Source organism: Canis lupus, chromosome 1, assembly GCF_003254725.2.
Source record: "Canis lupus dingo isolate Sandy chromosome 1, ASM325472v2, whole genome shotgun sequence".
Lineage (NCBI taxonomy): Eukaryota > Metazoa > Chordata > Mammalia > Carnivora > Canidae > Canis > Canis lupus.
The window spans coordinates 99479628-99541663 of NC_064243.1; the positions used below are offsets into that span (position 1 = coordinate 99479628).

The 62036-nt window shown below is 46.5% G+C and overlaps 2 long non-coding RNA genes across 7 annotated transcripts; one reads left to right on the forward strand and one right to left on the reverse strand.

The window, feature by feature from the left end:
* Window positions 1–793: 793 nt before the first annotated feature.
* On the reverse strand, window positions 794–47527 carry LOC112644917 (uncharacterized). 5 transcript variants are annotated; one of them, XR_004810755.2, is made up of 6 exons: window positions 47372–47527; window positions 39800–40480; window positions 34785–35056; window positions 3975–4044; window positions 2243–2282; window positions 794–1955 (listed from the first exon to the last, which is right to left on the reverse strand). It is a non-coding gene; the product is annotated as an uncharacterized LOC112644917 (long non-coding RNA). The 5 variants fall into 5 exon arrangements; XR_003126884.3 differs by having other exon boundaries at window positions 795–1955; window positions 39736–40480; XR_003126885.3 differs by lacking the exons at window positions 794–1955; window positions 2243–2282; window positions 3975–4044 and adding an exon at window positions 19975–20202 and having other exon boundaries at window positions 39736–40480.
* Window positions 22018–40690, forward strand: LOC118352869 (uncharacterized). Of its 2 annotated transcripts, none has more exons than XR_004810757.2 (3): window positions 22018–22231; window positions 37223–37527; window positions 40335–40690. It is a non-coding gene; the product is annotated as an uncharacterized LOC118352869 (long non-coding RNA). The 2 variants fall into 2 exon arrangements; XR_007401900.1 differs by having other exon boundaries at window positions 22021–22206; window positions 37276–37527.
* Window positions 47528–62036: the final 14509 nt, after the last annotated feature.

Genomic DNA, 62036 nt, shown 5'->3' on the forward strand with positions numbered 1-62036 from the left:
TACAAACAGTGTAAATTGTCTAAAATGCACAAAATTCAGAAATACATAGATACACTGAGAGCGGGTCTCACCCTGACCTGTCCAACCCTCATTGGTCCATGTGTGTCCTGGTCCAGCCGCAGCCCTGGCCCCAGGTCCCCTTACTGCCCCCCCATGGCCCCCACCCTTGCCCCCTGCTCTTCATGGAGCTCCACAGCCCCTCGGGGTTCAGCTCACACAGTGACACCTGGAGGCCCCGTCCTGGTGGCTTTCCTATCCCTGAGACCCCAGGGGATGGGGGCACGTGGGTCATCCCGAGCACTTTACCATAGGGCAGTGTTTTGTTTGCTGCCGTCGTTCCCCCGGCCTCAGAGACTCCATGTTCCCTACCCAGAAGCCCCCAGTCCTCCCCTGGGGCCTCCGGAACCCTGCTTGCCCAGCAGCCTCACTCGACCCCATAGCGGTCCCAGAATGTGACGTGTTGCGGAAGGTTCTGTTGATGTCTAGATTTATCTGTTTGATGTCCCGGGAGGAGGCTTGGGCCTCCTCCTTCATTTCCTGTGGGGAGAACTGGGGGAGGAGGAGCGGCATCAGGGACACAGAACCCAGACTGTCACCAACTGCTGTCCTAAGCAGGGGGCACTGCAGGCCACCATGTGAGTGTGTCCTACAGAAACCTCTTTCCTTCCCCTGTGAAGCCAGGGGACGAGTGCCCGCTGTGCCCATGGGGCCTGCCTGAGGGCCTGTGCTCAGCTGTCGTGGGCAGGGAGGGAACTCAGGGTCAGCCCAGGTGGGGAGGGGACAGGGGGGTTCAGCCCTGGGTGGGAGGGGACATGGGGGGGCCAGCCCGGGTGGGGAGAGGACATGAGAGTCATCCCTGGGTGGGGAGGGTTTCCCAGGTGTCCACCCGAGGCTCCTCCCCAACCCCAGCACAGGGCCTGTCCAGGACTAAGCCCCAGGCTGTGCCCTGAGCTTGCCTCTGGGGAGGCTGCTCCCTGAAACCTGCTCTCAGGGCACCTGGGGAGACATCGGGGGGCCTCTGCTCCAGGTGCCCTCCTGAGTCCTAGATACTGCCCCCCCTGCCAGGTGAGGCACAGCACAGCTGGCTGTCTTCCCCTTCCCATCCCCACCCTAAGCGCTCATCCTGCTTTGTCCAGCAGGAATCTGGCCCCAGCCCACCTGCTTGGCCCCACTCAGGGCTCCAGGCCTGTCCAGAGGGCCAGCTCCCATCACCCCGATGCTGACCCTGCCCAGGAGGAGCTCAGAGCCCTGCAACCCTGTCCCTTTCTGGACCTGGGCCTACTCTGCTCCAGGGACAGTGGGACTGAGGTGCGGGCAGCAGAGAGGTGGGCGGGGCACTTGGGTCAGAGAGGCACCAGGAGATGCTGGGGCCACCCTGGGTCCCCAGGCAGCTGACCTCCCCCCTCCCCCCAGGTTCCCCTCTGCTCCTGTCCAGGCCTTCCCTGTGGGCCATGTGTCTGCCGGGAGTGGAAGGGCCCTACTTGGTATTTCCCTGGGTTCCTGGCTTTAACCTTCTCAATCTCCAGCAAATGCAACCACACCTGTCTCCACACCTGAGGTGGAACCCCCTTATAGACCCAGTGATGCAGCTGTAGGAGGGAAGGCAATGCTGGTGAGATGGGCCCAGGGTGGCCCCTTGGAGCTCAGGGAGCAAGAGGTATCTAGAAGATTCCGGCTTCAGCTCCACGGTGTCTCTGGAGAGGCTGGGTCTCCCTAGAACTGGGCCCCATCACCCACAAGGAGCAGGGGCGGTGGCCCTGACCTGACACTCCTTCCACTGCCATCCTTGGGCCTGGGGAGGCTTCGGCTCCAGCAGCAGACTCTCCCCAGGCGGGGGACTCTCCAGTGGACACAGTGCCCTCGGGGGCACCCAGCGCCCCACCTTCTCACTGTGGTGGTAGTGGCCTCATTTCCTGAGCATTGTTAACCACTTGTCAGGTCTCCTGGCGATGTTTCTGGAAAAGGACAAGTGGGGGCAGTAGATGAGCCTCCAGCTGTGGGAGGTGGGTGCTCGGTGCCGCGTCCAGTCGCCCTGCAGGGACTCAGAGGAGCCAGAAAGGCACAGGGCTGCTCCCGCTGACCATGGCTCTGGGTCTGGGCTGCATTCCCAGCAGCCCGTGCAGTGCTGGGATGGGGGATTTGGGTAGACACCCTTGGGGACATCCTGGGGGGCCGGGTCTGCAGACAGCTGGCCCCCAGCCCACCGCCCATGTCCTACCTGGTGCCCAGGAGGGGCTCTCACCTTGGCCTCATGGGGGCTGGGGCCAGGCAGCTCCTTCTCCCTGTAAGGCAAGAGACACAGAGCCCTGAGGCCCAGGCCCCAGCCCCACAGCCCATATGTCTGGGCCCAGGGGACTTGGATGGGGAGGGCTCCCGCCAGGGAGGGCAGGGGCTGCCAGCTGCCTGTGGTCAGGCAGAGGCAGATTTCTGGGGGGTCTGAGAAGGATTGTGACTGGTGATGGGCTGGGCAGGGGCCCCTCGGCACCCCCAGGAGGTGACCTGCCCCTGTCCTGAGATGGACCAGCCCGAGAGCTGTCAGCGCTGCCTGGGTGCCCCTGTGATCGTCCGGCTGAGACCCCCCACCTTCCCAGGGCCTGACTGCCCAGCATCCTCCCCCTGCTGTACCCTGACTCCACCCCTCTTGCTGTCACCTCTGCCACTCTGGCCCATTTTACCTCTTGTCCTGTCAGAGCCCCTGAGCACGACCCACTCCTGACCCATCCAAGCAGCCACTGGGCAGTGAGCAGGGCTAAGGGGATCATGAGCAGCCCTGTTGGCCCCACATGGAGTCTCCAGCATCCACGAGGTTCTCATCGGACCATCAAACCAGCAGCCTCCTCTCCTCCAACCAAGGCCACTGGCCTGTCCCAGTTCCTGCCCCAGGGCAGCCTCCTCCTCCTATTCCCTCCTCCTGCCCAAGCTGGTCGGCCCCTCCCTCTGCTGCCAACCCTCCCTCCCTGACCTTGCCTTGTCCCTGGCATCTACCTGAAGCCCCGCAGAAGCCTTTGGGACTGTGGAGGCCCTGGCCTGGGGGGGTGTGAGGGAGGAGCACCCCTGCAGACTCGCCCCAGGCCAGACCGTCCTCCTACAGAAAGCACGCCACCATCCCAGAGCCCCTCACCCTCAGGAGCCCCTGCTGAAGGGACTGGACACCCTCCCTCTCCCCTGGATGCAAGAGGCAGACACCTGGCCCTGCCTGAAGCAGGCGTGGAGGCCACTCTTCTGAGTGCCCAGGGGCCTGTCCCCAGGCCCAGCTCCCTTCCTGCCCACTTCCCGGGTTTGCCTCCTGGGTCTCTCAGCTCCAGCCCAGCACAGACATGGCCCTCAGAGGCTCCGGGGGATGAGGTCCTGACCTGGGGGGATGGGTCAGCCTCCAGAGAGGCGTTCTTGCAAATGCAAACCCCCCTTGAGATGGATGAAGCGGTGTCCAGGGGACTCACTGCAGAAAGGCCTGATAATCCATGACCTTCCACAGTGACAGGTCTCGTGGAGACCTGCTTGGCATGCCTGAAACAGAGGGGGGCCTGTGGTGGAGACTGATCAGAGCCAGGGACAAGGGGACAGAAGGGAGCAGAATGGCTCCTCTCTCCCCTGAATCCTGAGGGAGCCCAGGACCCTCTGAGATTGGCCGGGCATGAAAGGAAGGGCCTGTCTGCCCAGTGGAGGCAGCTTGACAGCCTCACCTGCTTCTACCAGCAATGATCCCCACCTGGGCCTGACCTGACCTGGTGACTATGGTCCCCACCTGGGTTCATCTGCTACAGATGACTATGATCCAGGATGGACCCTCACTTGCTACTGATGCCCGGGACCGTCCCCAGGGACTCACTTGTTCCTGGTGACTATGGTCCTTGTTTGGGCTGACCTGGCTCATCCTTGGCTCTGATTCCCACCTGGACCTCACCTGCTCTTGCAGGTATGGTCTCCACCTCTAGCAAGTGCTCTAGCATCTGTGGTACCTGTCTGGGACTCACCTGATGGTATTGAGCTATGATATCAGCCCTTTCCAAGGCCAGCAGGGTCTCCAGGTCCTCTTGCATGATGCTGCAAACCAAACACACCCAAGAATGACACCGCATGAAAACCTTCAGAGGACACATGCATCTGTGTGCTCCCTGTGGGCAGATCCCTATCTGAACAGAGCGTGGAGACAACCCCATAGCTCCAAGGAGGACATACTGGGCTGGAGGATCACACATAAGCACTCACTCACTGTCACTCGTCCACCTACAGTCCACCTTCCCAGCCACTGTCCCAGGACATGCCGTCATGCTGAGATGACTGAGCTCCCCCACCCCATTATCAGGAGCACACGGGGGTCCCCGGAGCCTCTGGGGAACTGCTGACCTGATGCTTAGGGTGACATCTCCCAGCCCGGGGCCAGCATCGAGATGGTGGTAAATGGGCCAGCCAGCAAGTATTCCTGCAGGCTTGGGGGGGGGATCGAAGGTTTCTCTTAGATTTCACAAGCACAACAACCAAAGGGAAACAGCAACGAACTGGACTTCATCAAAATTAAAAACTTATGCCAGCAAGAGTGTGACCAAACTACTCACCCTGAATGCAATTATGTGCACATAGCCTGACGGGGGAGTCCTGGGGGGAGCACGAGGAACTCCACATAGCAGTTCATGAAAAGCAAGCCTGCTCATGGGCCAAGAGGACCCAGAGAGCCCTGACTGCCCACCCCAGACCACAGGGCGGGGCGGGGGGGTGTTATCACATGTCCGGGTCCATGCGTCTAGGACATGCTGGAAAGGTCATGGCTTGGGTCTCCCCTACACAGCACAGAGCTTACAGGGGAGTGGGGGGTCCCAGGTGAGCTGCCCAAGCTCTGACTGCAGCCTCCTTCCCTGGACTGGGGCAGCAAGGCGGCCGCCCTTACCCCATGGAGCTGTGGAAGGGCTACAGGGGCTGCCTCATGGTCATCGCATGGGGGTCAGGGTGTTCTCGACCCCAGCCTGGGAGACCAGTGCCCCCACCCAGCTCCACAGGCCCCACAGTGGCCCGAGAACAGCCCCACTGTCGCTGTGCATAAACCTTCTCTTTATGCACCGGGGTACTGGGGAGAGTGGAATAGTTTGGTTACTGTGAGCCAGATCCGGAGCACCAGTGCCTCCAACTGCCTGCAGACGCAGAGTGAGTGCCAGGCAGCGGTGGAACCATGGGGCACCACAGTTCTGCCCACAAGGGTCCCACATCATCACTGTAGGCAGGCTGGGTCCAATCAGCACTTAGCCCTTCACCCTGATGGCCAAGCGTCCCGGGGGTGGGTCCTGTCACCACGGGGGGGGGGGGGGCGGTGTGGATGCAGGCATCCTCCCACATCCTTAGTTCCCATCCTTTTTTTTTTTTTTTTTTAATTATTTATTTATTTATTATAGTCACAGAGAGAGAGAGAGAGGCAGAGACACAGGCAGAGGGAGAAGCAGGCTCCATGCACTGGGAGCCCGACGTGTGATTCGATCCCGGGTCTCCAGGATCGCGCCCTGGGCCAAAGGCAGGCGCCAAACCGCTGCGCCACCCAGGGATCCCCTTAGTTCCCATCCTTAGGCCCTCCAGGCCTCCGGCCCTTCTACGCAGACTGAGGGTTGCAGATGTCCTCCAGCACTCCAGGGTTCACAGCATGGGTTTTGCACTTAAGAACATTTGAGGGGCTCGTGGGTGGTTCAGTTGGTTAAATGTTGACTCTTCATTCTGGCTCAGGTCAGGATCTCAAGGTTGTGGTATGGAGCCTCACGTGGGGCTTGGGCCCGGGGTAGGTGAGGAATCTGCTTCAGATTCTCCCTCTCCCTCTGCCCCTCCCCGCTGCATGCATTCTCAAATAAATATTTTAAAAACTAACATTGAAGACATTTGAGAAATCTTTATCATCTCTACAAAGGTGGCTTCATATCTGTAATGGCTGTGTAATTGCCTTTCAGGAACCCACCGTGATTTCTATCAGAAACCCCTATTCTGGGGCAGCCCGGTGGCTCAGCGGTTTAGTGCTGCCTTCGGCCCAGGGCCTGATCCTGGAGACCTGGGATCGAGTCCCACGTTGGGCTCCCTATAGGGAGCCTGCTTCTCCCTCTGCCTGTGTCTCTGCCTCTCTCTCTCTCTCTCTCTCTCTCTCTGTCTCTCATGAATAAATAAATAAAATCTTAAAAAAAAAAAGAAATCCCTATTCTTTAATATTTATTGAAGTATAGCCGACACACAATGTTACATTAATTTCATGGCTACAAATTAGTGTTCGACAATTCTGTACATTACTCAGCTCTCCCCATGAGAAGTGTCATCACCATCTGTCCCCATACAAAGTTGTTACAATAGTACTGACTCTATTTCCTAGGCTGTACTTTTTAAATTTCTGTGACTTATTTTTTTTAGAACCAGACGCTTACAGCTCTTACTATTCTTCATCTATTTTGCCCATCTTCCACCCACTTCCCCTCTGGCAATCAGTCAACATGATCCATCACATTAATGAGAAAAGGGACAAAAACCATACAATCATCTCAATAGTTGCAGAAAAAGCATTTGACAAAATACAACATAAAAATCATAGTGGGTCTTTTTTTATTTTTTTTAAGATTTATTTATTTATGATAGACATAGAGAAAGAGAGAGAGAGAGAGAGAGAGAGAGAGAGAGGCAGAGACACAGGAGGAGGGAGAAGCAGGCTCCATGCCAGGAGCCTGACTGGGACTCGATCCCGGGACTCCAGGATCGCGCCCTGGGCCAAAGGCAGATGCTAAACCGCTGAGCCACCCAGGGATCCCCCGGTCTTTTTTTTTTTTTTTTTTTTTTTTATTCAGAGAGAGAGAGAGACTGAGAGGCAGAGACACAGGCAGAGGGAGAAGCGGGCTCCATGCAGGGAGCCCGACGTGGGACTCGATCCTGGGTCTCCAGGATCAGACCCCGGGCTGCAGGCGGCGCTAAACCGCTGCGCCACCGGGGGTGCCCTCTTCTTTTTTTTTTTTTTTTTTTTTTTTTTTAACACAACATTTTATTTATTTATTCATGATAGAAACACAGGCAGAGGGAGAAGCAAGCTCCATGCAGGGACCCCAATGTGGGACTCAATCCCAGGTCTCCAGGATCACACCCTGGCCCAAAGGCAGGCACTGAACCGCTAAGCCACCCAGGCTGCCCGCATAATGGGTTTTGAGGAAACGTCCATCAACAGAATAAAGGCGGTGTGGGAAGACCCGTAGCTGACATCATCCTCAATGATAAAAAACCTGAAATCATCACCCCTAAGAGCAGGAACAAGAAAGGAAGTCCCTCTTAGCACTGGAAGTCCGACTGTAGTAAACAGACAGGAAAAAGAAAAGGCATCCACACCTGTAATGGGAAGTCGAACTGTCCCTTTTGCTGAAGACATGGTACTAGAAACAGGAAACTCTAGAGACTCCACCAAAAACTGTTAGAACTAATGAGTGAATTCAGTAAAGTTGTGGGACACAAAATGAACATACAAAGATCAGTAGCGGATCCCTGGGTGGCGCAGCGGTTTGGCGCCTGCCTTTGGCCCAGGGCGCGATCCTGGAGACCTGGGATCGAATCCCACGTGGGGCTCCCGGTGCATGGAGCCTGCTTTCTCCCTCTGCCTGTGTCTCTGCCTCTCTCTCTCTCTCTCTGTGTGACTATCATAAATAAAAAATAAAAATAAAAAACAAACAAACAAAGATCAGTAGCCTTTCTGTGTACCAACAATGAACAATCAGAAAGGAAATTAAGAAAATGACTCCATTCTCAGTAGCATCAAAAAGAACAAAATAATTAGCCCAAACCAAGAAAGTGAAAGACTTGTACACTGAAAACTACAAGACTGGGAAGACATCCTGGGTTCATGGGGTGGGGGCCTTCATATTGTTAAAATGTCGATAGTACCTGAAGTGACCTGACCCTCAGTTTCAATGTAATTCCTATCAAAATCATGATGGAATATTTTAAAAATAGAAATAACAACCTTAACATTTTTCTGCCCCCACAAATGACCCTGGACAGCAAATCAGTAGTGAAGAAACAGAACAGAGCTGGACTCAGGACTTCCCTATTTCAAACTATGTCACAGAACTACAAAATTAAAACAGTATGGTTCTAGGGCATCTGGCTGGCTCAGTCGGTTAAGTATCTGACACTTGATCTCACCTCAGGTCTTGATCTCGGGGTTATGAGTTCAAGCCCTGTGCTTGGCTACGGATAAGGCATGGAACCTACGTAAAAAAAACAAACCCACAACAGTGTGGTTCTGGCATAAGCTGATGAAGAGACTTTTTTTTTTGGGTTGGGGGGAGTTAAAAGGTTCAATTTATTAGGGGTAGGATCCCTGGGTGGTTTAGCAGTTTGCTGCCTGCCTTCAGCCCGGGGCATGATCCTGGAGTCCTGGGGTCAAGTCCTGCATCGGGCTCCTGCATGGAGTCTGCTTCTCCCTCTGCCTCTCTGTGTGTCTCTCATGAATAAATAAACAAAATCTTAAAAAAAAAATTTATTAGGGGTATCACTGCAGACAGCACTGCCTGTCCCCAAGCGGATTTCACACAGACCAGACTCCCAAGAGATGGGAGTCTCCTTCCCACCCCACCCAGATGTGCTCTTCTCCTGCCCTGAGCCTAGGATGTTACAGAGAAACAGGCTGTGCCCCACCTCTGCCCTCCCTTCTGTTCCCATGGACTCTGTCCTAAGGAACAGATTACTCTTCCAAAACCCCAGCAGCCCCTGGCCCTTTGACTCTTGCTGCACCCAGAACCCACCCCCTCCCCTGGGAAGGGACAGGTTGGAGGGAGAGAGCCTGGAAGGAAATGCCCTCTGATATGGTCAACTGATCTTTTTTTTAAATTTAATTTAATTTAAATCCAATTAGTTAACGTATAGTGTATTATTAGTTTCAGAGGTAGAATTCAGTGATTCACCAGTTGAATATAACACCCAGTGCTCATGACATCCTGTGCCCACCTTTATGCCCATCCCCCAGTTACCCCATTCCCCCACTCTCCTCCCCTCCAACGACCCTCAGTTTGTTTCCTATGATTAAGAGTTTCTTTTTCCTCTCTCTTTTTTCATCTTATTTATTTTTTCTTCTGTTTTCAGATGCTTTTCTGTCTTGCTTCTTTAATTCCACATATGAGTGAAACCATAGGTAATTTTCTTTCCTGATTGACTCATTTCACTTAACATAATACCCTCTAGTTCTACCCACCACATCATTGCATATGGCAAGATTTCATTATTTTTGATAGCTAATATTCCTATCTATCTCCCATCTTCTTTATCCATCATCTGTCCAAAGACATTGAGGCTCCTCCCACAGTGTGACTATTGGGGACACTGCTGCTGTGAACATTGGGGTGCAGGTGTCCTGGCATTTCACTGCATCTGTATCTTTGGAGTAAATTCCCAGCAGTGCAACTGCTGGGTCGTAGGGTAGCTCTATTTGTAACTTCGTGAGGAACCTCCACATTGTTTTCCAGAGTGGCTGCACCAGCTTACGTTCTCACCCACAGTGTAAGAGGGTTGAGTGAATTTTGGTGGAAGTTGTAAAAGTTTTTCCACATTTCGTTTCATTTCATATTCTATGGGTTCCGATTCATTGTCCGTAAGTATTTCTGGAGAAGCCGGGATGTTGTGTTCCATTTCAGTGAGACATTTCCAAAGCTTATAGGACTGCTGGAGCCTGGAAGAAGGCGGTATGGCCGTGGGAGTGAGGACGCTCCTCCGGCACGGCCTCCTGCAGTGCCTGAATATCCAGCGGGGGGCGCCCGAGCTCAGCAAGGACCCAGCAGGGCACGCGTGGGCAGTCGGCCTTGCCCACCTGCTGTAACAGGAGCCCGGCCCGCACTGGGGAGGGCTTGGGGAGGATGTGGGACCGCGTCCACGCTGGCAGGAGCCCCGGCATCCTCAGGACAGGCGGGGGTGAGTCTGGGGGCTGATGTAGGCCCCCACATGCCTACAGAAATTGCCCTTCAGGACCCGTAGTGAAGGGTGCAGGGCCATGTCCACAGGACAGAAGCGTGGCTTCCTCAGGGCCCGCTGGAGGCTCCTGGAGGCATTGGTCGGGTCCACACCGACATCAGCAGGGACTACTCAAAACCACAGGGTAAATGATGTGTTAGAGTTAATTTTAGAGTTAGGGGTTAGAGTTTAGGGTTGGAGTTAGTGGTTAGGGTTGGGAGTAGGGGTTAGGGTTTAGGGTTAGGGCTGGAGTTAGGATTAGGTTTTGTGGATTAGGGGCGGGGTTTAGTGTTTGGTTTTTGGCTGGTGATATGTCTAGTATTAGGCTTAGGTTAAGGTTAGGATTAAGTTTAGGGTTAGAGTTATTTTCTGTGTACAGTTAGGGTTAGGGTCTGGGCATATGCCTGGCATTTGGGACTCCAGTATCTTCAGTGGGTTAGTTGTTTTTTTGTTTTTTTTTTTCAGTGGGTTAGTTTTAAGCGTTATTTTTAGGTTTTGGGTTGGAGAATAGCCTGGCTTCACCAATTCAGAGGCCTCTCCAGAGAATCAAACTCCAGGCTTCTGCTGGGGTGAGAATAGACATGGCAGGCATCGCCTGAGCTGAGCTAAGGAGGGGATTTGTGCTCTAAACACTCTTTATATGGATATTCAGTTTCCTTTGTTTTTATCTCTTGTGCGCACCCATTTCATCAATACTAACAATTGTTATTTTAAAGTTTTACTTGAATTACTGTTAACACAGTATAATATAGTTTCAGGTGTACAACATAGTGATTCAAGCCTTGGATACAGTGCCTGGTACTCACAGGTGCCCTCCGTTATCCCCATCCCACGTTTCCTCATCCCCCCAAACACACACTTTCCTCTGGTATTTATTATTCTTTATATTTAAGAGTGTGTTTCTTGGTTTGCTTCTCCCATCCCCCCCTTTGCCCAGTTGTTTTGTTTCTTAAAATCCACATATGAATGCAATCGTATGGTATTTGTCTTTCTCTGACTGATTTATTTCAGTTAGCATAATTCCTTTTCGCTTCTCCCACATCGTTGTAAATGGCATCGTTTCATCTCTTCTGATGACCAAGTGATATTGCAGTGTGTATATTTACCACATCTTCTCTGCCCATTCATCTGTCGATGGACATCTGGGCTGTGTTCATAGTTTGGCTAGCTACTGTTGATAATGCTGCTATAAACATTGTGCTGTGTCCACATCGAGTCTGTACTTTTGTATCCTCTGGGTAAATACCTAGTTGTGCAATTTCTGAATCGTAGGGTAGTTCTATTTTTAACTTTTTGAGGAACTCCCATACTGTTTTCCACAGTGGCTGAACCTGTTTGCCTTCCCACCAGCAATGTAAGAGGGTTCCCCTTTCTACACATCCTCACCAACACCTGTTGTTTCTTGTGCTGTTAATTTTAGCCATTCTGACATGTGTCAGGTGACATCTTCCATGTGTCTGGTGGCCATCTGGATGTTTTGTTAGAGAAAATGTCCATTCATGTCTTCTGCCCATTTTCAGTTGGATAATTTGTGTTTAGGATGCTGAGATTTATATTTGCTTTATATATATTTTTAATTTTTTTGCTTTATATATTGTTGATACTAACTCTATTGGATATGTCGTTTACAAATATCTTCTCTCATTTTTATGTTGCCTTTTAGCTTTGGTTGTTTCCGTCACTGTGCAGAACCTTTTCAACTTGAAGTCCCAATAGTTTATTTTTGTTTTGTTTCCCTTGTCTCAGAGGCATATCTAGAAAGAAGATCCAATGGCCAATGTCAAAGACATTACTGCCTATCTTTTCTTCTTTTTATGGTTTCAGGTCTCACATTTAGGTCTTTAATCCATTTTTAATTTAGTTTTCATATATGGTGTAAGAAAGTGGTCCAATTTCATTCTTCTGCATGTGGCTGTCTAGTTTTCCCAACACCGTTTGTTGAAGAGACTGTCTCTTTGCAACTGGATATTCTTTCCCGCTTTGTTGAAGATTAATTGAGCATAGAGTTACAGGTCTGCATCTTGTTTTGATTTTCCATTCTGTTTTATTGGTCTATATGTCTTCTTCTTGTGCTGCACCATACTCTTTTGATCACTAGAGCTCTGTAATATAACTTGAAGTCTGAAATTGTGATGCCCCAGCTTTGGTTATTTTTTTCAACACTGCTTTGGCTATTTTCAATCTTTTGTGGTTCTATACAAATTTTAGGATCATTTGTTCCAGCTCTCTGAAAAATGCTGTTGCTATGTTGATAGGGATTGCATTAAATGTGTAGATTGCTTTGAGTAGTATAGCCTTATTAACAATATTTGTTCTTCCAATCCATGGGCATGAAATGCCTTTCTATTTTGTTTGTGTCATCTTCAATTGCTTTTGTCATTGTTTTATAGTACAGGGCATTGTTTTATAGTACAGGGCATTCACCTCTTTGATTAGGCTTAATCCTACCTATCTTATTGTTTTTGATGCTAGTATAAATGGGATTGCGTCCTCAATTTCTCTTTTTGCTGCCTCATTATTATTGCATGGAAATGCAACAGATTTCTGCAAGTTCACTTTGTATCATGCGATTTTACTGAATTTACCAGTTTTAGCAGTTTTTTGAAGGAGCTTTTTGGTTTTTGGTTTTTCTAAAAAGAAAATCATTCATCACCAAATAGTGAAAGCTTGACATCTTCCTAGCTGATCTGGATGCCTTTTATTTCTTTTTGTTTGCTGACTGCTGTGGCTAGGACTTCCAGACTACATTGAATGAGTGATGAGATTGGACATCCCTGTCTTGGTCCTGACTGTATCCCTATTGAGGATGATACTCTGGGTTTTTCATCTAAAGTTTTTATTATGTTGAGGTACATCCCCTCTAAACCTAATTTGTTGAGGGTTTTCATCATGAGTGGATACTGTGTTTTGTCAATGCTTTTTCTGCATCTGTTGAAATCACTTTTTTCTTTTTTTTTTAAGATTTTATTTATTTATTCATGAGAGACATGGAGAGAGAGACAGAAACATAGGCAGAGGGAGAAGCAGGCTCCATGCAGGAAGCCTGATGTGGGACTCGATTCCGGGATTCTGGGATCACGCTCTGAGCCAAAGGCAGACGCTCAACCGCTGAGCCACCCAGGCGTCCCAGATCATTTGGTTCTTATCCTTTCTTTTAATAATGTGGTGTATCGCATTGATTGATTTGTTAATATTGAACCATCTTGGCAACCCAGAAATAATCCCCACTTGATCATGGTGAATAATTTATTTTATGTATTGTTGGATCCACCTTGCTAGTTTTTTATTGAGAGTTTTTGATCTCTGTTAATCAGGGATATTGGCCTTTAGTTCTCTCTCTCTCTCTCTCTCTCTCTCTCTCTCACTCTCTTTGTGGGTCTTTATCTGGTTTTGGTATCAGGGTAATGGTAGCCTCATAGAATGAATTTGAAAATTTTCCTTCCTTTTCTTTTTTTGGGGGGATACTTTGAGAAGAATAGGTATTAACTCTTCTTTAGATGTGTGGTAGAATTGCCCTGGGAAGGCCATCTGGTCCTAGACTTTGTTTGTTGGGAGATTTTTGATTGCTGATCCAATTTCTTTGCTGGTTATCTGTCTGTTCAAGTTTCTAATTTCTTCCTTTTTCATTTTTGCTATGTTGTATATTTCTAGGAATTGATCTATTTCTTCCAGGTTTTCCAAGTTGTTGGTGTATAATTTTTCATAATATTCTCTTATAATCACTTGTATTTCTGTAGTGTTGGTTGTTATTTCTCTTCTCTAATTTGTGATTTTATTTGGGTCCTTTCTCATATTTTTACTTTTTTAAAGATTTTATATATATTTCTATTTATTTATTTATTTATTTATCACACAGAGAGAGAGAGAGAGAGAGGCAGAGACACAGGCAGAGGGAGAAGCAGGCTCCATGCACCGGGAGCCCGACGTGGGATCCAGGGTCTCCCGGATCGCTCCCTGGGCCAAAGGCAGGCGCCAAACCGCTGCGCCACCCAGGGATCCCAAGATTTTATATATTTATTCATGAGAGACACACAGAGAGAATGGCAGAGACACAGGCAGAGGGAGAAGCAGGCTCAATGCGGGGATCCTGATGTGGGACTTGATCCCAGGACCCTGGGATCATGACCTGAGCCAAAACAGATGCTCAACCACTGAGCCACCCAGGTGCCTTGGTGATTCAATTCCTTTGCTAGTTATGGATCTGTTCACATTTCCTATTTCTTCTTCAGTTTTGCTAGTTTGTACATTTCTAGGGAGTTGTCCATTTCTTCCAGGTCTCCCAGTTTGTTGGCATATAATTTTTCATAGTATTCTCTTATAATTGTCTTATTTTTCTGGTGTTGATTATGATCTCTCTTCTCTCATTTGTGATTTTATTTATTTAGGTCCTCTCTATTTTCTTGTTGATAAGTCTGGCTAGGGCTTAATCCATTTTATTAATTATTTTGAAGAACCAGCTCCTAGTTTCGTTATTCCATTCTAATGTTTTGTTGTTGTTTGTGTATTGCTTATTTCTGCTCTGATCTTTATTTCCCTTCTTCTGCAGGCTTTAGGCTTTATTTGCTGTTCCTTTTCTAGCCCCTTTAGGTGTAGGGTTAGTTTGTGTATTGGAAACTTTTCTTGTTTCTTGAGGTAGGTCTGTATTGCTATGCACTTCCCTCTTAGGACTTCCTTTGCTGCATCCCAGAGGTTTGGACAAACATGTTTTCATTTTCATTTGTTTCTATATATTTTTAAAATTTCTTCTTTAATTTCCTGGTTGTTCCATTCATTCTCTAGTAGTATGTTCATAATCTCCACGTATTTTTGGTCTTCCCCAATTTTTTTTTTTTTTTTTTGCAGTTGACTTCAAGTTTCATAGTGTCGTGGTCTGAAAATGTACATGGTATGATCGCAATCTTCTTGTACTTGTTGAGGGCTGATTTGTGTCCCATTATGTGATCTGTTCTGGAGAATGTCCCATGTGCACTTGAATGTGTATTCTGCTGCTTTAGGATGAAATGTTCTGAATATATCTGTTGAGTCCCTCTGGTCCAGTGTGTCAAAGCCATTGTTCCCCTGTTGATTTTCTGCCTAGATTATCTGTCCATTGCCATAAGTGGGTGTTAAAATCCCCTGTCATTGTATTATTTTCAGTGAGTTTCTATATGTTTATTGTTAATTGGTTTATATATTTAGGAACTCCCATGTTGGGGGTATAAATATTTGCAATTGTTTGATCTTCTTGATGGAGAATCTTCTTAATTATGAAATAATGCCCTTCTTCATCTCTTCTTACAGTATTTGTTCATTCTTTTTTTTTACTTAAAGATTTTATTTATTGATTCATGAGAGATACACAGAGAGAGGCAGAAACATAGGCAGAGGGAGAAGTAGGCTCCCCAAGGGAAGCCTGATGTGGGACTTGATTCCGGAACCCCGGGATCACACCCTGAGCTGAAGGCAGTGGCTCAACCACAGAGCCACCAGGTGTCCCTAGTGTTTGGTTTCAAATCTAGTTTGTCTGATATAACTATGGGCCCTCCAGCTTCCTTTTGATGTCCATTACCATGATAGATGATTTTCCATCCCCTGACTTTCAATCTGCTGGTGTGTATAGGTCTAAGGTGAGCATCTTGTAGGCAGCATATAGATGGATCTCCTGTTTTAATCCATTCTGATACCCTAGGTCTTTTGATTGGAGCATTTAGTCTATCTACATTCAAAGTGATTATTGAAAGTTATGAATGCCTTGGTGTTACCAGTAGGTGTTTCTGGTGATGTTCTCTGGTCCTTTCTAGTCTTTGTTGCTTCTGGTCTCTTTTTCTCCCCCACTAGAAGAGCCCCCCTTAAAATTCCTTGCCGGACTGGTTTAGTGGCCATGAATTCCTTTATTCTTTGTCTGTTTGGGAAACTCTTTATCTCACCTATCCCGAATGACAGCCTTGCTGAATAAAGAATTCTTGGCTGCATACTTTTTCCCATCAGTATATTGAATATTTCCTTATACTTCTTTCTGGCCTGCCAAGTTTGTGTGGACAGATCTGCTGCAAACTTGATTCATCTTGCCTTGTAGATTAAGGACTTACCCCCACCCCAACCGCTTTGAGGATTCTTTCCTTGTCTGAGTATTTTGTGAATTTAACTTTGATTTGCCTTGGCAATGGTCAGCTTTTGTTGAATTTAGTGGGAGTTCTCTGTGCTCTTGGTTACAGCCTCTGTGTCCTTCCTCAGATTAGAGAAGTTTACATAATTTGTTCAAATAAAACTTCTGCCCCTTTTTCTCTCTCTTCATCTTCTGAGTCTCCTATGATATGGATGTTATTGTGGCTGAGTTTCCTAAGTCTGCCTCTGTGGTCCATTACCTTTCTTGTTTTTATGGCTTCCACTTGGGACTGCATCTCAGTTATAGCATTTTTAATGTTGGCCTGACTGGATTTTAGTTCTTTTATTTCTACAGTAAGGGATTCTCTAGTTTTCTTCTGTGCTCTTTTTCCAGCCTAGCTACTATCTTTATAATCATTGTTTTAAATTCTAGTTCAGACATCTTACTTATAGCTGTATTGATTAACTCCTAGTACTACCTCGTGTTCTTTTTTGGAGGTGAATTTCTCCATCTCATTATTTTTCCCAGAAAAGAAGGAAGATAGAAAAAGAAAAAACAAGAAAAACAACAAGAAAAATAACAAGAAAACCCCCCAAAAAACTAGATCCTGTGTGTGTTTTGGCCTGCTAGTTTAAAGAATTTAGATCCCAAGATAAGAAAGAAAATTAAAGTACAATGAAAGTAAGTAAAAATAAGAAATATATAAAGTATATACATAAAATTTAAAATTAAGCAATTAGGGCAGCCCAGGTGGCTCAGCGGTTTAGTGCTGCCTTCAGCCCAGGGAGTGATCCTGGAGACCCGGGATCCAGTCCCACGTCTGGCTCTCTGCATGGAGCCTGCTTCTCCCTCTGCCAGTCTCTGCCTCTCTCTCTCTCTCTCCCTGTGTCTCTCATGAATAAATAAATAAAATCTTTTTTAAAATAAAAAATAAAATTAAGCAATTAATAAAAAAAGAATTGAAGAAAATAAATGAAAAAATATTAATAAAGTACAAAGGAAGCTAGGTCCTACTTTCCCCATAGAAGCTAGGTCCTACTTTCCCCGTAGAGCTTTTGCAGCCTGTGGTCAGTATTGTGGTCAGTACACTTGGTGGGAGCGAGTTGTCTGTGCGGGTCTTCTGGGGAAAGGGCCCGTGGCGCTGATTGTCAGGTGTACCTGCCTTAGTGGAGATGCACCTGCAGGGCTCAGAGGCGGGGCTCGGTGTAAGCACCTCTGGCCTCCACCAAGCAGCGCTGTGCTGCTCCCTGAAGACTCAACGCTGACCGGTGGGATGAGTGTGGGAGCGCCAGATTCTCTAGCCCTGGAGCTGAACATCGGGACCCAGTCTGCAGTGAGCCTTCACAGAAAAGCCGTCAAGCCCTTTTGTCTCCTCCGTTTCTGTCAGAACTCTGCGTTCACCCTGCCTGTGCCCGAGGTTTTTTGTTTGTTTTGTTTTATCTCAGACAAGTGACTGAATTTCAAAACTCCAAATTTTAGGGACTTCCCTGGTGGAGACCCGTGCTCTTCCTGATGGGGAGGGTCTCCTCCACTTCTGCCCTTTGCTGGCCCCTCCCATGAAAGCGGCCCCATGACTGCACAGGGGTTTGCAGTTTATGGCCACACACGTCAGAGAGCTGGCCCCTAGACCCAATGCTTTCAGCTGGTTTCTTTGCTTGCTCCTGTGCCTGGGAACAGTTGGCACCACCATCATTGTGACCCTGGGGATCCTGAGCACACCCTGTCACTCCAGGGGTGGCCCCCCACTTCGCTACCTGAGCACCATTAAGGCTGGTGTATCCCCCACTGTAGCAGACTTCTGAAAGTTCTGATTTTGTGCTCTGCTGCTTATAATACTGTGTGTAGACCTGTAAGCTGGCTCCCTGCCCCTGTGGGATCCGGGGCTGTGTCTCCCCCAGATCAACTGATTGATTGAATTTTTAAGATTTTATTTTTCTGTAATCTCTACACCTAACAAGGGGCTTGAACTCACTACCCTAAGATCAAGAGTCGCATGTTCTTATCAAGGGAGCGTGGCACACGGGAAAAGTGGACTATTTCCTTTACCTGCAGTGCCTGAACATCCCACAGGGGGTGCCTGAGCTCAGCAAGGACCCAGCAGGGCACGGGTGTGCAGTTGGCCTTGCCCACCTGCTGTAACAGGAGCCCAGCCCGCGCTGGGGAGGCTTGGGGAGGATGTGGGACCGCGTCCACGCTGGCAGGAGCCCCGGCATCCTCAGGACAGGCGGGGGTGAGTCTGGGGGCTGATGTAGGCCCCCACATGCCTACAGAAATTGCCCTTCAGGACCCATAGTGGAGGGTGCAGGGCCATGTCCACAGGACAGAGGCGTGGCTTCCTCAGGGCCAGCTGGAGGCTCCTGGAGGCGTTGGTCGGGTCCACACCGACATCAGCAGGGACTATTCAAAACCATGGTGTAAGTGATGTGTTAGAGTTAATGTTAGGGTTAGGGGTTAGAGTTTAGGGTTGGGGTTAGTGGTTAGGGTTGGGGGTAGGGTGTTTAGGGTTGGGGTTAGGGGTAAGCATTTAGGGGTTAATGGTTAGGGTTAGGCTTAGGGTTAGATTTAGGGTTTAGAGTTTAGGGTTAGAGGTTAGGGGTTAGTGCTAGGTTGGGGTAGGGTTAAGGTTAGGAGTTAGGGTTAGATTTAGGGTTTAGAGTTTAGAGCTATGGTTTAGTTGTTAGGGTTAGTGTTGGGGTTAGGGTTAGTGTAGGGTTAGGGTTTACTGATAGGGGTTGGGGTTAAGGGTTAGGGGTAGGCGTTAGGGGTTAGGGTTAGATTTAGGGTTTAGAGTTTAGGGTTAGGTGTTGGGGTTGGGTTAGGATTAGTGTTAGGGGTTAGTGGTTAGAGTTGGGGTTAGGGTTAGGTTTAGGGTTAGATTTAGGGTTTAGAGTTTACGGTTAGGGGTTAGTTGTTAGGGGTTAAGGGTTAGGGCTAGGGGTTAAGGGTTAGGGTTAGAGATTATGGTTAGGGTACACAGTTGTATCTGGTAAATGGAAGGATTAGAGGTCTTGGGGTTGTAATGATCTCAACCTATTCTCAAACTTTAAATGGATAAGAAGCTCAGCTTGCTGGCATAGATCTGGGCGTGGAATGGGAGTGCCTAGTGGGCCCCTTTGGGTAAGTAGAACTGGCGCTGTGGGATGAACCCAACACCAGGCTAAGGTGCCCGATGTTGACATTCATCAGACCCCAGAAAACGAGTTGGTTGATATAGACAGGAGGACAGTGGCCATGGAAGTCGGAATCCGCTAAGGAGTGTGTAACACTCACCTGCCGAATCAACTAGCCCTGAAAATGAATGGTGCTGGAGCCTCGGACGCATACCCAGCCATCACTGGCAATTGGTCACGCGCCAGACGGACAGGAGCGGGTGTGGGAGGAGGGTGCGCTGGTTTCCCTTCCTGGAGGGCCGCCGTTGTTCCCCCACCCCGTGGATACTAGGTATGCTGAGATGGGTAGGTGGGCTGCTGCAGTGAGCCTTGAAGCCACCCGGGCTGCCCGGATCTGTAACTTTAGGATAAGTATTCGCTCTAGGGGCTGGGTCGGTCGGGCTCGGGTCAGAAGCAGTGTTGGGCGCGCTCAGCCGCTGGACAAGGCGCCGCAGGCCCCTGCACGCCTGCCCCCGCCCAGGCCCACCACCTCCGCCCTCCTCATCCCTACCCAGCGCGGCTCCACCCACTCTCCTCTACCCCCTTCCCCTCCCGAGGTGGGGTGACAGGGGAGGGGGATGGGGGGGTGGGCGCGTTGGTGCGGGAGGTCCACCAAAGAAAGGGCCTGCGGCCCAAGGTCCCGGGCACCCAGGGGGCCGGCAAGGGCGGCGACTGTAGAGGTGAGCCAGGCCCTTACCGTGGATCGCCCCAGCTGCAGTGGGCATCATGGCTGCACCTGGGGAGCCCGGCGGGACCCAGCGCACCCCGCCGCGCGCTCAGGGAGGTGTCGAGCTGCAGGAGGCAAGGATTCTGTCGTCCCAGTCTTCCCCCGCCCTCGCTCTTGTCGTCGTTTAATTGAAACAAAGCATCGTGGGGCAGCCCTGGTGGCTTAGCGCCTGCCTTCAACCCAAGGCGTGATCCTGGAGACCCGGGATCGAGTCTCACGTCGGGATCCCGGCAAGGAGCCTGCTTCTCCCTCTGCCTGTGTCTTTGCCTCTCTCTCTCTCTCTCTTCATGGATAAATAAAATCTTTAAAAAAAAACAACAACAAAGCATCGTGAAGGCCTGCAGCAGGTGTTGACGCCATGCGATTTCTGCCTAGTACTCTGAATGTCAAAGTGAATAAATTCAATGAAGCATGGGGACACGGCCGGAGTAACTTATGACTATCTTAAGGTAGCGAAACGCTCATCATCTAATTAGTGACTCGCAGGAATGAATCCAGGAATGGATGAGCGAGATTCTCACTGTCCTACCTACTATCCAGTGAAACCACAGCCAAGGGAAAGGGCTTGGCATAATCAGCGGGGAAAGAAGACCCTTTTGATCTTGACTCTAGGCTGGCACGGTGAAGACTTAAGAGGTGTAGAATAAGTGGGAGGCCCTGGCGCCCTTGGGGCGAGGGGGCGGGGTGATGTCTGCCAGCTTTGTGGGACGCTGGTGAAATACCACTATTCTTATCATTTTTTCACTGATCCCGTGAGGTAGGAGGGCGAGCCCTTGCTTCTTGTGCCAAGTGCCTGGTGGCGCCAGCTGTGAAAGACCTGCTCTGGGGACAGTGCCAGGTGGGGAGTTTGGGGCGGTACACCTGTCAAATGCTAACTGCAGGTGTCCTAAGGTGAGCTCAGGGAGGACAGAAACCTCCAGTGGAGCAAAAGGGGAACAGCTCACTTGATCTTGATTTTCAGTATGAATAGAGACTGTGAAAGCGGGGTCTCAGGATCCTTTGAACCTTTTGGGTTTTAAGCAGGAGGTGTCAGAAAAGTTACCACAGGGATAACTGGCTTGTGGCAGCCAAGCGTTCATAGCGACATCGCCTTTTGATCCTTCGATGTCGGCTCTTCCTATCATTGTGAAGCAGGATTCACCAACCACTGCATTGTTCAGCTACTAATAGGGAACAATTAGACCTAATTGGGTTTAGACCATCGTGAGACAGGTTAGTTTAACCCTACTAATGATGTGTTGTTGCTATGGGAACCCTGCTCAGTACAAGAGGAACCGCAGGTCCAGGCTTTTCATGTATTTGCTTGGCTGAGGAGCCAAGGGGGTGAAGCTACCATCTGTGGGATTATGACTGAATGCCTCTAAGTCAGAATCCCGCCCAGTCAGAACCGTCAGGCAGCACCCCTGAGCCCAGGTTGGCCTTGGATAGCTGATCCCCCACTGTCCCCGCAAGCGGCCGGGCACCCCACATAGCAGGGTGTGGTGTGCCCCACTGCACATCGGGGCAGGGGTCCTGTGCAGAGAGACCCTCCTCCAGGGAAACAGGGCACAGCCAGAAAGGGGGCCATCCCCTCGCTCCTCACGCAATGCACGTTGGTGGGGAACCTGATGCTAATCCATTCGTAGATGACCTACTTCTTGGTTGGATTTTCATATGTAGCAGAGCAGCTCCCTCACTGCAATCTATTGAAAGTCAGCCCTAGAACACAAGTGTTTGTCTTCCTCGCCCACACGCCAACCCTGCCGCTGCGGGAGACTGGGGTGGGGTGGGGGCCTGAAGCCATCCCCTCCTCGCTCCATCCTTCCTCCTGCGGGTCCGCTTCCCGGGTGGTCCTCCGCGCCTTGGCTGTTCCGCGCGGCTGGTGGTCGCCAGGTCAAACCGTGCCGCCTTGGCCTGGCTGGCTGGCCATCGGGGGTGGGGAGAGGCGCCCAGCCCAGCCCTGAGGCCCGGGAGGAAACCGGGTCGCGGGGATCGGTGGGGAGCGGTGCGCACCACCGCTCAGCGGCCGCCGCGTTAGGGCAGCTGGCACGCCAACCGTCTCCCGCCCACCGGGGCGCTCAGCCCGGGGCTGGGACCGGGAAGGGGGAGAGTCGGTGGGTCTCCTGCCGACAGGCGCGTGGGCGTCGTTGGGATCGGCCGCGCGGACCCTTTCCTAGAGGGGACACGAGGCGGGATGGCACCTGCTTGCCGTTTCGCCCATTTTCCTCCCTCCCTCCCAGTCGAGCCAGCCGACCAGCGATCTCGTGGGTGTCGCGGTGGTGGCTTCGCCAGAGTCTGTCCAGCCGCCCCCCCTCAGCAACTCCGAGGTGCAGATGACAAGTGTCTCAGCTGGTTGGTTCGAGTTCGGGTCTCCCGGGGGCGGGGCGACCACACGGCGGGGTCTCCCGGCTCCTGGGTTGACCACCCTTAAGGGGCTCCCAACCCACCCCCACCTTCGTAACTTGTGCTTTCTGCGGTCGGAACCAGAATCTGATCGCTGGTAGCATGGATGAACCGACTCCACCCTCCACCTGACCCTGATCGTGTCTAATCCTCCCCGCCCCCCCGCCTTTTTTTAACGACAGATTTTATGTATTTGTTCGCGGCAGACAGAGAGAGGCAGAAGAAACAGAGAGAGGCACAGGGAGAAGAAACAGGCTCCTTGAATGGAGCCAATGCGGGACAGATCCCTGGACTGGGATGATGCTCTGAGCCACTCAGGCGTCCCTAGTCCACCCATCTTACTCCCCATTGCCACCAACGGTCTTTTTTTTTTTTTTTTTAAGATTTTATTTATTCATTCATGAGAGACACACACAGAGAGGCAGAGACACAGGCAGAGGGAGAAGCAGGCTCCATGCAGGGAGCCTGACATGGGACTCAATCCCGGGACTCCAGGATCATACCTTGGGCTGAAGGCAGGTGCTCAACTGCTAAGTCACCCAGCTGTACCTGGGCCATGGGCTTTTAAGGGTTTCATTTCTGAGCCTCTCTCTCAGCCTTCTTCTTACCTGTATGAATTGCTGATCCCACTTCACAACATCCATCCACCCAGGGATGAAAACTGTTCCCTGTACATCCTACATCCTGAGCACTATGAAAGCTACTGATGAGATGCGAACAAGAGAGAAATCCAAGTCAGGTGAATCAAAAGGCTGGAAAGATGTCTAGCAGGTGGAAAGCATTGACTGAACATCAAGACACTTGAAGGGTTTTCTTTCTAGGGAATCCTTCCTCATTTGGCTAAACTATGTGCATTACTGGTATTTCCTCCACTCAGAGGGCAGCTGAGCAGAAGACTGCTCAGCAGAAGAGAGGTCACAGGTGAAGACCTCACATTGCTTTTTCAAGGATACGTATTTCAGGGCACCTGGCTGTGACTCAGTTGGAGGAGCCTGCACCTCCACACAGGATCAACAAGCTTCTGAGAGCCAGAACTGTCTCTGATGGGTGTGCACATGACCTCGACAAGCTAGACAGGCAGAGGATTCAGAGACGCGATGGCCCTCCACATTCGCCTCCTCTGGGTTCTGCGGGACTGATCCCTAGGAGTGGGATCACTGGGTCCTCTGGTAAGAGCATGTCCCGCTCGCAAAGGAATCACCCCTATCCCTATCCAGGCCCTTTCTGGAGATGGTGGCTGAGAGCCTGCAGGGCAACCGGAAGGGAGCAAGCAAGGCCACGAAGGAGGTCCGAACCAAAGATGCAGGAAAGAACAGTGTCCCCAGGGGCACCATCTTGACCTCCACCTTCTCAGCGTCTGGGGCCCTGACCCGGAGGATGACCTTGAAGTCAGACTGATGAATGGGGAAAAGGAGCAGACCAGTTTGTCCCTGACAAGCTTCACATGGCAGAGCCATCCTAAGCAAACAAAGACCCCGAGGAGTGGCAAACCCAAATGCTTGTCTATTGGGTTGAACAAAGAGAAGAGATTGTGGAAGAGTAACTCAACTATGTGGGGAGGCTAAAAGAACACAAGGATTTTCTTTCTTTCTTTTCTTTCTTTCTTTCTTTCTTTCTTCTTTCTTTCTTTCTTTCTTCTTTCTTTTTTCTTCTTTTTAATAACAAGATCTGTTTGTCCAGCATTCTCATGCTCATGCTCAACTTCCTGTCCTTGAAGATAAGAGTATCATTCACTCCCTCCTGGCACTCCCCTCCAAGGCACCTTCCAGGGGCATGGGAGGGGTTGTGCTTCTCAGGAGGAAGCTGGAAGGGTGCTTGTGTTTCATTGCTGTTGCTGCTACTTTTTATTTTTTTAAAAGATTTTATTTATTTATTCATGAGAGACACAGAGAGAGAGAGAGGTAGAGACACAGGCAGAGGGAGAAGCAGGCTCCATGCAGGGAGCCCGATGTGTGACTGGATCCCGGGTCTCCAGGATCATGCCCTGGGCTGAAGGCGGCGCTAAACCGCTGAGCCACCTGGGCTGCCCTGCTGCTACTTTTTAAGTGTCTATAGTTCAGGATGCCAGGGAGGCTCAGCGGTTTAGCACCTGCCTTCGGCCCAGGGTGTAATCCTGGAGTCCTAGAATCGAGTTCCGCATCGGGCTCCCTGCATGGATGGAGTCTGCTTCTCCCTCTGCCTATGTCTCTGCTTCTGTGTGTGTGTCTCTCATGAATAAATAAAATATTTTAAAATAATAAATAAATAAATAAACAAATAAATAAATAACAGAGTCTAGAGTTCAAAACAGTATTCTGGTTTCCATTCCCCACGAATGAGGAATTCCCAGTAAGTGCTGGTCATAGGCCTGCGTTGATTCAGTCCCTGCCCTTTGTACACATGCCCGCCGCTACTATCCATTGGAAGGTTTAGTGAGGCCCTCGATTGGCCCTGGGGTTGGCCCATGGCCCTGGCAAGGTGCTGAGAAGACAGTCAAACTTGACCATCTAGAGGAAGTAAAAGTCGTAACAAGGTTTCCGTAGGTGAACTAGTGGAAGGACCATTAACAAGAAGGGAGCTGCTGTTGGACGGCCCAAGGGAAGGGGTCATCGCTGGATGACAGCTGTGGGGGAGGGAGGAAGTCTTCGCTCTTGAGATTTGTGCTCTTTCTGCCCTTGAGCCCGGAATCTGGTCACCAGTAGCAAGGGCCAATGACTCCACCTCCCAGCTAATCATGATCATGCCAATCCACCCCCCCCTTTTTTTTACGACAGATTTTATATTTATTCCTGAGAGACACAGAGAGAGGCAGAAACTGAGGCACAGGGAGAAACAGGCTTCTCGCAGGGAGCCCGATGTGGGGCTCGATCCAGGATCCTGGGATCACACCCCAACCCAAAGGCAGCTGCTCAACTGCAGAGCCACACAGGTGTCCCTAGTCCACCCATCTTACTCCCCATTGCCACCCACGGTCTTGCATGTTCTTCTGTTCCCCACATACGACCTCATGCTCTACTTCTATCTCTAGACACACCCTCTGATACCACTCTAGGGAATAAGCTAAGACAGGACCGATTCTCCTTTGACCATTCTTGAGTTGAGGACTGTCCTTTTTTGCTGTAGCAGTGTCGGTGAAATAAAGGGTCTCTCTCCACAAATGGTGCTAGGTCATGGGGAGATGACGCAGGAAATACGGATTTCAGTTTGCAGACATTTCTACATCCGATTGGGAATGGCTCCCACCCTCCAGTGTCCTGGGTCTTTTTGGGTGAGGGCAGCAGGACACCTAGGATGACATTTCCAAGTGTGCCCTTGCCTGGGGCTGAAACCGGAACTGGAACGGAAACCACAACTGGTGCAGCCTGGGTGATTTGGGAGGCACCAGCGGTGGGGGGGTGGGGGGAGGGGAGGAACATGCCCTCTAGTATTGCAGATGTCCCCGTCCCTGGGAGGAGGAGAAAAACACCCCCAAGGCTCCTCTTTGGCGCCTGTCCTGAGTCAGGGAAATGCTACTGACCCAGGTGGATCCAGACCAGGCTGTGTCCCAGCCCCCCTGAGATTCCATATTTGTCACCCCTGGACTCCTGCCTGCCTGCCTCCTTTCTCTACATTCAACTTGCAACTTTAAGTCCATGAGGTTGGAAGCTTTAGCTCTCTGGGTCTTGCTAGACATTTGCCATACAATACCAGTTTCAATCAAGCATCTGTGACATGAAGGGAATTCTCAGCCTTGAATGTTTCTGGGCCCTGCTCCCTTGGCTTTCACACTGACCCAGGTCCAAAGGGCTCGGAAAAATCTCAGCATGGGGTCTCTAATTCCATGTCTCTGAACACAAGTTGCCTGTCTGCTTCCCTTAAAAATAAAGAAACAGGGATGCCTGTGGCTGCGTGTTGAGCATCTGCCTTGAGATCAGGTGGTGATCCTGGGGTCCTGGGGCTCGACTCCCCGCATTGGACACCCCGCGGGGAGCCTGTTTCTCCCTCTTTAAAAAATGAATGAAGGAATGATTAATTTAAATGAATGAATATACACATAAGCAAGCAAGCAAACAAACAAACAAATAAACAATATCAATCAAGGGGTGCCTGGCTGCTGGCTGGCTCTGTCAGTGGAGTGTGGGACTCTTGATCTTGGGGTTGTGAGGTCGAGCCCGACCTTGGGTGTAGAGATTGCATAAACATAAAATCTTTAAAAAAATTTTTTTCAATCGATCGATCCCTAAAAAACAACATGCCAAACCCAAAGATGAGAGAATGAAAAAAAAACCTTCTTTCATATTTTGAAATTTGATCTGCCTTAATACTATAAAATCATTGAGAAGCTATAAAACATTAACCTTTTAAGTTAAAGACTGAGAGTGTAAGCCTCTCCTCAATGAAATATCACAATTAGATACATCAACTTGATTCATCACAATTCCCTCAATAGTTTTAACCCTATTCATTATATTTCAACTAAAAATTTCAAAACACTATTATCCAGAAAATCCAGGATTAAAATCAATAAAACCATCAAAATAGTCTACACCTTGGGAAAACAAATTGAACAAAAATTTATTCACCTCTTCCATTACTCCAACAATAATAGGACTCCCTATTGTAATCTTAATTGTTATATTTCCAAGTATCCTATTTCCCTCACCTGTCTAATCAACAATTGTCTCGTCTCCATTCAACAATGATTAATTCAACTAACATTAAGGCAAATATTAGCTATCCACAATCATAAAGGATGAACTTGAGCTCTTATACTAATTTCACTTATCCTATTCATTGGCTCAACTAACCTACTTAGATTATTACCACACTCATTTACCCCTACCACACAATTATCTATAAACCTGGGAAAAGCCGTGCCCCTATGAGCAGGGACAGTTAGTACTGGTTTTCGATACAAAACTAAAAGCATCCCTAGCGCATTTCCTGCCCCAAGAAACACCCCTCCCCCTCATCCCAATACATGTAATTACCGAAACTATCAGTCTATTTATTCAACCCATAGCCCTGGCAGTACAAGTAACAGCTAACATTACTGCAGATCACCTATTAATTCACCTTATTGGAGGAGCTACTCTTGCTTTAATAAATATTAGTACTACTACAGCTCTCATTACTTTTATTATTTTAATTCTATTAACCATTCTTGAATTCACTGTGGCCTTAATTCAAGGCTATGTTTTCACCCTACTAGTGAGCTTATATCTACATGATAACAACTAATGACCCACCAAACTCATGCTTATCACATAGTAAATCCAAGCCCATGACCACTGACAGGAGCTCTTTCAGCCCTTCTTATAACTTCGGGCCTAATCATATGATTTCACTTTAACTAATAGCCCTACTAGCATTAGGACTGACAACCAACACACTAACTATATCAATGATGATGAGATGTCATCTGAGAAAGTATATTCCAGGGACACCATACTCCCATTGTCCAAAAAGGACTGCACTACGGAATAATTTTATATATTGTATCAGAAGTATTCTTCTTTTCAGGATTCTTTTTTTTTTTAATTAATTTATTTATTCATGAGAGACAGAGAGAGAGAGGCAGAGGGAAAAGCAGAGTCCATGCAGGGAGCCTGACATGGGACTCAATCCCAGGTCTACAGGATCACACCCCGGGCTGCAGGCAGCGCCAAACCGCTGCGCCACCGGGGCTGCCCTCTTTTCAGGATTCTTCTGAGCTTTTTACCACTCTAGTTTAGCTCCAACCCTGGTTGCTGGCCACCTATAGGCATCATTCCCCTTAATCCCCTGAAGTTCCACTACTCAATACCTCAGTTCTCTTAGCCTCTGGAGTCTCCCTTATCTGAGTCCACCACAGCCTTATAGAAGGAAACCACAAACACATACTTCAAGCCCTATTCACCACTATCTCCCTAGGTGTTTCTTTTAGACTTCTTCAAGCTTCCGAATACATCTTTTACTATCTCAGATGGAGTCTATGGCTCTACCTTCTTCATAGCCATAGGATTCCATGCATTACATGTAATTATTGGCTCAACTTTCCTCATCGTTTGTTTCCTTCAACAATTATATTACCATTTTACATCCAATTACCATTTTGGATTCTAAGGGGCTGCATGATACTGACATTTTGTTGATGTAGTCTGATTATTCCTATACGTCTCTATTTACTAATGAGGATCCTACTTTTCTAGCATCAACTAGTACAATTGACTTCCAATCAATTAGTTTCAGATAAACCCTGAAAAGAAGTAATAAGTATAATATTAACCCTAATTATCAATGTATCCCTAGCGTCTTTACTTGTAATAATTGCATTCTGACTTCAACTAAATATTTATGCAGATAAGGCAAGTCCCTATGAATGAGGTTTTGACCCTATGGGATCTGCACGTCTACCCTTCTCCATAAAAATTTTCCTAGGAGCTAGCACATTCCTACTCTTCAACTTAGAAATTGCACTACTTTTCCCACTTTCTTGAGCATCACAGACCAATAAACTAACAACAATACTAATTATAGCACTATTACTAATTTCCCCATTGGCTGCAAGCCTAGCTTACGAATGAACCGAAAAAGGTCTAGAATGAACTGAATATGATAATTAGTTTAAATTAAAACAAATGATTTTGACTCATTAAACTATGATTAAATTCATAATTATCATGTCCATAGTATACATCAACATCTTCTTGGCATTTATTCTCTCCCTAATAGGCATACTCCTCTATTGATCCCATCTAATATCATCCTTACTGTGCTTAGAAGGTATGATATTATTCCTATTTGTAATAATATCAGTAACTATCCTAAACAATCACTTCACATTAGCTAGCATAATAACAATTGTCCTATTGGTATTCGCCACTCGTTAAGCAGCACTAGGATTGTCTCTAGTAGTCATGGTATCTAACACCTATGGTACCTACTATGTACAAAATCTAAACCTTCTACAATGCTAAAAATTATTATTCCCACCATAATACTTATTTCACTAGCATGAATGTCAAAATCCAACATAATCTGAATTAATACAACCTAGAGCCTACTAATTAGCTTAATTAGCCTATCATATCTAAATCAACCCAACGACAATAAACTCAACTTCTCACTGCTATTTTTCCTCTACTCCCTATCAGCACCCTGACTAGCACTCACATGACTTACCACTCATACTAATAGCAAGCCAATCCCACCTATCCAAAGAACCTTTAACTAGAAAAAAAACTATATATTTCTATACTCATCACACTTCAATTATTCTTAATCATAACATTTACTGCTACAGAACTAATTCTCTTTTCATTTTATTTGAAGCCACATTAATCCCAACTCTTATCATTACTTGATGAGGAAATCAAACTGAACGACTAAACACAGGACTTTACTTCCTATTTTATACGCTCTTTTTTTTAAGATTTTATTTATTTACTCATAAGAGACAGAGAGAGAGAGAGAGGCAGAGACACAGGCAGAAGGAGAAGCAGGCTCCATGCGGGGAGCCGGACATGGGACTCGATCCTGGGTCCCAGGATCACACCCTGGACTGAAGGCAGCGCTAAACCACTGAGCCACTCGGGCTGCCCAGTGTTACTCTTTATACAAAACACCATGGGCTCCCTAAATTTCCTCATAATTCAATATTGAATCCAACCTCTATCAAACTCTTGATCCAATGTCTTTCTATGACTAGCATGCATGATAGCATTCATAGTAAAAATACCTCTATATGGACTTCACCTATGACTACCAAAAGCATATGTAGAGGCTCCCATTGCTGGCTCCATAGTCCTTCAGCCATACTTCTAAAATTAGGAGGGTATGGTATAATACGAATCACAACCCTACTAAACCCCTTAACTAACTTCATAGCATATTCATTCATAATATTAACCCTATGAAGCATAATCATAGCAAGCTCAATTTGCTTACATCAAACAGACCTAAAATCCTTAATCACATACTCCTCAGTTAGCCATATAGCCCTTGTCATTGTGGCAGTTCTCATTCAAACACCATGAAGTTACATAGGAGCAACAGCCTTAATAATTGCGCATGGCCTAACATCATCTACGCTGTTCTGCCTAGCCAATTCAAACTAAAAATGAATCCACAGTCGAACTATAATTCTTGCACGAGGACTTCAAACCCTCCTTCCCTTAATGGCAGCATGGTGACTATTAGCAAGTCTCACTAACCTAGCATTACCCCCTACAATTAACTTAATCGGAGAACTATTTGTAGTGATAGCCTCATTTTCATGATCCAACTTCACCATTATTCTAATAGGAATAAACATTATCATTACCACCCTATACTCTCTCTATATATACTAATCACCACACAACGCGTTAAATACACTCACCATATTAAAAACATTAAACCATCCTTTACATGAGAAAACGCCCTAATAACCCTACATTTATTACTACTACTACTTTTTTTTTTAAGATTTTATTTATTTATTCATGAGAGACACAGAGAATGAGAGAGAGGCAGAGGGAGAGAGAGAATGAGAGACACAGGCAGAGGGAGAAGCAGGCTCCACGCAGGGACTCCATCCTGGGACACCAGGGTCACGCCCTAGGCGGAAGGCAGTGCAATACCGCTGAGCCACCCGGGCTACCCTACCACTACTACTCTTATCACTCAATCCTAAAGTAATTCTAGAGCCAATCTACTGCAGACATAGTTTAATAAAAACATTAGATTGTGAATCTAATAATAAAAGTTCAAATCTTTTTGTCTACCGAAAAGTATGCAAGAACTGCTAACTCATGCTCCCTGCATAAAAGCATGGCTTTTTCAACTTTTACAGGATATAAGTAATCCATTTGTTTTAGGAACCAAAAATTTGGTGCAACTCCAAATAAAATAAACTTATTTGCTTCCTCTATAACAGCTCTAGTTATGTTAACTCTACCAATTATACTAACTACTACTGAACTCTATAAAAACAAACTATATCCATATTATGTAAAAACCATTACCTCCTATAGCCTCATGGTCAGCATAATTCCTACAATAATATTTACTTGGGGCAAGAGATAATTATCTCAATCTGACACTGAATATTCAAACTATAAAATTAATCCTAAGCTTCAAATTAGACTATTTCCCAATAATCTTCGTACCAGTAGCACTCATCATTACATGATCAATTATAGAATTTTCCATATGGGGCAGCCCGGGTGGCTTAGCGGTTTAGCGCCACCTCGGCCCAGGGCCTGATCCTGGAGACCTGGGATCGAGTCCTGCGTCGGGCTCCCTGCATGGAGCCTGCTTCTCCCTCTGCCTGTGTCTCTGCCTCTCTCTCTCTCTCTCTCTCTCTCTCTCTGTGTCTCTCATGAATAAATAAATAAAATCTTTAAAAAAAAAAGAATTTTCCACATGATACATGCATTTCAGACCCTTACATCAATCAATTCTTCAAATACCTTCTTTTTTTAAAATTTTTTTTCAAATATCTTCTTATATTCCTCATTACCATAATAATTCTGGTAACCACAAACAATATACTTCAACTATTCACTGGCTGAGAAGGAGTGGGAATCATATCCTTCCTACACATTGGGTGATGATACGGCCGAACAGATACAAACACAGCTTCCCTACAAGCATTTCTCTATAATCGAATTGGAGATGTAGGATTCATGGCTATAGCATGATTTCTACTAAACCTACTAAATCTACTAAACTAAAAAAGAAAAGACATTGCAGAAGAGGTTTCTGAAGGAGACTTTTTTTTTTTAAAGATTTTATTTATTCATGAGAGACACAGAGAGAGAGAGAGAGAGAGAGAGGCAGAGACACAGGCAGAGGGAGAAGCAGGCCCCATGAAGGAGTCCGACATGGGACTCAATTCTGGGACCTCAGGATCACGCTCCAGGCCGAAGGCAGGTGCTAAATCGTCAAGCCACCCAGGGATCCCCTGAAGGAGACTCTTTGAGATTTTTTTTTAAAGACTTTATTTATGTATTCATGAGAGACACAGAGAGAGGCAGAGACGCAGGCAGAGGGAGAAGCAGGCTCCATGCAGGTAGCCCAATATGGGACTCCATCCTGGGACTCCAGGATCATGCTGTGGGCTGAAGGGAGGCGCTCAACTGCTGAGCCACACAGGAGGCCCTAGTTTGTTTGTTTGTATTTTTAAAGATGTATTTATTTATTCATGAGAGACAGAGAGAGCGGCAGAGACATAGGGAGAGGGAAAAGCAGGCTCCTTGCAGGGAGCCCGAAGAGGGGCATGATCCTGGATCCTGGGATCACGCCCAGAGTTGAAGGCAGATGCCCAACCGCTAAGCCACCAGGCGTCCCTAGTCCACTCCTCTTACTCACCTTTGCAACCCACGGTCTTGCACGTTCCTCTGGGTCCCACACACAACCTTGTGCTCTACTTCTATCTCTAGACACATCCTACAATACCCTTCTAGGGATAGGCTAAGATGGGACTGATTCTCATTTGACTGTTCTTGTGTTGAGGACTGCCTTTGTTTGCTGTAGAGGTGGCGGTGAAAAAAAAAGGTCTCTCTCCACAAATGGTGCCAGGTCGTGGGGAGATGACACAGGAAGGATGGGTTTCGGTTTGCAGACATTTCTACATCCCATCGGGAACATCTCCCACTGTCCAGAATCCCGGGTCTTTGGGGGTGAGGGCGGCAGGATGCCTCGGATGACATTTCCAAGTGCACCCTTGCCTGGGGCTTGAACCCAACCTGGACCTGGAACCAGAACCAGTGTGTTCTGGGTGGTTCAGAAGGCGCTGGCAGCTGGGGATGGGGGGCATGCTCCCTAGAGTTGCAGATGTCTCCGGAGGAGGAGAAAACATCCCCAAGGCTCCTCCTGAGTTGAGAAACGCTACTGGCCCAGGTGGATCCTGAGCAGGCTGGATCCCAGCCACCCTGCGATCCCATATTTGTCACAGCTGGACTCACCAGAGTGCCTGTTTCCGGCCCTGCCTGCCTGCCTGCCTCCTTTCTCTGCATCCAACTTGCAACTTTAAGTTCATGAGGTTGGGAGTTTAGCTCTCTGGGTCTTGCTAGAACCCAAATATAGAAAGAAATTTGCCATACAATAGCAGTTTCAATCAAGTATCTATGAAATGAATATGGAGGAAGGGAATTCTCAGCCTTGAATTCTCAGCCCTGTTCCCTTGGCTTTCCCACTGACCCAAGCCCAAAGGGCTCGGAAAAACCTCAGCACACGGGCACTATTTCTGTCCATATGTCTGAACACATGTTGCCTGTCTGCTTCCATTAAAAATAAAGAAATAGGGGGATCCCTGGGTGGCTCAGCGGTTTAGTGCCTGCCTTCAGCCAGGGCATGATCCTAGAGTCCCAGATCAAGTCCCACATCAGGCTCCCTGCAGGGAGACTGCTTCTCTCTCTGACTGTGTCTCTGCCTCTGTGTGTGTGTGTGTGTGTGTCTCTGATGAATAAATAAATAAAATCTTGAAAAAAAAAGAAAAAATAAAAAGAAAGAAAGAAAGAGAAAGAAGAAAGAAAGAAGAAAGAAAGAAAGAAAAAGAAAGAAAAGAAAGAAGAGAGAAAGAAAGAAAGAAAGAAAGAAAGAAAGAAAGAAAGAGAAGGAAAGAAAGAAGAAAGAAAGAAAGAAAGAAAGAAAGAAAGGAAGGAAGGAAGGAAGGAAGGAAGGAAGGAAGGAAGGAAGGAAGAAAGAGTGACCTGGGTGGCTCCGTGTTGAGCATCTGCATTGGGGTCAGGTCGTGACCTGGGGTCCTGGAGCCCGACTCCCACAGGGAGCCTGCTTCTCCCTCTGCCTCTGTCACCACCTGTCTCTGTATGTCTCTCATGAATAAATAAAGAAAATCTTTTAAAAATGCATGAAGGAATGATTAATTAAAATGGATGAATGACATATTCATTATGTATGCATATATTAATAATTAATATAATATTATGTATGTATATATACATACATACATAAGCAAGCAAGCAAATAAACAAAATCGGTCAAGAGGTCCTGGCTGCTGGCTGGCTCTGTCGGTAGAATATGGAACTCTCGATCTTGGGGTTGCGAGGTCAGCCCTCCTTGGGTGTAGAGATTACGTAAACATAAAATCTTAAAAAAAATTTTTTTTCAATCGATCGATCACTAAAAAGCAACCTGTCAAAACTGAAGATGAGAAAACAAAAGAAAGCCTTCCCCAGAAGGTTCAAATTCTAAGCCTTGCACGTACTAAAAACAGAAAATAAACTGTCCAGTTTTTACAATGTTCCTCCTCATGTGGACACCCATCTCTTTTTTTTTTTTTTTTCTTTTTTGACACCCATCTCTTTATGGAGAATGCACATGCACAGGCAGGTGCATGCAGAAAACCAGACCAAACAAAACCAGACCCCATAGAACCCTGCACCGAAGGTTGAGCACATGACACACACACACCCCACCTCCGCCCCACCCACCCCCCACCCCCACCCCCACCCACCCACCCCCACCCCCCCGCCAGCCAGCCATAGAAAGCTCGGGCTGGCTACCCTACCCATATGATGCTTAGGGGGCCTATACTTACTTGCAAGTGCTCACTTACCTAGGTCATGTGGAAGGTTAGCCTGAGGCTCAGATGGCCCAATGGGGTGAATGGGGTTCTTTGCACATGCCTGAATGCTGTCTACAATTACAGAAAGCTGGCGATGAGGCCAGCCAAGGGACCAGAACCTGGAAAGCCCTCTGGTTCCATCAGGAAAGTCCCGACTTTGGGGGAGGAACCAGCGCTCAGCTCGCTCGGGGAGATACTCCGGTCTTCCTTGGGTTGATTTGTTGCTGCAGCTTTTGGTATCTTTGCACGAAACCAGCCCTGTTCTGATTGGAAATGGAAAACAACAGATGGATGGGATCCAGATGTGGTCATGCGACCTGGCAACTGGAGTTGTTTTCATCAAATGGGGAGATTGGAACATCAGGTCTTTCATAACCTCTCCACAAATAGGAGTGAGACAAAGGCTAGAGTTTGTTGGCATCTTCTTTGTGTCTGCGTGTCCCTATGTGTTCTATATGGGAGAAGTTTCTTCTGCCTCCAGAAGCTAATGCTAACATCCATTTGAAAAGAACTCTAGCTCTTGAGTTGAAAGGCAGGCGTGGTTAAAAATAGGGCACCCTACAGTTGAGAAAGATAAAGACGAGCCCCAACGCTTTACAAGTTCCCATGATCTGGGATGAAATTCCCTACATTTGGGACACCTGGATGGATCAGCAGTTGAGAGTCTGCCTTTGGCTCAGGGCAGAATGCTGTGGTCCTGGGGTTGAGTCCCCCATCAGGCTCCTGACATGGAGCCTGCTTCTCCCTCTGCCTATGTCTCAGCCTCTCTCTCTCAAAAATAAGTAAAATCTTTAAAAAGAAAAGAAATAGAAATTCTTAACATTCGGACTTCTAGGTCACCCCATCAGAAAGATGCCTCATGGGACAGGACCCAAGAAGTGGTCCAGAGAGATAAAGATAGACCAAAATTTTACACACCTGACCTGACCTCCCAATTCTCAATAGTCAAAATCACGAAGAGGGGAAAGAAGTTCAGGCAGACGCCAGCAATCCAAAACCCACTTCTCCCAAAGCACAAGCACCAGAAGCGATGCCCAACCCACTGCCTGCTCCTCCACCTCTTTCAGAGTGCTAAAAGTCACCACAGACGAAGCCTGTATTGCAGGAGGAAAAGACAGGAGATTGAGATGAAGGAACAGGTGGAGGTGGAGGCAGAAGGGTGGAAGGTGACAGATAAGAAAAAGGAAAAGAGGGATGCCTGGGTGGCTCAGTGGTTGAACATCTCTGCCTTCGGTCTCAGGGCCTGATGCTGGGGTCCTGGGGTTCAGTCCCGCATCGGGCTCCCTAAGAGGAGCCTGCTTCGCCTCAGCTTGTATCTGTGCCTCTCTCAGTGTCTCTCATGAAAAAATAAAGAAATCTTTAAAAAGAAAAAACCAACACTTTAAATCTGCCTCAGGGCTTGCCTGCAGGTAACTACCCTGAAATCTCTGCTTCCATCCCCAGCTCCCCCAACTCCGTCTCCCCCTCACCGGTCTTCCCCTCCTCCTCCCCCTGTTTCAGCACTCCCGTGTCTGGAGTGATCAACTCCTCTACCATCCCATGTGCCTCCAGCGCCACCATCCCCCCACCTCCCCACCCCCAGCAAGGAGCAAAAATCACCCCAAGCCATTGGGCCACCTCCTTCTGAGGTTCACATTGGAGTACTTCCCAAATCAGCAAGCTGGAAGGGGCCCTGAGGGCTCTCCTGGACCTAAACTGCCTACTTCAGACTTTCCCACGGGAACCTGACAGTGGGAGTGGGAAACACATTGACTTTTTTTTTTTTTTTAATTTTTATTTATTTATGATAGTCACAGAGAGAGAAAGAGAGGCAGAGACACAGGCAGAGGGAGAAGCAGGCTCCATGCACCAGGAGCCCGATGTGGGATTCGATCCCGGGTCTCCAGGATCACGCCCTGAGCCAAAGGCAGGCGCCAAACCGCTGCGCCACCCAGGGATCCCCACATTGACTTTTTAGGGGACACAGGGGTGACATATGGCTTTCAAGCCAATTCAAGGTTGTTGGTTTATTTTGAAAAGACGTATCCTTGGAGCTATCAACATCACACACCATACAGATAACCAGCTTTATCTCTTCCCCACCCCACCCCAACCCCGCCGCCCCATCAAGTCGTAAAATTGCTTGATTTTCAGTTCTGTCTGCCTTACGAGCCCTTGGGGTGGGTGGTGGGATGTGCTGTGCTCCTGTCACAGTTTGTGAGCCTGGAATGGAGGTGAAAGAAATAGGCCCGTCACCTTTATACAAAGAAACCACGTTTGCTCTCTTGTTATACAAGAGGCACAAAAAAGAAAATGAGAACTACTTATGCCCTTGTTCCACCCAGACTGACCCAGATCCTGGAGGGTCCAGGCCCAAGGGATGGTCCTACTCAACTTTGCTGTTACTTCAATGGATTAGTTAAGTTGTACCTGTTATGATTTGCCCACAGAAACGACTTAAAATGGTCGATTTTGACTGTCTCGTATACTTTTCGTTGTTAAGAGCAAATAGGTAAAAAAAAATAAGAAAAAGAAGAAAGGAAGAAAGAAAGAAGAAGAAAGAGAGAAAGAAAGAAAGAAAGAAAGAAAGAAAGAAAGAAAGAAAGAAAGAAAGAAAGAAAGAAAGAAAGGTTTTTATATGTAAACCTTTACAACAGCTTCCAAAATCTTTGATGACCTGAAACTTTGAAGTTGTGCTAGGTTAATTGACAAATTGGGTTGAAGTCATCTGATGCCTACATCTTTTCAACAGAAGGTAAAATACCAAGGCATGAGTCACTAAGACACCCAAGGTGGTTTTTTGTTTTGTTTCCTTGTATTTTCCTTCCTCCCCCCACCTTTTCTTCCCTCCCCTCTTTATTCTTTTTGTCTTATTCTGGAAAACTGCAGATACCTAGGTGTGTTAGTAAACATGTTTCATGCTTTCTTTAAAATTGTATCATAAACACACACACGCACGCAAACACACACACACACTGTGTTTCTAAAACTATGACATGTATTCATACATTTGCCATTCTAAAGAATTTTGGTATGGGATCCCTGGGTGGCGCAGCGGTTTGGCGCCTGACTTTGGCCCAGGGCGTGATCCTGGAGACCCGGGATCGAATCCCACATCAGGCTCCCGGTGCATGGAGCCTGCTTCTCCCTCTGCCTATGTCTCTGCCTCTCTCTCTCTCTCTGTGACTATCATAAATAAATAAAAAATTAAAAAATAAATAAATAAAGAATTTTGGTACAATAGAGAGTGTGCCATTGGTTCCTACTGACTTTTCACCAGAGACTGAAGTTTCTAGGAGTTAACAGTCTGCCATATGGGGGAGGCCTGAGCGGCTCAGCGGTTAAGCATCTGCCTTCTGCTCAGGGCCGGATCAAGGAGGGGCAGGGGGCCTCTGAGATCCATTCGGGCTTCTGGCTCCTTGCGGGAAGCGTGCTTCTGCCTATGTCTCTGCGTCTTTTTCTCTCCCTTTCCTCTCCTCCCTCTCTCTCCCCCTTCTCCGCTTCACACAGTGCTCTCTCTCTAAAAAAAAAAAAGTAAATAAGTACAATTTTTTTAAAAGTCTGCCACATGGAATCAAGACTACTGGAAAATATAAGGAAAACATCTCCGTGTGTGTGAAGGTAGGAACGTGTAGAAGAGGTATAAGGCATGAGAAGACATTTTTTATTGAGGGAAAAGAAAATAATTCTGTCCTAAAATAAGCCTGGCTATTTTTTTGTATTTTAAGATTTTATTTACTTATTCATTGTTGGGCTGGCGAGACTGGGGACCTCAAAACAGCCAACCCGAGGCCCCCAACCTCCCAACAACACTGCCTTACCGCCCTACCCTAACTTAGCTTACAAACCTCGCCCCCCCCCCCCCGCCCCCCAACACTTGCCCTAACCGGAATGCCACCCCGCCCCCATCTTCCCCGCCGAAAACTATAAACGCCCCTGCGGTTTGCCTGGGTGCGACTTCCCTGACTCAGAACCTCGCCTGGGAGCACTCCCCATTAAAGCACTCTCGAACCTACCGCCTGGCTCTGCTAATTTTCTCCGCCCATCATTAAAAGAAAACCTAACATTCATGAGAGACACAGAGAGAGGCAGAAAGAGAAGCAGAGAGGGGAGAAGCAGGCTCCATGCAAGGAGCCTGATATGGGACTGGATCCCAGGAATGCAGGATCACGCCCTGAGCCAGAGACAGATGCTCAACCCCTGAGCCATCCAGGTGTCCCAGAGCCTTGCTATTTAGAGAAAGAAAACTTAAGACTAACTCTGGACGACAAAGGACATTGTGGAAGGGGTTTCTGAAGGAGATTTTTGAGATTTTTTTTTTTTAAGATTTTATTTCTGTATTCATGAGAGACACAGAGAGAGAGGCAGAGACATAGGCAGAGGGAGAAGCAGGCGGGCAGCCCCGGTGGCTCAGCGGTTTAGCGCCGCCTTCAGCCCAGGGCGTGATCCTGGAGACCCGGGATCCAGTCCCCCGTCAGGCTCCCTGCATGGAGCCGGCTTCTCCCCCTACCTGTGTCTCTGCGTGTCTCTCTCTCTCTCTTTCTTTCTCTCTCTCTCTCTCTCATTAATAAATAAAATCCTAAAAAGAAAAACAAAAAGGAGAAGCAGGCTCCATGCAGGGAGCCCAATGCGGGACTCGATCCCAGGACCCCGGGATCACGCTCTGAGCCAAAGGCACCCGCTCAACCGCCGCTGATCCTCCCAGGCGTCCCTGAAGGAGACTTTTTGAAAAGGAATTGTATGCATGGTTGGGACGGACTGAGATTGGGAGAAGTGAATTTTACAAGTACACTGGTATAATATTTAAATTTGGCTCTTCTCTGTTAAAATGACAAGGTTTTCTTGCATTGGTAGTCTGCTCTTGAGAAGAGATTGTGAACAGAGAAGAAAAGACGATGTTTTTTTTTTTCTTTACATGCCCAGAACAGCAAGGTTTTTATATTCATTTTTATCCAGTCCTTACCTACATAAGAGAGTGAAAACTTCTCAATATTAAAGGAGCTACATTTTGGTGACCACTCTATAACCTGTAGAATCTCCTAGGGCCACCTTGGCGAAACAGATACTGAAGTTTTCAGTTTTGTAATGACCTGTGATCCTTTGCAGGCACATGCCTTGAAACCTTATGAGATATTGGTTGGTTGGTTGGTTGGTTGGTTGGTTGATTGGTTTGGCTGGCTGGCTGGCTGGCTGCCTGTTTGCTTGTTAATTCATTTGTTCATCGATTTTCAACAGATTCCCAGAAAGTCAAACCCTAAATAGAGTCTCTTGACTAATATATGTAGTTTATCTGCTATGTGAAGTCACATGAGAAGCGTTGTCAAACAAATAATAATAAGCCCTCTTAGATTCTATTGGGTGCATGAATGTTGTTGGTGTTCCAAAAAACGAAATGAAATTCCTAAAGTTGTAACATGTCCTGGTACAGTGCCATCCCTCAAACTGTTCACTTGAGTGTCATCACTTGAATTGTTCACTCAACATTCGTATTGTTAAAATGCTGTGTGTTACAAAAAATAATCAAATTTTCTTCTCGACTGCATTCTAATGTACTCTTATCAGGTCTTTGTTGTTCTGATGCTGTTGCAAAAATATGGTCCAGCTTCCAGAAGATTCACGAAAAGGACTTTTGACAAATACCGGTTTCTGGTCACCCTGAGATCATAAAACTCCAGTAGGAATTGCCAGAACTAATGAAAAAGCTGCATCTAAACAGAACAAAAAGGAACATGGAGCTGAATGAGTGAAGGACAATGATGACCATTTTTTTAATGACTCTTGTTCAAAACATTGTTGATCCCCTCATGTTTGCTCTTCCAGATTGAAGGAAACTTTGTCTCTAGCGATATCTGTAACTTATAGAAATCTTATGAAAATATTGTTTGTCAACAAATTAAAATATTTATCTTTTCTCCCTACCTGTGACCCTCCAGAGTTCAGTGAGTATTCTCAGTGAGTATTCTCTCAGTGAGTATTCTCTCAGTGAGTATTCTTGAGTGAGTATTCTCTCAGTGAGTATTCTTTCTTTTATGGCAATTTTTTTGTGTGTATTTTTTATTGGAGTTCGATTTGCCAACATACAGTATAACACCCAGTGCTTATCCCGTCAAGTGCCCCCCCCTCAGTGCCCATCACCCAGTCACCCCATCCCCCCGCCCACCTCCCCTTCCACCACCCCTTGTTCGTTTCCCAGAGTTAGGAGTCTCTAATGTTCTGTCACCCTCTCTGATATTTCCTACTCATTTAATCTCTCCCCTTTAAACCTTTTCGCTATTTTTTATATTCCCCGTATGAATGAAACCATATAATGTTTGTCCTTCGATTGACTTACTTCACTCAGCATAGTACCCTCCAGGTCTATCCATGTTGAAACAAATGGTAGCTATTCGTAGTTTTGAGGCCAGGTACTTTTGACTGACATGGTAACCAGACACCGTTGGAAGGATTGGTTGTATTACCTAGGCCTTGAGTAGAAAGAAAGGCTTCTGTTTTTCTTTTTCTTCCTCCCCCGCCCCTCCCCCCTGCTCAGGTTTTAATTTTCAAATTAACTCTAATCCCAACATAGGGCTCAAACTCACAACCTTGACGTCAAGATTGTGTTCTCTACTGACTGAGCAGGTCAGGTGCCCCTGGAATCTCATCCTTAAGACACATGCATAGACTCAGATAGGATCAGACAGCTTGGAGAAAGTCAGATCGACTTTTTGGAGCCAATCAAACCCCTTAGAAACTGTTGGCCTGATACCTTCCCTACAGCGGTCCCCACAGCCTGACCAGGTGAGTCAAGAGCGCCACCTCCTGACAGATGAAACCAAGAGTCAGATGCTTAACCCGACCAAGCCTCCCAGGTGCCCCTATAAGGTGCTTTGAAATGCTTCCTTCTTGCTTCACCAGTACAGGGATGATGTCAGTGACCACATCTGTCTACCTGGAGAGGAATATTCCATATTGCTGAACCCTGGTTTTCCACACTGCGGATGACAGGACCCCCTCCAACCTGACCCAGGAATTCCCTTACTCTGAGCCAAGGACAGTGGGTCTTGTTTTGTTTTTAAGTTGTGGTTAAAAATAGACATCACCTATAATGGAGCATTTTAGCTGTTTCTAAGCCTAGAGTTCAGCAGTATTAGGTACGTTTACATCCTCCTCACCACGTTATCTTTCCTTTCCATTTTTTAATTTTAATTTGAAATTTTTTAAAGTTTTATCTATTTATTCATGAGAAACACACACACACACACACACACAGAGGCAGAAACACAGGCAGAGGGAGAAGCAGGCTTCTTCCAAGATGAAGGCAGATGCTCAACAGCTGAGCCACCCAGGCACCCCATACATAATTTTTTACAAATTCGTTCATTCATTTTTCATTATCTCTAGACACAAGGTAGGACTTGAACTCATGACCCTGACTAAGATCAAGAGTTGAGTGCTCTTCTGACTAAGCCGGCCATGTGCTCCTTCCATTTCATTTTTTCAAGAACCCTAGGATCATGGCTCAGAGTTACCATTTGTCTGGTGAGCCCCCTCCGCCCCCCCATGAGGAAGTGCCATCTGTCAGGCTGGTTCATGTTTGTCCATCTTCCTTCCTTCTTTTAGTAGACAGAAGGTGGCTTGTGAAACAGCCAGTGAATATGTCGAATGAGACTGAGGATTTCCCTTGGGAAGTGGGTGCAAGAGGGAGGACAGGTCGATGGAGAACCAGTAAACTTTTGGTGTTGCTTTAGAGGAAAGAGTGTGCTTGCTGGGCCCTCACCCAGGGTGGATGAGTCAGAGCTGTCCCCTGCCAGGCCTCCCTTAATCCTTTGCCCTTATCACTCTCTGCCTGTGTTTGTCCTCTGAACCCTAAGACACCACCATCAAGTGTTTAAGTGTCCCTCAGACTCAGCAGGCCACACCATGCCACGACCTCCTTGATACACCCCCACCCTGGAAGGCATTAAAGTGAGATGTCATCCTCCACATCCATGATTCCCAAAGGGTTTATTGGGGTTTCCTGGGTTAGGAAACCAGGAAGGGATTCTTTTGGCCCCCAGACAAGGTGAGTTCTTCAGACATCCTCTTTCCCCTTCCCCTTCCCTTTCCCTTTCCCTCCCTCCCCTCCCCTCCCTTCCCTTCTCTTCCCCAAGCAGTCTGAGGGCTGGGGGAGTTGAGGAAAGCCATTCAATGGAGAGAAGTCCAAGGCTCTGACTTTAACAAGATAGCCTTGTGCATTTGAATGAAATGATTGAATGAGACCCATTGGAATGGACCACCCTGAACCTCCCTTCAGTCACTTGGCCATACCCTCCTCAACTGTGAGTCCTACAGTGGATTTGGGAATGGAAGACCAGATGTGTGTGTGTGTGTGTGTGTGTGTGTGTGTGTGTGTTTATATGTATTCACATGCTGAGGGTGGTGGGGCATGCTCAGGCTGGCTCCTGCAATTCAATTCATTCTGGGAATATTCTGTTGTTTCTGCTGAATTGCCAGTTGCTGCGATGAGCAAAGCTAAACTCCCATTGCCTAGTTCTTAAAAAGCCTGATTCTCTGGTTTTCTTGGTGAATGGAGTCACCCACACCCTCCCATCCCGCCAGAACCCTTGTGCAAATACTTCCACTTGAAGAGTTCTTTCACCTTGTCCAGAAAACAAACAAACAACAGCAACCCACACCCACCCCATTGCCACAGATATACAACCAACTGGCCTCCTTCTGCCTCAACCTACTATAGAGTGTCACTCTCTTAGACATGCCTTAGGCTCAATGACTTGATGCTATCTCCCATTCTCTGCCACAATATAATCCCCCATTAGGTCCATATTATAATTTCATGACCACACTGCTCATGTGAGCTGGAGACCATATGCTAAAGTGACCGGATGGTAGCACCGTCAATCTGAAAGGACCTACATGCCAAGGCGTCCATAAACATGGTCCCTGGAAATCTTTGACATTCACATGCCTCTGATGAAATCATTGCTCTGGAAACTCCAACATCTATAGCCGATCTTGTCCATGTTCTTCTAACCTTTACTCACCCTCTGTTCACCTGATATTTTGTCTGATTATTCATGGAGAAATTAGATCCCGTCCCGCAAGAGGTGAATCTGAATCCTCTGCTCACCACCCCCCCCCATACAGAAAAGAATATGCACAGGTCTGCACCCATCTTATCGTTCTCCACCACGGCAGAAGAAAATGTGGCCTGCCCTCTCTCCTCCTGTCAAAAGGCAAATCTGAGATAAGACTTGTATATAAAGGAAACCAGAATACTTTTTTGAATAGACACTTTTAAAAAGTTGCTGAAGCAGCAAAGAAACACACACAAAACACCCCCCAGCAGGTGGAAGGAGGGTGTGCTGAATCCCCTCCTTTTCCTGGAAGGTGCCTTGGAGAGGAGTGCCAGGAGGAAAGTGAATGACATTCAAGGACAGGAAGTTGAGCTTGAGAATGAGAATTCTGGACAAACAGATGGTTATTAAAAAAAAAAAAGAAAACCCTTATGTTCTTTTAGCCTCCCCACATAGTTGAGCTATTCTTCCACAATGTCTTCTCCTTGTTCAACCCAATAGACACACATTTAGGGTTTGCCATTCCTCAGGGTCTTTGTTTGCTCAGGAGGGCTCTGCCACGTGAAGCTTGTCAGGGACAAACTCTTTCGACTGCTTCACCCCCCCCCCCCTTTGTTGTTTGTTGGACTGACATCAAGGTCATCCTCCGGGTCAGGCCCCAGAGGCTGAGAGGGTGGAGGTCAAGGTGGTGCCTCGGGGATGCTGTCCTTTACAGCATCTTTGGATTTGACCTCCTTCGTGGCCTTCCTTGCTCCCTTCAGGGTGCTGCCCCACCAGCTCTTAGTTGCCATCCCAAGAAATGCTCTGGATAGGGGCGATGCCTTTGCCAGCTCCACACTCTCTTACTGGAGGATCCAGTGATCCCACTTCTGGGGATCAGTCCCAGGTAACCCAGAAAAGGCGAAAGCAGAGGGCCATACGATCTCTAAATCCTCTGCCTGTCTAGCTTGTAGAAATCATCTCTACACCTAACACGGTGTTGGCACTTGGGATATGTGCAGATCAAGCATGGAGGTGCATGCTCCCCCCAATGGAGCCACAGCCAGGTGCCCTGAAATACTTGTCCTTGAAAAACAAACGTGAGGTCTTCACCCGTACCTTTCTCCTGCTGAGCAGCCTTCTGCACAGTTACCCTCTGAGTGGAGGAAATACCAGTAATGCACGTAGTTTAGCCAACTGAGGAAAGATTCCCTTGAAAGAAAACCCTTCTTTTCACGTTTCTGATTTTCCATCAATGCTTTCAACCTGCTAGACTTCCAGCCTTCTGAGTCACATGACTTGCTTGATTTCTCTCTTGGTGGTGTCTCATCAGTAGCTTTCATGGTGCTCAGGATGTAGGATTTACAGGGAACAGTTTTCATTCCGGGGTGGGTGGATGTTGTGAAGTGGGATCAGGGATTCCAAGAGAAGGCCAAGAGAGAGGCTCAGAAATGAAACCTTAAATGCCCATGGTCAATTGGTGATATTAATGTATTAAGAGTTACCTTTAATCAGAGGAATTCCTGCTGGAGGGGCATGTGTCCTCTCCTGTCTGGATCCAAAGGTGAAATTTTTAAAGTCCCTACTGGTCCCAGAAAGCATTGAAGTGCCCTAACACCTAGACAGGATGCTGCTTTGTCACCTCCACTGTCCTATCCTCTGCCACCACTGTTTATGTTTTCCTATAACTGCTTAATGCTTGCAGGTGTATATCTTTGATAGTTATTGCTTCTCCTTGTCCTCTGTGGTCCCTTCTGTTTGTTCTTTTTTTTTTTTCCTTTTGTTTGTTTTTCAAAGCTTTTTATTGTGATTGAATTTAAGTTTTTTAAAAACTCCCTTATTCATGAGAAACACACGGCAGGGGGTGGGGGTGGGGGTGGGCAGGCAGAGACATAGGCAGAGGGAGAAGCAGGCTCCCTGCAGGGAATCCCATGTGGGACTTCATACCCACCCTCCAGAATTACGTCTCCAACCAAAGGGAGAGCCTCAACCGCCAAGCCACCCAGGCGTCCAAAAGCTTTTCAGTTTCAAGAGATCACTACACCCATCCAACAGACATAGTGCTGGCGGGAACTCATGACTCTCATCGATCAAGACTGACATGGAGGGGGATCCCTGGGTGGCGCAGCGGTTTGGCGCCTGCCTTTGGCCCAGGGCGTGGTCCTGGAGACTCGGGATCGAATCCCACATCGGGTTCCTGGTGCATGGAGCCTGCTTCTCCCTCTGCCTGTGTCTCTGCCCCTCTCTCTCTGTGACTATCATAAATAAATTAAAAAAAAAAAAAGACTGACATGGAGGGATCCCTGGGTGGCGCAGCAGTTTGGCGCCTGCCTTTGGCCCAGGGCGCGATCCTGGAGACCCGGGATCGAATCCCACGTCAGGCTCCCGGTGCATGGAGCCTGCTTCTCCCTCTGCCTGTGTCTCTGCCTCTCTCTCTCACTGTGTGCCTATCATAAATAAATAAAAAACTTAAAAAAAAAAAAAAAAAAAAAGACTGACATGGAGCCAGCCAGGTACCCTTGAATACCTGGACTAGAAAAAAAAGAAAGGAAAAAAAAAAGAAAAAAAGTTTTGTACATACATGCCAGAGAAAGTTCTGTGCATTGTTTTCCTTTCCCCTTAATATCCTGGACAAATTCAAGATAAATAACTACCTATTTTCCAGTGCCCCATCCCTCGGGGGAGGGGGGGGGGGGACAGTGCGGATGTCCTGGAACTACATTTATGTACTGAATGGCTATTTTAATCCTCTCCTCACACCAGCTCTCCCAAACTAAGCTCACCACTAGGCTTCTCTCAGAGGCCTATAAGATCCTGATGACATAGCAGCTGTGAAGGCACAATGGAAATCAGCTGGCCTGAGTTCTTAGGCTTAGGCCTTCCCAAAGGTTAACTTCTCAATGAAGGGAGTTCAACCAGTATCACCAGAAGTTTTGGAGGGGCAGTCGAAAAGCATGGATGGTTTTGTGACACCACAGTTCCTTGAATACAGCTCTCCGCTGGCCTCTTCAGTGAGGAAAGTTGAGTCCTAAACCCCAGCAGACAATCTGGGCAGTCGCAAGCCTGTGGGCTTCAGGCTGAACCAAGCCCTCCCTTAGGGAACTTTTAAATGAGCCCTCACAGCTGAGGGAGTTTAGCAGCTACCTCCAGTCTTGGTGTTGGAGAGACACTGGAGAATCCAGGTAGTCTTCACTGAGAAAGCAGCTTTCTGGGCCTTCAGCTTCCAAGGGTCACCAGGGTAAGTTAGCACACCCTCGCCACAGTTGTGGAGATGAAAAGACCATACGACCTACTAAATGCTGAGGATTAGCATTCATTGAATCAAACTTTCAGCCAGCCCCTCCCAGCTCTGAGGAAACTCTCAGTTCCATATTTTGTTCGGAAACCAATGACACTCAGTGTCCTGAACCCTGGACCCTAAGGGTCATGAGGGAATTTTCCACTGGCCTCTCCAGGAAGGGCTGGAGGAGCCAGTTCCTCAGGATGTTTGGAGGGGCCCGGGAAGGCTCTGTCCAACTCTAGGGGCCATAGACCTTACTGGAGGTCAATTTGCGACACGTTTCTCACCTCAGGGAGTTGGAACATGTGTCTCAGCAGTCGTGTTGGCACCAAGGGAAAGCAGGCTACTTTACTCTGAGAACAAAGCTCTCCCTGACTAAGCTCACCACTAGCCCTCTCCCAGAGACCTGTGACACCCTGCCCCCTCAAAAGCAGTGAGGTCACAATGGAAATGAGCTGGCCTGAATTCTGAGGCTCAGGCCTTACTGAAGGCAATCTTCTCAATGAAGGGAGTTCAACCAGTCTCCCCAGAAGTTTTGGAGGGGTGGCCCAACACTGCTGGAAAGCCTCTGGGACACCACAGTTCCTTGAGTGCAGCTCTCCACTGGCCTATTCCGTGAGGAAAATCAAATCTCTCAGCCCAACAGACACACCTGGGCAGTGACAAGGCTGTTGGCTTAAGTCTGAGAACCAAGTTCTCCCTGATTTAATCTTTCAGTGAGCCCTCAGAGGTGAGGGAGGTTAGAAGCTAGCTCCATCCTTTGTGGTTGAGTGCCATTGGAGAGGCCAGGTACTTTTCACTGAGAAAGCACCTTTCCTGGCCTTTAACTTAACACAAGTCTGTCCCTGGGTTGAGTTAGCACACCCTCTCCACAGTTGTGGAAGTGAAAAGACCATGGCACCTACTCAACGCCAAGGAACTAGCGTTCCTTCAATGAAACTTTCAGCTAGCCCTTCCCAGGTGGGAAGAATTTCCTAGCTCGTTTTAGGCTGGAGAACCAATGACACTCACTGTCCTGAACCCTGGGCCCAAGGATCCAGTGAGGCAGCTTTCCACTGGTCTCTCCAGGAAGGGCTTGAGATTCCACCTCCTCAGGAAGTTTGGAGGTGCCCTAGGAGGCACTGTCTAGCTCTAGGAGACATAGGACTTCCTGGAGTGCATCTTGTGTCTAGTTTCTCATCTCAGGAAGTTGGGTCATGTGTCTCAGCAGTGGTGGTGGCGCCAAGGGAATGCAGGTCACAGTCTTTTGACGAAAAAGTTCTCCCTGACTAAGCTCACCACTATCCTCTCCCAGAGGCCTATGAGACTCTGCCTCCCCAGCAGCTGTGGGGATACAATGGAAATAAGCTGGCCTGAGTTCTGAGGCTCAGACCCTGCCAGAAAGCTAGGTTCTCAGTAAAGGGAGTTCAAATGTGTCTCTCCAGAAGGTTTGGAGGGGCGGTCCAAAAGTGCTGTAGGGCCTCTGGGACACCACAGTTGCTTGAGTGCAGCTCTCCATTGGCCTATTCTATGAAGAAAGTCAAATCTCTTAGCTCAGCAGTCAACAGTGGCAAGGCTGTGGTGCTTCAGTCTGAGGATGAAGCCCTCTCTGAGGGAACCTTTTAACAAGCACTCACAGGGAGTTTAGCAGCTACCACAGCCTTGGAGATGGAGAGCCAGCGGAGAGGTCAGGTACTTTTCACTGAGAAAGCAGGTTTCCTGGCCTTGTCCGTAAAAGGAGTCTGTCACCGGGGTGTTTTAGCACAACTTCTCCTCAGTTGTTGTGGAGGTGAATGACCATGCAACATAACGCTGAGAAACTAGCATTCCTTGAATGAATCTTTCAGCTATCCCCTTCGAAGTGGGATGTATGCCCTGGCTTTATCTTAGGCTGGAGACCCATGGCACTTGCTCCTGAACCCTGGGCCCTTCCTCTCCCTCTGCTCACGTGCCATCCCTCTCTTTCTCTAAAAATAAATAAATAAATAAATAAATAAATCTTTGTTTTTGTTTTTTGTTTTTTTTTAAAGATTTATCCACTCATGAGAGACACAGAGAGGCAGAGACACAAGCAGAGGGAGAAGCAGGCTCCATGCAGGGAGCCCGATGTGGGACTCGATCCCTGGACTCCAGGATCACAACCTGGCCCGAAGGCAGTCACTCAACCACTGAGCCACCCAGGGATCCCCATGTTTTGGGTTTTTTTAAAAAGCCATTTATAAAAATGAAAATAGCTCAACTTCTGGGGAAGATGGTGGAATAGGAGGATCCTAAGCTCACCTCATCCTCTGATACAACTAAGTAATACTTACATCAGTGTAAATAACTCAGAAAACTACCCAAATATTGGCAGAACATAATCTCCACAGCTAAATGTAGAGAAGAGGCTACATCGAAGAGGGCAGGAAGGGTGGAGATGCGGTTGGGAGACCACCTGACCCATGGGACTGTCTGTAGGAGGAAGGGACACTATGGGCAGGTGTGGAGAAGGGAGAGAAACAGACTCTCACAATAGGCACCTCAGGCTTAGGGAATCCATACAGGGAAGATGAATTCCCATAACATTTGGCTTTGAAAACCAGAGGGGCCTAATTTCGTGAGTTCTTACAATTAGTGGGGCTGAACATCTGGAACTTTAAAAATCAGCGGGCTTGACTCTGAGAGAGCTGGAAAGCAAGAGGAAACAGAGTCAGCTTCACTGAGATACAGCATAGAAGCAGCAGTTTGAAAAATGCTTGGGGTATATGGGAAGGAGATGTTTACTAATCTAATTTGTTTACTAATCCAGCACACTTGAAGGGCAGAAATCTTTGGAATACTTCAACAACAAAAGAGCTGGCAAGCACCATTTCCTTCACCTACATGGACATTTGTGGGAACAGCCTAGCATGAACACTCCCCATTTAGCTTGCTAACAGTGTGCCCTGCCACCCATGCTCTTCTGTGGATCCACCCCCTCCATCTCAGCCGAGGCAAGCATTTTCCTCAGGTGGATGCAGGTCCCTCCTGCAGCATACCTGTGTGGACCTTGCTGGCACTGTGCGCCCCACCTCCACACTCTTCTGCATGCCTGCCCACCCCACCCACCAAGCCTGATGACAGGAATTTTCTAAAGTATCTCCAGCAGAAAGGCAAAAACCTTGCTAAAACCATGCACCTCCCTGCTCCTCCCGTGTTCTCCTATGAACCTGCCATCAGCAGGTGTCCATCCAAAGCAGTGCCACAAGCATGGCAGTGTGCAAGTGGCCCCAACAGTGGCCAGCACCACTTCAAAGCATCTCCTATCCCTTTGGGGAAAGGGAAAGATAACCACAGAGGCCAGACTGCAGCCCCAGCAGTGGGCTGGGGGCAAACATCTGATCTGACTGTAGGCACTATTCTACATTTGTGGAAAACCACAAATTACCAAAACTGGAACAGGAAGAAATAGAAAACCTGAACAAGTAAATAACCAGGAAGGAAATTGAAGCAGTCATCACAAACCTCCCAAGACACAAAAGTCCAGGGCCATATGGCTTCCCAGGGGAATTCTATCAAACTTTTAAAGAAGAAACAATACCTATTCTACTAAAGCTGTTTCAAAGGATAGAAAGGGATGGAATACTTCCAAACTTGTTTTATGAGGTCAGCATCACCTTAATTCCAAAACCAGACAAAGACCCCGCCAAAAAGGATATTATAGACCAATATCCCTGATGAACACGGATGCAAAAATTCTGACCAAGATATTAGCCAATAGGATCCAACAGTACATGAAGAGTATTATTCACCATGACCAAGTGGGATTTATCCCCGACATGCAAGGTTGGTTCAACACTCGTAAAACAATCAACGTGATAGATCATATCAACAAGAGAAAAAACAAGAACCATATTATCCTCCCAATAGATGCAGAGAAAACATTTGACAAAATACAGCATCCATTCCTGATCAAAACTCTTCGGAGTGTAGAGATAGAGGGAACATTCCTCAGCATCTTAAAAGCCATCTACAAAAAGCCCATAGCAAATATTCTCAATGTGGAAAAACTGAGAGCCTTTCCCCTAAGATCAGGAACATGACAGGGATGTCCACTCTCACCACTGCTATTCAACATAGTATTAGAAGTCCTAGCCTCAGCAATCAGGCAACAAAAAGAAATAAAAGGTATTCAAGTTGGCAGAGAAGAAGTCAAACTCTCCCTCCTCACAAATGACATGATACTGTACGTAGAAAACCCAAAGACTCCACCTCAAGATTGCTAGAACTCATACAGGAATTTGACAGTGTGTCAGGATACAAAATCAATGCCCAGAATTCAGTGGCATTTCTATACACTAACAATGAGGCTGAAGAAAGAGAAATTAAGACATCAATCCCATTCACAATTGCACCCAAAAGCATAAGATACCTAGGAATAAACCTAACCAAAGAGGTAAAGGATCTATACCCAAAAACCTACAGAACACTTCTGAAAGAAATTGAGGAAGACATAACCAGATGAAAAACATTCCATGCTCATGATTGGAAGAATTATTTTTTAAAGATTTTATTTATTTATTCATGAGAGACAGAAAGAGAGAGAGAGAAAGAGAGGGGGAGAGAGAGAGGGAGAGAGAGGCAGAGACACAGGCAGAGGGAGAAGCAGTTCCCTCCATGCAGGGAACTCGACATGGGACTCGATCCCAGGTCTCCAGGATCATACCCTGGGCTGAAGGCGGTGCTAAATCACTGAGCCACCCTGGCTGCCCAGATTGGAAGAATTAATATTGCGAAAATGTCTATGCTATCTATGCAATTTACATGTTCAGTGTGATCCCTTTCAAAATACCATGGACTTTCTTCACAGAGTTGGAACAAATAATCTTAAGATTTGTATGAAATCAGAAAAAAACTGAAATAGGCGGGGGAATATTGAAAAAGAAAACCTATGCTGGGGGGCATTATAAGGCCAGACTTCAAGCTATATTACAAAGCTGTGATCATCAGGACAGTGTGGTACTGGCACAAAAACAGACACATAGATCAATGGAACAGAATAGAGAACCCAGAAATGGGCCCTCAACTCTATGGTCAATTAATATTTGACAAAGCAGGAAAGACTATCCACTGGAAAAAGGACAGTATCTTCAATAAAAGGTGCTAGGAATATTGGACAGCCACGTGCAGAAGAATGAAACTAGACCATTCCCTTACACCATACACAAAGATAAACTCAAATTGGATGAAAGATCTAAATGTGAGACAAGAATCCATCAAAATCCTAGAGAACACAGGCAACACCCTTTTTGAACTTGGCCACAGCAACTTCTTGCAAGATACACCTATGAAGGCAAGGGATACCAAAGCAAAAATGAACTCTTGGGACTTAAGATGAAAAGCTTTTGCACAGGGATCCCTGGGTGGCGCAGCGGTTTGGCGCCTGCCTTCAGCCCAGGGCGCGATCCTGGAGACCCGGGATCGAGTCCCACGTCGGGCTCCCGGGGCATGGAGCCTGCTTCTCCCTCTGCCTGTGTCTCTGCCTCTCTCTCTCTCTCTCTGTGTGACTATCATAAATAAATTTAAAAAAAAAAAAAAAGAAAAGCTTTTGCACAGCAAAAGAAACAATAAACAAAACTAAAAGACAACCTACAGAATGGGAGAAGATATTTGCAAATGACATATCAGATAAAGGGCTAGTATCCAAGATCTATAAAGAAATTATAATTCAACACCCAAGAAACAAACAGTCCAATCATGGAATTGGGCAAAAGACATGAACAGAAATTTCACCAAAGAAGACATACACATGGTCAACAAGCACGAGGGAGAAAATGTTCCGCATCACTTGCCATCAGGGAAATACAAATCAAACCACAATGAGATACCACCTCACACCAGTGAGAATGTTGAAAATTAACAAGACAGGAAACAACAAATGTTGGAGAGGATGTGGAGAAAGGGGAACCCTCTTGCACTGTTGGTGGGAAAGTGAACTGGTATAGCTACTCTGGAAAACTGTGTGGAGGTTCTTCAAAGAGTTAAAAATAGAGCTACCCTATGACCCAGCAATTGCACTGCTCGGGATTTATCCCAAAGATAGAGATGCAGTGAAAAACCAAGATACCTGCATCCCAATGTTTATAACAGCAACGTCCACAATAGCCAAACTGTGGAAGAAGGCTCAGTGTCCATCGAAAGATGAATGGATAAAGAAGATGTGGTCTATATATACAATGGAATATTACTCAGCCATTAGAAATGACGAATACCCACCATTTGCTTCGATGTGGATGGAACTGGAGGGTATTATGCTGAGTGAAATAAGTCAACCAGAAAATGACAATCATCATATGGTTTCACTCATATATGGTTATAAGAAATAGCGAAAGGGAAGTAAGGGAAAGGTGGAAATAAGGGAAAGGAGGGGAACTGAGTGGGGAAAATTAGAGAGGGAGACAAACCGTGGGAGACTCCTAACTCTGGGAAACGAACAAAGGGTGGTTGAAGGGGAGGTGGGTAGGAGGATGGGGTACTGGGTGATGGGCAAGGAGGAGGGCACTTAATGGGATGAGCACTGGGTGTTATACTATATGTTGGCAAACTGAACTTCAATTTAAAAAAATATAAAAAAATACATGAGATGGGCAGCCCAGGTGGCTCAGCGGTTAAGCGCTGCCTTCAGCCCAGGTTGTAGTCCTGGAGACCTGGGATTGAATCCCACTTCGGGCTCCCTGTATGGAGCCTGCTTCTCCCTCTGCCTGTGTCTCTGCCTCTCTGCCTCTCTCTCTCTCTCTCTCTGTATCTCTCATGAATAAATACATAAAATCTTTAAATAAAAAAATAAAAAAAAAACCACATGAGAGACTCCTAACTCTGGGAAATGAACAAGGTGTAGTGGAAGGGGAAGTTGGTGGGGGTTGTGGTGACTGGGTGACCGGCACTGAGGGGGGCACTTGACAGGATGAGCACTGGGTGTTATATAAGTTTGATATGTTGGCAAATCAAACTCTAATAAAAGAATATACAAAAAATTAATAATAATATTTAAAAAAATTTTTTAATGTAAAAAGAAAAACCAATAAAAGAAATTGGAAGCCAAGTAACTTGTGCGGAAGGAATACACAGAAAACTTTGGGTGGTTTGGTTAGAGTATGACTAACGCATACTATAACTATGTATAGGCTAGATTTTTCTGGTTTTCAAAAATTGAATTGTAATTTTTTGATATGCTATTTCAATTTTGGGTAGCAAATGTGTGTGTAAAGGATCTTATTGAAATTGAGACTTATTTGAAAAAAAAAAGTCTCTTATGGTTTGTCTCCCTCTCTGATTTTGTCTTAATTTTTTTCTCTCTTCCCCTACAAACCTCTGTTTTGTTTCTTAAATTTCACATGAGTGAGATCATATGATAATTGTCTTTCTCTGATTGACTAATTTCACTTAGCATAACACACATTGCAAATGGCAAGATTTCTTCCTTTATGGCTCAGCAGTGTTCCATTTTATTTATATATTTTTATTTATTTATATTTTATTTTCTTATTTATATTTATCTACATTATATATATATATATTTCTTTATCCATTCATCTGTTGTTGGACATCTGTGCTCTTTCCATAGTTTGGCTACCGTGGACATTGGTGCTTTAAACATTGGGGTGCAGGTGCCTCTTTGGACCACTAAATTTGTATTGTTGAGGTAAATACCCAGTAGTGCAATTTCTGGGTTGTAGGGCAGCTCTATTTTTAACCTTTTGAGGAACCTCCTTACTCCTCTCCAGAGTGGCAGCACCAATTGCATTTCCACCAACAATGTAAGAGGGTTCCCCTTTCTCTGCAACCTTGTGAACATCTATTGTTTCCTGACTTGTTTTTTTTTTTTTTCTGACTTGTTAATTTTAGCCATTCTGACCAGTGTGAGGTGATATCTCATTGTGGTTTTGATTTGTATTTCACTGATGCCGAGTGATGTTGAGCATATTTTCATGTGTCTGTTGGCCATTTGTATGTCTCCTTTAGAGAAATGCCTGTTCATGTCTTCTGCCCGTTTCTTGATTGGATTGTATGTTCTTTGGGTGTTGAGTTTGATAAGTTCTTTATGGATCTTGGATACTAGCCCTTTATCTGACAAGACTTTGCAAATATCTTCTCCCATTCTGTTGATTGTCTTTTGGTTTTGTTGACTGTTTCCCTTTGCTGTCCAAAAACTTTTTATCTTGATGAAGTCCCAGTAGTTCATTTTTGCCTTTGTTTCCCTTGCCTTTGGAGATGTCTAGCAAGAAGTTACTGCAGCCTAGGTCACATAGATTGCTACTTGTGTTCTCCTCTAGGATTTTGTTGGATTCCTGTCTCATATTTAGGTCATTCATCCTTGTTGAGTCTATTTTTGTGTATGGTATAAGGAAATGGTCATGTCTCATTCTTCTGCATGTGGCTTGTCCTTTTTCAAGATTGCTTTAGCTATTTGGGATCTTTTGTGGTTTCATATAACTTTCAGGATTATTTGTTCTAGTTCTGTGAAAAATGTTGGTATTTTTTATAGAGATTGCATTAAATCTTTCATTTAGGTAGTATGGACATTCTAACGGTATTTCTTCTCCCAATCCATAAGCATGGAGTATCTTTTTTTTAAGATTTTATTTATTTATTCATGAGAGACACAGAGAGAGAGAGAGAGAGAGAGAGAGAGAGAGAGAGAGGCAGAGACACAGGCAGAGGGAGAAGCAGACTCGATGCAGGGAGCCTGACGTGGGACTTGATCCTGGGTCTCCAGGACCACACCCTGGGCCGAAGGCAGGCTAAACCTCTGAGCCACCCAGGCTGCCCCAGCATGGAGTATCTTAACACTTGTTTGTGTCATCTTCAACTTCTTTCATCAATGCGTTATAGTTTTCAGACTACAGGCCTTTCACCTCTTTAAGTTTATTCCTGGGTATATTATTATTTTTAATGCAATTGTAAATGGAACTGTTTTCCTAATTTCTCTTTCTGCTATTTCATTATTAGTGCATTGAAATGCAACAAATTTCTGTATATTGATTTAGTATCCTGCAACCTTTCTGAAATTCATTTATCAGTTCTAGTAGTTTTTTTGGTGGAGTCTTTAGGATTTTCTAAATCACATATCATGTCATTTGCAAACAGTGAAAGCTTTACTTCTTCCTTACTAATTGGATAATTTTTATTTCTTTTTCTTGTCTGATTGCTAGGACTTCCAGTATTATATTGACTAAAAGTGGTGAGAGTGGACATCCTTGACTTATTCCTGATCTTAGGGGAAAGGCTCTCAGTTTTTCACCATTGAGTAGATTAGCTGTGGGTTTTTCATATATGGCTTTTATTATGGTATATTCCTTCTAAATCTACTTTGTTGAGAGTTTTTTTTAATCACAAATGGATGTTCTACTTTGTCTACTTTTTCTGCATCTATTGAAGTGATCAAATGGTTTTTATCCTTTCTCTTGATATGATGTATCATGTTAATTGATTTGCAAATATTGAACCACTCTTGCATCCTAGGAATAAATCCCTCTTGATCATGGTGAATGATTTAATATATTGTCAGATTCTATTTCTTAATATTTTGTTGAGGATTTTTGCATCCGTATTCATTAGATATGTTGACCTGGTATTCTCTCTCTCTCTTTCTCTTTCTTTCTCTCTCTCAGGATATTTATTTGGCTTTGGTACCAGAGTAATTCTGGATTTGTAGGATGAATTTAGAAGCTTTCCTCCCTCTTCTATTTTTTGAAGTACTTTGAGAAGAATAGATATTAACTCTTCTTTAATGTTTGGTACAATTCACCTGTGAAGCCATTTGTCCTGGAATTTTGTTTGTTGGAATTTTTTTAAATTACAGATTCAATTCCTTGCTGGTAATCAGTCTGTTTGAATTTTCTACTTCTTCTTGATTCAGTTTTGGGAGGTTATATGTTTCTAGGAATTTATCCATTTCCTCGAGGCAGTCCAATTTGTTGGCATATAATTTTTCATAACATTTTCTTATAATCCTTTGTATATCTGTGGTGTTATTTATCCTCTTTTTGATTTTATTTGAGTCCCACCCCCCATCTCTTTGGATGAGTGTGGCTAAAGGTTTATCAATTTGTTTGGTCTTTTCAAAGAAACAGCTCCTGGTTCAACTGTTCTATTCTATTGGTTTTTAGTTTCTAATTCACTTATTTCTGCTCTGATCTTTATTTCCTTCTTTCTACTCGTTTGGGTTTTGTTTGTTATTCTTTTTCTTGCTCTTTTAGGTATAAGGTTAAGTTGTTTATTTGAGATTTTTCTTGCTTTTTGAGGTACGCCTGTACTGCTGTAAAATTCCCTCTTAGAAAAGGTTTCCCTGCATCCCAAAGATTTTGGACTATTGTATTTTCATTTTTCATTTGTCCTTATGTATTTTTTAATTTCCTCTTTGATTTCTTGGCTGACCCATTCATTGTTTAGTAACGTTATGTTATTTAACTTCCATTTATTTGTGCTCTTCCCAGATTTTTCTTGTGGTTGATTTCTAGTTTCATAGTGTTGTGATCAGAAAAGATGCATGGTATGACTTCAGTCTTTTTTAATTTATTGAGACTTGTTTTGAGGCCTCACATGTGTTCCATGTGCACTTGAAAAGAATGTGTATTCATTCCACTGTTTCAGGATGCAATGTTCTGAATGTATCTTTTAGATCCATCTGTACCAATGTGTTAAAGCCACTGTTTCCTTATTGATTTTCTGTTTGGGGTTTGGGTGATCTATCCATTGATGGAAGTGGGGTGTTAAAGTCACATACTATTATTTATTACTATTGATTACTCTCTTTGTGTTTGTTGTTAGCTGCTTTATGTATTTGGGTGCTTCCATGTTGGGTGCAGAATTATTTGCAATTGTTATGTATTCTTGTTGGACTGTTACCTTTATGATTGTACGGTGATCTTCTTTGTCTTATGTTAGTCTTTTTTTATTAAGATTTTATTTATTTCTTCATGAGAGACAGAGAGAGGGAGAGAGGCAGAGACATAGGCAGAGAGAGAAGCAGGTTCCATGCAGGGAGCCTGATGTGGGACTCGATCCCGGGACTCCAGGATCATGTCCTGGGCAGAAGGCACATGCTTCACTGCTGAGCCACCCAGGCATCCCTGTTACAGTCTTTTTTTAAAGTCTATTTTGTCTAGGGTCACTGGGGTAATTCAGTAGATTGTCTGACTCTTGATTTCAGATCAGGTCTCGATCTCAGGATCATGATTTCAAGCTCCATGATGGGCTCCACACAGGGTGGGGAGTCTACCTTACAAACAAACAAACAAATAAATAAATAAATGTCTTTTTTGTCTGATATAAGTATTGCTACCCAGCTTTCTATTTACTTCCATTTGCATATTAAATGCTTTCCCATCCCTGCACTTTCTTTTTAAGATTTTATCTATCCATTTGAGAGAGAGTACAAGTTGGAGAAGGGGCAGAGGGGGAGAGAGAAGCGGACTCCCCATTGAGCAGGGAGCCTGACATGGGGCTGGATCTCAGGACCCTGAGATCATAACCTGAGCCAAAAGCAAACACTTAACCACCTGAGCTACCCAGGTACCCCTCTTATCCTTTCACTTTCAAAAAACAGTTTTTTTAAAATTTTTTTTTATTTATTTATGATAGTCACGCAGAGAGAGAGAGGCAGAGACATAGGCAGAGGGAGAAGCAGGCTCCACGCACCGGGAGCCTGACGTGGGATTCAATCCCAGGTCTCCAGGATCGCGCCCTGGGCCAAAGGCAGGCGCTAAACCGCTGCGCCACCCAGGGATCCCTCCTTTCACTTTCAATCTGCATATGGCTTTAGATCTGAAGTGAGTCTCTTGTAGGTAACATATAGATGAGCCTTGCTTTTTTATTCATTCCATCATCCTGTCTTTTGACTGGAGCACTTAGTCCATTTACATTCAAAGTAATTAAATATGTACCTACTTGCCATTTTTAAAAAAGATTTTACCTATTTATTCATGAGAGACACAGAGAGAGACACAGAGAGTGATGTATTACACAGCAATAGATAGCTAATATACCATGGCTTAGTATTCATTGCTATTCATTACCCATCACCTACATTTTTATATGGCCTTGTGACTCACCAACACATCTGCCTCACAGACTAGAAGGCTTCTAATGCTCAAACAGCAAGTTGCATCTATCATTCTGAGCCTTCTTTCAAGGCAATTCTCTGCTCACCATGTCCTCTCCTTTCTTTTTTTTTCAAAAGATTTTATTTATTTACCGATGAGAGACAGAGAGAGAGAGAGACAGAGACAGAGACATAGGCAGAGACACAGGCAGAGGGAGAAGCAGACTCCATGCAGGGAGCCCGACATGGGACTCAATCCTGGGTCTCCAGGATTCTACCCCGGGCTGAAGGTGGTGCTAAACTGCTGAGCCACGGGGGCTGCACACCATGTCTTCTCCTGTACCCATTTTCAACCCACACTGCCTCACTCACTCTTTTGCAGGAGGCCTTCTATGGTAGATACCTCTCCATGCCCCCAGGGTACCTGCACACCCTCAAAGATTGATGGTTTCCAGGAGCTCCTCTAGGCAAGGATGCTTGCTGATTCATGGCATGGTCCAAGTACCCAACATGGGCAGCTGAAAGCTGGGCTGGGCAGGTACCTAGTCACTTGCCTCCATATCTGGCTCAAGATGGACATCCTCACTTTGATGGACTTTATGGGATGGACTTCCCCTCTATCCTCAGGCCTTCACTTTGGGCCCATACTACCTTTCTATAGACTCAGAAGTTACACAGAGTTCTCTCTTCTGGCTGGATATCTGAAGGACAGGAAAGGATCCTGGGGGATTGAGTGGGAGCTCATAGCAAAGGCCAAATCCAGGGATCCCTGGAGCCAAGATCTGCTCACACTTTCCATGAGCCACCAGCCCTATTCATTGCACCTCTAGCTGTGTGAGTCTCCTCCTGAGAGGCATGGTCCATCTCTAGCTGGATGCCACATCCCAGGGACAGTCTCCTCAGTGAAGCTGGGAGTTGGGCTCTTCCTCCCTGTCCCAACACCATATTCATCACTTACCTGATCTCACTGCCATTCTCCTCTCCTGTCCCTCCTAACGCCAACCCAAGGGTGTGTCCTGATGAAACAAGCCCTAGACAGAACCTAATACACACCAATAAAAGCAGTTCTTTACTGAATTGACTCCTGATCACAGATAAAGTCCATGTAGAGGTCAGCACAGCAATGCAAGGAAAGCAAGGCAGAGGCCCAGGTTCCAGGCTCCTCATGTCAACAGTTTCTGACATGAGAGGAGGGCTATACAGAACTTCATCAGCAGCTGGTCATTAATTACAGCAGAACCCAAATGATTGGAGGAACATAGGAACCTGATAGACACTGGCAGGGACATTTGTTGGTCCTGCACTTGGCTTTACACACACACAGCCTGTGTCCCTCCCTGCCAGTTACAGACAGGACTCTCGAGACTTCACTCAGGGACCATTCTCAGGTATGACCTCTCTGATGAAAACTGAAGCCTCTCTCTCTGCCTATGTCTCTGCCTCTCTGTGTGTCTTTCATGAATAAATAAATAAAATCTTAAAAAAAAAGAAGAAGAAGAAGGGATGCCTGGGTGGCTCAGCGGTTGAACACCTGCCTTAGGCCCAGGGTGTGATCCTGGAGTCCTGGGATTAAGTCCCTCATCAGGCTCCCTGCATGGAGCCTGCTTCTCTCTCTGCCTATGTCTCTGCCTCTCTCTGTGTGTGTCTTTCATGAATAAATAAATAAAATCTTTAAAAAGAAAACTGAAGCCTCTAAATACATTGTGAATAGACTCCTCATGAAAAACTGCTCAATTGTTCTCAATCTGTTGCCTAATAAATATAACTGCCCATCTTTGATGGAAAGGATCACACATAGGATGTTTCTGACTTCAGCCTTCCTTGTCTAAATCCAGAATGGAAATTCTGATAGTGTGACCAATGCCAGGAGCAGAAAGTGCTTTGATAGAGTCCAACTACACATTCTTTTTTTTTTTAAGATTTATTTATTTATTCATGAGAGAGACAGAGACATAGGCAGAGGGAGAAGCAGGCTCCATGCAAGGAGCCCGACGTGGGACTCAATCCCAGGACTCCAGGATCATGCCCTGGGCCGAAGGCAGGCACCAAACCACTGAGCCACCCAGGGATCCTCCCAACTACACATTCTTAAATGGGAGTGGAAGCATACTGAGGGAAGCAAGAAGTCTCTCCTCCATGCCCAAGTCACCATTCTCATAGCCTGAGAGTCTCTGCCACAGGACGAGTCCACATATGTCATGCAGGATTCACATACATGGGCTTCCCCACAGCCCATAGGGCATACACCACAAAGCACCACTCCAGTTCTTGGCACCTCCAGCAACAAGACAGTGAGGCCATTGCACTCATTCTCAGACCTGTCCATCCTCACACTCTGCAGCAGCTCTTACAGATCCTCTTCTGCCTCCAGCTGGCTGACTGCCCCATTGGGAACCGAGGATGTCAACAGGCCCACTTTGATGTCATGACCGAACATCCCCTCATAAGATGAGCTGCAGATGCTCTCATTAAATATTCTATTCTTGGGCTGCAGCTCAAGATTGTTGAGCTTTGATCTCAGGGTTGTGACTTCAGACCCCACATTAAGTGTAGAGATTACTTAAAAATAAAATCTTTAAAAAAAATAAAACAACAACAAAATTCTGTTCTTCATCACTTGAACAAAGTGCAGCTCCCAGGTCCACACACTGGTCCCCTCTACCAAGTCACAATATTGTAGATGTCTTGGTGGCCCCACTCCATGCTGCCTGGGCTCTGGCTCAGATGGTGCTTCCTGGTCATGATCATTAATCCACTCCACATACCTCATTTGCAAAGTATCTTCCATTTCCAGACTAAAGAATAGAAAGGGCCCCAGAGATGCAGAAGATGTGGGGTGCATAGATGGCTTAGTCAGTTAAGTGACTGACCTGGACATGGGGGCTCAGGTCAGGTCATGATCTCAGAGTTGT